Source organism: Myotis daubentonii, chromosome X (assembly GCF_963259705.1).
Source record: "Myotis daubentonii chromosome X, mMyoDau2.1, whole genome shotgun sequence".
Classification (NCBI taxonomy): Eukaryota; Metazoa; Chordata; class Mammalia; order Chiroptera; family Vespertilionidae; genus Myotis; species Myotis daubentonii.
Window position 1 is genome coordinate 58,927,127 of NC_081861.1, and position 70,325 is coordinate 58,997,451.

The window sequence follows — 70,325 nt, forward strand, 5'->3', positions numbered from 1 at the left end:
TCTTAGAGTTTGGTCAGCTAGGTGTTTGGAAGGAATTTCTCATAGTACTGCTAATTCTGAAATGGTAACTGTGCCCTCAATGTGAGAAGGCGTGAGAAGAGGAAGGCCATTTTAAAGTGCCAGCCCCCTTAGCATTCAGCTCTTCTCTATTCTCTGAATCAAATGATCTGCAGAGGTAACTTGTGTCATTTAAATGGCAGATGTCTCAGTTACCTAGTGTGATCAGCATGACAATTTTAAAAAATGTGTGATTATAAAAGGTGTTGGCGGAGTGATGGAATGTAAATAAGGACTCTGGTGCTCTTCATTCTCTTAAGTTCTTTAGGGAAGAACTCTTCTTTGTATGTTTTTCGTAGCTGTGCTCAGCATGTGTACCTATTTCCTATTTTTGTTTTCACTTAACATTATTTCATATTCTGTTTCCCACCCGCACAGTGCACATACTAGTAATTGTCATGTTTAAGGGTGGTGGGTGTGACATTCCTTTGTATGGCATAGCATGGTAGTTCTTAGGACTGGGCTTATTTTTTTTCTGAGCAGATATAAAAGGCCTGCTGTCTCTTAGCACCAGAGATCTATTTTGGTTTCTGGAAGTGGCAACTAGCAAGAGTGTGGGATTGTGTGGGATTCCTTGAGTCATCATCGCACAGCACAGTTTGAGTGCTTTGTTAACATGGTTCTGCCCAACACCCGATAGCAGAACCACCTGGGCTCCCTGGACCTGAACCAGGCACTTCATGTGCACGGGCATGGAAATACTACAGGCCCCCTGACTTTTGTGACTCCCCGCTGATACTATCTCTGTGCCAACGGCGGGAATTTCCCACTGCTTTCTTTCAAACAACTTCACCTGTCTTGCCCACAGAGATTGATGTGAAAGAAAGGGCTAAGGGAATGGGACATTGTGATTATAACTAAAGGAATAAGGCACAGGTCTTCCAGATCTGCCGCCTTCAGCTGTATCTGCCATCTTCTTGAAGATAGTCCACAGTGGGTGGTTCAGATCAGATGTCACCTTCCACTCTAGATGCTGATTGTCCAGCTGTTGGTCTGCTTTTACCGGGAGTGGTGGATCCAGGTGTTCAGTCCTGAAACTTTGAGAGCTTCCTCCGTCCTTTTACCCCCTTCTCGTTGGGCCCATTCTTCTTCTTGAGGGGTGTATTTTGGAGGGCAGGTAATTCAGGAACCAGCATGATCCGCGATGGTGCCGCATGATCCTTAGCACCTAGCCTTGTCACTGCCTCTGCACAGTGGTTCCCTTCTGATACCAAGTTTTTTCCTTTTTGGTGTCCTCTACAATGGATGACTGCTATTTCCTTGGGCTCCCAGACTGATTCTAGTAACTTCAAGATCTCATTCTGATTTTTGATTCCTTTGGCTCTGGCCGTCAGGAGCCCCCTTTCCTTCTATATGGCCCCATATGCAGGGTAGCAAAGGCATAGTGCGAGTCAGTGTACATGTTGGTGCGCTTATCTTTACTGAGATTTCAGGCTCTGACTAGGGCCCAAAGTTCTGCCCTCTGCACTGACCATCCTTCAAGTAGGGCCTGTGCCTCTATTGTCTCAAAGTTTGATACTATTGCATGCCCTGCTAATCTTTTTCCTTCATCTAGGAAGCTACTGCTGTCCGTGAACAATACTAAGCCGATTCCAGAGAGGCCTATCTGTTAGATATGGCTGGCTGGAGTAAACCTCCTCTAGGACTTCTAGACAATCATGCTCAGGGGTTCCCTGTGCAATGGGTAGGAAAGTGGCAGGATTAGTAGTTCTTACTGCCTCTAATCTCATTTGTGGATTTTCACATAGGAGCCCTTGGTATTGAGTCATCCGAGCATGAGTCAGTCAATGTTGCCCCTTAGGTTCCATTAGGGTGACAACAGTATGAGGCACTTTAACATTTAAATTCTGTCCCAGAGTGAGCTTGTCTGCCTCTTTGAGTAATAAGGCCGTGGCTGAAAGGGCTCTGAGCCATGGGGCCACCCAGAGGCAACTGGGTCAATCTGTTTGGAGAGGTAGGCTACTGGCCTCTGCCAGGGTCCCAACTCCTGAGGCAGAACTCTGACGGCTACCCCATTGTTCTCATGAATGAAAAGGTTAAAGTCCCGTGTCACATCTGGGAGCCCTAGAGCCGGCACCTCGGTGAGCTTTGCATTTATGGTCCCAGAGTCTCTCATAAAAGGCTGCTGGACTTTCATCAGGCCTCTGGAAAACCTCAGAAGTCTTGGCCATATTAGTGGCCTCTTGACCCCAGCCTGGAGACCCTGAAGGAAGGCCAGCTGGTAGCTCTCTAATCTGGCCCTCCCATCCTCCAAGTTCGGGTCCCATCTGGGTTCCACATCTAGGAGAGCCTCCCTGGCCCATCTGTCTGTCTGATATCCCTGGCGGGGCTTGGGTCTGGAACCATTTCCGAGCTTCTGTTATTATTCTCATGTACTCCTCAGTGTTAAAAAGCGTGAGAAGGAGTTGCTTGCAGTCGACTCAGGTGGGCTTATGGGTCTGAAAAATTGACTCCAGAAGGTCAACTATGGTGTGAGGTTTTTTGGAATAAGCAGGAGTGTGATGCTTCCAATTTAACAGATCAGTCATAGTGAAAGGCTGGTAGTAAAAGACCAATCCCTCCCGCTTATGGGGTCCCATTTTCTCCAATTATATGAGGACCCTGCATTTCTCAGCGAGGCATCTGTGGTTTGGGTCCCCAGTCTGCTGAATGCAAACGTCATCCCACTGGCTCTGAAGGAGGTGGTGTATCTAAGCTTCCCTGGCTAGGCAAAGGGGCACTGGGTACAGCTTAAGGCACATATGGAGGTGGTAGAACTGGCAGGGCTTCCTCAGGGGGTTCCTGCAGAATAGGAGGCTTATTCTCCTTCTGAGGGGCCTGCCCTTTTTTCTTATATACACAAAACTGGATCCAAAGTGGCTTAAGCTCTGCTATTTCTAGCCACTGGTCAATATAAGGGAACTGGTCGGGATGACCTGGCTCTCCTGTGATAGTTCTGTGAACATTCCTGATCGTGGGGACATCCAATGTGCCCTCTGGTGGCCATCCTACTCCAAAAGATGGCCAATCTATTTCACACATCCTTTTTAACTCCCAGGGGACTAGTTTTACCCTGTAGTCTCCAATAAACCCCCTTTTAAAAGTCCTTAACATACATTCTAAGAGAGTAAAGTTTGAGGAGGAACTATTACCCATGTTGCAGGGAGGGACCGGGGTGCCTTCTCTTTAAAAAAAAAAAAATACCTGAGTAAAAGAACTAATCAAAATAAGGCTTATTTTCTAACTTCATTTGTCCTTATGTGTGGAGAGCAAATGACACTAATCAGATTTCTGATATCAGTCTCCCTGAGTACATTGACATAAGCTATTTAACCTCTGTTTAGGGAGGCAAAATGCAAATCATTTACTCCCAAGTGTCCTTGCTTTAGAGAAGAGAGGATTTACAAGATGGCTCCAATGTACAAGAAGGCTCCAATGACCTTGATTTAGGGAAGAAAGGATTTCTGTTCAGTTTCTGGCTTACTGGCCTGTCATCCATTCAACTTTCTTTCAACATTTCTCTTTACCTTCCTCCATTACACCAAAGCCATACTTTCTTTCCAGATAGTTAGAATTCTTAGCCTTAATTTTTAGGTGACATGTAAATAATTATCATTCCTCAGATTAGCAATACATTCATATTTTTAAGAGGCACAAACAGAAATTTCACTAGCTAATCAATTTAAACAACAAAGAGACATATTTAAACAATAAAGACAGATAACATTCCTCACTAAAAACTTTGAATCACCATGGTTTAGAAGGGTTAAAAACAAAACAAAACAGAAATAAACATCAGTCAATAAACACTTTTATACCAGCGTGCACCACATTTACACCACAGAATACCCAGCATTCACAAAATCACTTTCAATTGTGCAGAGATACAGAACAAGTCCCTGAACAGAGGCAGTAGAAAACTGCCTAGAAATGCTTCTCTTCTTTTTCAAAGGCAGGCCAGACTCGGACCCTTATCCAGTCCGAGTTTTGACTTATCTCCCGGGAAGTTCCAGAGATGGTGAATACTGTCTAGAGAAGCTTTTCCTTCAGATGATCCGAGCTATCCTGAGGTAAATAATTACCTAGGTAGGGGCCAGCTACCTGTTCTGTCCCATAGGACAGGCCAGAATGCAGACCCATTTCCCCAGGGAAAAACAGTTTCAGACATCTGATTTTGACTTCCCTCCCAGGAAGTCCCAGAAAGGTGTTTCCTGCCTCTTTTGGGTCCACTGGAGCGCAGAGTCACCGCAGTCCCTCTGGGCCCCGTGAGTTCAGGAACCAGTGAATGTGCCGGTGGCATGCTTTCCTTGGGTCCCAGAACCTGAAGTGAGTGCCCCAAAGTCTGCTTTCGCCAGCAGTGGCCCAAGAACCAGCTCAACTGACGTTTCTCAGCCAATGCACCAAATGTTGTGGTAGAATGCACAGGAGAAGGATCAGCCAGCACTCTGAGGGAGGAAAGTTTAACCTTTATTTCGCAGATCTGCTAATCCAGAGGATTTTCGTAGCCAAAGCCTGAACTGAACTCATGGAGAGACTCTGACCTATATATCTCCTCCTGTGGCAGCCCCTGAGGTTCCCTGCAGCTCTGCCCAAGTCAGCTGGGGCGGGACCCTAGGGTTAGGCTCTGTGGCTCCGCCCAAGTCAGAGTGGGGAAGTAAGACTACACTTTTAACCAGATACTGAACTAGGTTGCAAGCCCCCGCATTTTCCTTTTCACCACAGTCACTGTTCTTTGTGCTCTTGGCTTCTGTGCTGGGACAGAGTGGGATGCCAGTAAGAGGAGAGGGTGTGCAGTTTGAGGCCACCACCCTCCTGACTATCTAGAGCAGCCATGGGCAAACTATGGCCCGCGGGCCGGATCCGGCCCCTTTGAAATGAATAAAACTAAAAAAAAAAAAAGACCGTACCCTTTTATGTAATGATGTTTACTTTGAATTTATATTAGTTCCCACAAACACTCCATCCATGCTTTTGTTCCGGCCCTCCGGTCCAGTTTAAGAACCCATTGTGGCCCTCCAGTCAAAAAGTTTGCCCACCCCTGATCTAGAGAAAGGAAAGGCCCCTTAAAGCTGTCCAGTCAGGGGCCCACATCCTGATGGGCTCCCTTCTTTGCCCTCTCTCAGGAATGAAGGCCTGAGCATGGGGCTAGATTTTGGAGTGTAGAGGTGACTGTGGGAACAAAGATCATGAATAGCTTAGGTCAGTGAATGGAGCAGCATTAGGCTGTGGGTGGGTGGCTTTGACCTGGATTACTTCTGCCCCTCCTCCAGAGGGTATGGGGTGGGGATCTCAGCTCTGCTGTCCCCCACTCCAGGATTAGCTTAGCTTCCCAGGCTGTCCTCAGAGGAGAGCACACTTCCTTCCTCCTAAACACCAAGTCTGGGACAACCTGGGGGAAGTGAGGTCACCCCCATTCCCTGTCCCTAGCAGACTGAGACTAAAGCATCACTTAATAAAGATCCCTGAAGCCCCCACCAAAAATGTTTATAGAGGTGAGTGATGACAAAACAGTGATTCCAGGCTTGACATCTACCCCACCCATGGTCAATGGCATTTTATAGTTAAGAATGCTAGTTTGGCCCAGCCTGCATGGCTCAATGGTTGAGGGTTGACCTGTGAGCCAGTGGTCATGAAACCACATGCTGGGGTTTCAGGTTTGATCCCAGTGGGGCAGTGGGGGGCATGCAGGAGGCAGCCAATCAGTGATTCCCTCTCATTACTGATGTTTCTATCTCTCTCTCCCGCTCCTTTTGTCTCTGAAATCAATAAAAAAATATTTTTTAAAAGAATACTAGTTGTGCAGCTGCCTCCACGTAGCTGCTGCACTCAAAAAGGAGACCAGAGTGACAGTTTTCCTTGACGGTCGCCATTCTGTTTGCTGTAACCAATCTGCAACATCTCAGGAAAAGACAATTAAAAAAAAAAAGAATACTAGTTGGTACAATTCTCTTGAGAAGAGTGGTGTTGTGTTTGTTGCATTTGCTTAAGTCTTGCCAGTAGCAACTGCCTTGAAAACAAGTGGTTATGATAGGCTTCTAGGAGGGAAGAGTGATATTCAAAACACAGCTGGTAGGCCCGAAATATTCATATCTACAGGGGATTTGTACTAGGTTAGCTACTACTGGTTTGCATGCTCCAACCCTAAATTATCACAATTCTTCCTAACCCCTTACTATGTACTAACTATATGACCCATGCCCTGAAGATCATAGTGGATACCAAGCCTGATAATAGAGTACCACAGGATTGGTAGAAACAACATGTGAATGTAGAGTGGTGACCAGAGTTGAAGAGTTGGAAACCATTCAGAGCGGAGAGACCCACCTACCTATGTATGCAGGCAGTCCTTGGGTTACGTTGGACTCAACGTATATCGTTTTGGGGTTAGGTCGCCAACTCCCATTTATTTATTAAAAAAAAAAAAGTTCTGTCATTTTGACACATGTACATATGTGCTTTATGTTTTCTATTATTTATTTACCACAAGTAAAGGTCAGGAATTGTTATCTTTCTTTTAAATTTTTTTTTAATGTTTCACTTTATTACTGCTGTGTATGTGCTCCATGTGAGTGATGTAGGTGCTTATGTAGGTGGGTTCCAACTTATGGCAAAAATCGCATTACATCGCGCCATAGGAACGGATCTCCGAAGTAACCTGAGGACCTCCTGTATTGACTTCTCTAGTCTCAAAGTCCAGGCCTGTCTTGTAAAACAAAATGGACAGGTACCCAAAGCCGCGTGTGGGTTGTTGAATGATGGGCCAGGTTCATGTGTTTGAAGTGACTCTGACAGGAGCTAGTCCCTAAAAGTCCTGAGGAAGGAGGCCAAGACCTTGACAATGAAAGGAGAGAAACTCCAAGGCAACCACTTACCTGAAAGAAAATATGCTCTCTGGGCTCAATAAACTATTGATAATCTTGGTCTCTCAGCTGCCATGCTGAAACAGATTTGTAAGAGCTCTTTGGCACATTTCGGATTCTCAAGGACAAGGATGAGAGGCAGTGGTTGGCAGTGATTATAGGTACCCTAGATTCTCTGTGCTCTTTGTATCTTAGAAACTAAGATAGCGGTTCCACAACCTGTGGGTCGCGACCCCTTTGGGGGTTGAACGACCCTTTCACAGGGGTCGCCTAAGACCATCGGAAAACACATATAATTGCATGTTGTTTTTGTGATTAATCATTATGCTTTAATTATGTTCAATTTGTAACAATGAAATTGGGGGTCACCACAATATGAGGAACTCTATTAAAGGGTCGCGGCATTAGGAAGGTTGAGAACCACTGATCTAAGACATCTCTCTTTGTGTTGTTCTTTGCAAAAAAGAGGATCCTTCCCCCAGAAAAGAGGTGTAGCTATCTAGTCTCCTCCTCCTAATCAAAATAATAGTAACTAATATGTAATGAGGTCCTCATTATGTTCCAAGCTCTATGCTAAGCATTTTGATATGTATTGTCCCCTTTGATCCTCACAACAAGCCTATGAGGTAGGTAAGGTACTCTTATTCCTGTCTTCACTTGGAGAAATTCCCAGATCAGCTAGCTTGATAAGGGGTTCTACAATACAGTAACAGCCTGCAGTAACAAAATTAAGATTCATTCAAAAATAAATAAGAGCATGTTGGCTGTATTTGGGGAATAGTCTTTAAGTAACTTCTTGTGATTAATGGATTCCATGTAGAAAAATTTGGTTGACACATACATTGTACAAAGGGAAGTGTCTTAATATACTGAAATTCAGTTTGGTCAGAGGTTGTTTCACACTAAATTCATCCTGCACACATTCAAAGATCGCACTCCTATCCCCCTTTTAGTTACACTTCCCCTTCCCTCTGGGTCTAAAAAGTATGCCTGCTTCATAAACACACATGCCATAAAGAAATGTGGATGGCCCAATCTTCTTGAAAACCTTAGTTTGTTGAGTTACAGTCTCTTGTCTCATAAAATTCTTCTTTAGTAGATATTTGTTGTGTCCCTGGGTGAGAATGATTGTCAGCATGGTCAGTGATACTATTGGGGAAATTGCAGGGATGTAGATAGGTAAAGAGTGGCCAGAGAAGACACAGGGAAGATGTAGATCATGTACTACATAATGATGTTTGGGTCAATAATAGATTGAATATATGACAGCAGATTATATGGAGTGTAAGAAAAAAGTTTGTTTGCAATGTTGAAAGGAAAGGCTGAACCCTACTAAGATGTTGGATTTCCTGGTAGTTCTGGGTGGTTTAAATAGATGAGAAGACTCAGCATGTTTTCTAACCACCATGTTCCTGCCCCAGGCTTAGGCCTGGAGTGGGCCAGGGGAGGAAGGGAGCCTGGGAGATCACCACTCCCCACCCGCCAACCCTCTGTTTCCCTCATTCCCTCTCTCTCTTTCACCTCTTCCTTTTATTATTTCTCCTCTCAAGCTTTACTTCTCTGCATCTCTTTTGATCTATGCTCTTCCTTTCTCTCCCCTTCTCTATTTTCCCTTTCTCCATTCCTTACTCGCTCCTCCTAATGTCTTTTCTCTCGCAGACAGTGCTTTCCTCCATAGCCTTCCCCTGGCCCCCACAATGTGTGTGTGCATGCATGTACACACACACACACTTTATCTTTTATAAAGTATTTTTACCGTACCTTTTCTATGTTTAACTATGTTTAGATACACAAATAGTTACCACTGTGTTACAATTGCTTAAAGTATTCAGTACAGTAACATGATATACAGATTTTTAACCTAGAAGCAATAGGCTACATCATAAGTACTGGTGGGTTATACCACCTAGGTTTGTGTAAGTACACCCGACTATGTTTGTACAATGACAAAATTGCCTAGCCATGTATTTCTCAAAATGTATCCCCCTCATTAAGTGATTCAGGACTATATTTGGATAGGGAGGATAGACCTGAATTTTAGGAGCAGCTGTCAGTGATCAGCTGTAAAGTCTTGGGCAAGTCAACCTCTCTGTACCCCAAGTTCCTCATCTGGTTAACAACTGGGTTGGACGAGAGCAGCGGTTCTCAACCTGTGGGTCGCGACCCCTTTGGGGGTCAAATGACCCTTTCACAGGGGTCGCCTAAGACCATCAGAAAACACATATATAATTACATATTGTTTACAGTAGCAAAATTACAGTTATGAAGTAGCAACAAAGATAATTTTATGGTTGGGGGTCACCACAACATGAGGAGCTGTATTAAAGGGTCGCAGCATTAGGAAGGTTGAGAACCACTGGACTAGAGGCGCTATAACATTCCTTTCAGCTCTATGACTAATAGGCTGAGTCCTGGTCAGAATCAGGTCAGATCCACAAGGTTCCTGGGGTGGTTCCCTTGGAGATGAGGCCATATTGCAATGCATAATAGGAAATGACACAGACTTAGTGTCCGACTCTCCAGGTTTTTTGCCAGAGACCAATTCCAGCATGTTCAGCAGGGCTGCATCTGGGAATGGCTTTAAGGCATTTCCCCAAACCTGAATAGGATACATTAAATTGATTGTGGCTGCCAGACAGCTAAAAGGCATCTTAATCTACATGTTATTGCCTCCTACTGGCTAAAACACCTGAACAGCTTAGGCTAATTCCCCCATTCTGACAATGGACTCTGTACCAAACCCTGACCCTTTGAAGTGTGTATATCTGCCTCCCCTCAGGACAGGTTGTGTTAATAAAAAGCATGGGGTCCTGTGGACGAGGAGAGAACCTAAGACCTTAGACTTAAGACCTTAACTTCTTAGCTCCTTTAGCTAAGCTCCTCTGACCCCCAATGCCTTTCAAAATTATATCTTGTCTCCGGACTCTTTATCAGTCCCTGGACTCGATTTACTCTATGCACAGCCTTCTCCAGATTCCTGAACACTTCTTGACGTTGGGACAAGAACCCCGGCAGTTTTCATCTCTCAGAAACAATTATGGGCTAGATGGTTTATACTGCCTGGTGAGACTGTATCAAGTAGGAGTTAAGGCAATGAATTACGGAGTTGGACCTTAGTTGGAAAACCAGCCCTGCTGCTTCCTAGTGGGTGCCTTGGGACAAATGATTTGACCTCTCTGAACATCAGTTTCTGGGTCTCTAAGATGATGAGAACAGAACTACCTCATAGGCTTGTGAAGATGAAAGGCATTAATGTAGTATGTAAAGTACTTAGCTCATCGCCAGGCAAAACGGAAGTGCCCAGTCAGCCGTGTATGACTACTACTCATTGCTATCAACGTAATTCTTCTGACATGGGCATGGCTAAGTTTAAGCATTTTTCATGAATACAGTTTTATCTTTCCGGATGGAGTTTGAGAAATGTATAAACAGATCTTTCTGGCCAAAGCATCTCTAGAGTCAGATCTGGGTTTAGTTCTTTGCTCTGCTTCTTACAGGCTCTGGGACCTTGGGCAATTATTTCACATCTCTGTCCTTATCTGTAAAATGCAGGCAGGTATAATGCCTACCCCCAAGGGTTGTGATGAATATGATAATGAATGTGGAGAACTCAGTGCTGTGCCTGACATTTATAAGCCACTCAGTAAGTGGTGGTGTGGACGAAAAAGGGCTGTTGTGCCCAGATTTCAAAGTTCCCAAGACCCCCAGGGAGCCAGTCAGTCCGATGCAAAAGCAAAGAGTCATTTATTTTCAAACCTAGGTTTGGCTCCCCTGCCACACTCACCGATGCAAGGGTAAGCTCCAGTGGCCAAGAGAGAGAGGCCTGATGGGACAGGGGGTTTTATAGGGGGGTGGAGTGAGGGCAGGAGAGGGGACTGTGGGCCCAGCCGATTGGCCAGGTGCGAGTCGGGTCATCTCTATGGCGTGCACGTCCCTTGATTGTCATTGGTTAGTTTAAAGAAATCCTGGGCGTGGCCAGCAGGGGCCTGGGCTTCCAGGAAGAAGGCACTCTCCTGAGCACATGGCGGCCGCCCCAAAAATGGAGGACCCAGGGCAAGATGGAGGGCGCAGTCCTAGCCCCCCCAGGGCGAGCTGAGCCTGGGCTCCAGGGGCCAGTCCGGTTGCTGGGGGTCCAGCAGATTGACCAGTTCCAGCCCAGACAGGAAGTCCACGTCCTCCGTCTCGTTCCCGGGGGCGCCAGCATTCGCCTCCTCCTCTATCTCCTCGGGCGAGGGCACGCCCCGCCCCGCCGCCGCTGCTGCCGCTGCCGTGTGGGTCTGGTCCGGGGGCGGTGGGCGGGTGGCAGCCTGCGCCTGGCTCCCGCCGTGGGCTGGGGAGTCAGTGCCCGAGGCCGCCAGCAGCGTGGTCAGGCCCCGAGACGACTCGCCCTTTCAGGGGCCACATGCTGAACTGACAAGCTCAGGAGAGGCCTGCATGGCAGTTTTGCAGACTCGGAGACCTAAAGTAACCACAAAGGATGGTCTGAAATTAAACCTTAACTAAAAGCAGTTGTGGTGGGCAGTTACGTCCTAAGCTGATATCTTCACTGATAAGGTCAACCTTTACCCTAACTGAGCCTATCTGTCTTTTTGCATCTATGATAACATGTTTTTGGGATGTCTGGGTAACTTGTGACTTCCCTTTTTATGGAGCCCCTGGGGCACAGCCAGGTGTGCTGGGCCCAAAACAGACACCACAGATTTCTTCTTAATTGTTCCTGCACCCACCTAAGTATGTGTCCATCATTTTACTTTTTATCCTATCACAGAGGTTTCCCCGCGCTTCGCTTAATACCACCTCCTTAAATCTGTCACCAATGAATTTCATGTATAAATACGGACGTAACCCTGCCATTCTCCGGAGCATTATCTCAATTCGTTGAGGTTCTGCTTCCCCGCATATGTCGACAGTTTGGCTCAAATAAACTCACAAAAATTCTTTACAGGTTTCAATGGTGTTTTTTTTACGTTAACAGTGGCTTTAATACTGACAGTGAAAATAATGAGTGTTGTGAGAATACTGATTACCTCCACTACCACTACTCTTGTTGGCATAGAGGGTTGAGTGTGTTCAAGTTTGTACAGTTTTGGCATACCTAACCAAAATGTTAGGAGAGGCGGCTGTCGCTGTTCCTGAAGGGACAGCAAAAGAGTTGTTGCCAGACTTCACTGACAGTGGCTGGGAGTTTAAAACTGAGTTGTTTTGGGAGGCATGATGAAAAATGATTCAGCAGACTATATTCTCAGCAGAAGAATTCTATTTATGTCTACCAGTCCCATTATATCTAAAAACTGTAGGAGGAAAATGTAATTCTAAACTGGCCCTGTACCTCTAAGACTCAATTTCAGTCGGTCAGCCAGGACACGCTGTTCATAGACTTCCTCGGCAGCACCTGGGTGCAAAGATGTCAGGTCTCTATTCTTTGTCAAGGTTGTTGTCATTCTCCAGTGGATGCCCGCTGTTCTTGAGCCTCTCCATGGGGGTAAGATTCATTTGATGGATAGATAGATGTACTGGTGAAAGGGAGAGTCGTCTCGGGGCCTGACCACGCTGCTGGCAGCCTCGGGCACCGACTCCCCAGCCCATGGCGGGAGCCAGGCGCAGGCTGCCACCCGCCCGCCGCCCCCGGACCAGACCCACGCGGCAGCAGCGGCGGCGGGGCGGGGCGCGTGCCCTCGCCCGAGGAGATGGAGGAGGAGGTGAACGCCAACGCCCCCGGGAACGAGACGGAGGACGTGGACTTCCTGCCTGGGCTGGAACTGGTCGATCTACTGGACCCCCAGCAACCGGACTGGCCCCTGGAGCCCGGGCACAGCTCGCCCTGGGGGGGGGGGGCTAGGACTGCGCCCTCCATCTTGCCCTGGGTCCTCCATTTTTGGGGCGGCCGCCATGTGCTCAGGAGAGTGCCTTCTTCCCGGAAGCCCAGGCCCCTGCTGGCCACACCCAGGGTTTCTTTAAACTAACCAATGACAATCAAGGGACGTGAGGGCCATAGAGATGACCCGACTCGCGCCTGGCCAATCGGCGGGGCCCACAGTCCCCTCTCCTGCCCTCACTCCACCCCCCTATAAAACCCCCTGTCCCATCATGCCTCTCTCTCTCGGCCACTGGAGCTTACCGTTGCATCGGTGAGTGTGGCAGGGGAGCCAAACCTAGGTTTGAAAATAAATGACTCTTTGCTTTTGCATCGGACTGACTGGCTCCCTGGAGGTCTTGGGAACTTTGAAATCTGGGCACAACACTGGAAGGATGGGATTTCTCAGGAATTCGATGTTAGAGTAGGTGGAGTTATATGGGACTGTAGAGGTATTAGTTAAATAGAAATAAAAAAACTGAAATCGTCCTAATGGTTCTGGAGAGGAGTGTATTTACTGCGGGAGGGGTATTGGCTTTTTCTTTTTGTGTCCCTCCGTTTTTCTCTTTAGTACTCTGTTAAAAGTCAAAGAGACAGAAAATAGCCAGTCACTGCAAGGAAAGCTAAGCTCCAGGTATCCTGCCTTCCCAGACCACTCCAGGTTAGGATGGTATTGGCCACTTTCTAAGGGAGTGTAGACTCCACCTCACCAGGCACCCACCCTCTGGCCTGGACTCAGACTTTCTCTCACTCTAGCTTTCTCCCTTATCCCCTTCCTTTAAGGAATACTAACCACAGGTTTCAAAGATGTCTTCATAAGCATCTTCCAGCATCATCTCCTCTACATACCAGGTAGGCATTCTCTTTTTTGGTCTGGGTTCTGAGGTTATAGAAAAGAAAAATGGATTTCAATTTTGTACAGAGATTTAGGGGTAATTTCAGATATCTAGAAAAACACTTCCTCTATTCTTCCACCAGATTCCTTCTACTCAGCTCTCATCTTCACCCCTCATGTCAGATCAGTGCCTCTCTCCTCTTCAGTGTCCCTGGACAAGTTCAGGCCCCTCCGTACAGATATAACAATCCAAGACTCTGGGGTAGCCTGAGGGCCAGATCCCTTGGAGAGCAGAGATGAGATTATAATATTGATACTTGACCATCACGGTGACTGAGGTCCCAGCAAACACTGAGAATGAGGGGCAATTAAGAACAATAGGCCTTCAAGTCCTCACAGCTATTTTTCTTTAATACCTTTATTATATTGGGAAAAATCATCTAGCTTGTTATAAAAAGAAAATTTCCAATAAAACAAAAAAACAAAGAAAGGCACCTAGGCCTTTTACTTCTCTCCTAGTATATCACACCTAGAGAAAACCACTGCTATTGTTTTAGTGATTTTTCTCCAGATATTCTATGCATGTGTAAACATCATGCTTCGCATGCTATCCTCTGACTTGCCTTTTTCTCTAACAAAACATCAGGTTGTGGAAAACTTTCCATGGCAGTAAATATGTCAACAACAGCCCTTTTAATGTCTGTATAGTATTCCATTGTGTAGATGTACCCTACTTTATTTAGTTGTTTTGCATTGTTAGACATTTAGCCTGTTTATAACGTTTAGCTATTGCACCTAATACTGCAATTGGACAATCTCAAGCATCCTTTTTTGGGGTACTTGTGTAATTATCTTTGGATATAGATCAATAAATGAGATGATTGGTTCACAGTGTTTCCACATTTTTAAAGTTATCAATATATATATTGAAAGAGTGAGAACAAAAGGGAGAAGACAACCAAAGTACTCTCCATAAAGATTGTGCCAATTTGTACCTCCACCACTGGAAATTGTAACTTTTAAGATAACCTATACCCATTCAGACAAAGATCTTGTGTTAGCCAGTGCTGAGCCATCATATTGGAGTACTAAGTGGTGGTACCCAAGGACTCTCCCTGTCCTTCATCCACTTCTCCTGACCACCAACCATAGTATGAGAAAAGAGTTTCAGACTCAAAATAGGAAGGTTTTATAAATTGTGAGAAGAAGGTCTCTATATAGAGTGTCCCCCCAAAATGTATACACACTTAACAGCTGATAGCTCAATTGATGTTTCTTTCTTTTCAGATTTAACCCATTGGAATTAATCATTATTCAAAGTGAATATACATTTTTTGGGACACCTGTATCTTTTCTTCTCTGACTAACCACTGATCTAGCATTACCTTCAAAAAAATCTTCGTCGTCATCATCACAGTCGTCGTAATCATCGCAATCATCGTAATCATCTTCATCATTGGTGTAAGTTTCTGGGAAGTGAAAGTCAGCTCTATAGTTGTAGTGAAGCTCAGTAGTGTTTTGAGCTCCATTTACCTTAGAACATTCACCTTCCTCCATGGGTTCATCTAAGGCAAATGTCACTGATACATTCTTTTTAGGTGTTAATCTTAAGCCTTCTTTCTGTACAGCAAGAAGATGAAGGGGGAAAAGTCAGTTGGTGGTGCCCAACAGTTTAGAGATTGGTCCCTGTGGCAATAACATTTAAAGAGTCATTTACCTTTAGGATTGACTTTAGAGGCCTAGTTTCCATGGAATGTTTTCCTCGGGGCTCTTCTTTTTCTTCCGTCATTTCTACGTTGGTAGGGAACCTGGGGAACATAGAAAGGACAAAGCAATAGTGAAAATAGACACACTTCAAGCTCCTTAATTAAATGCACCTGTTACCCCATTCCTGCATATGTATTTGAACAATGAAACGGACAATAGAGCAAGACATTTTAGCCTTTTATTCCTCAAAACCTTGATCACCTCCTGTTTTCTTATTTTTCTTTTTCATATTCCTCTTCTCCCCCATATTTCCTTATAAGTGGATCAGAGAACTGCAAGTAGAGAATGCGGGGTGGCTCCAGGACATTCATAGAGAAAATATTGCCTAGAAGTTCCTTAAGGGGCTTGTGTTCATTTTCTTCTCCACATGGCAAATTGGGGAATAAAAATCATGTTTTGCAACAATGAGGTACCATCTCACAACTGTCAGACTGGCTATCATCAACAAATCAACAAACGACAAATGCTGGAGAGGATGTGGAGAAAAAGGAACACTTGTGCACTGCTGGTGGGAATGCAGACTGGTCCAGCCACTATGGAAGACAGTATGGAGTTTCCTTAAAAAACTGAAAATGGAACTACCATTTGACCCTGTGCTCCCACTTCTAGGGATATATCCCAAGAAACCAGAAACACCAATCAGAAAGGATATATGCACCCCTATGTTCATAGCAGCACAATTCACCATAGCTAAGATCTGGAAACAGCCTAAGTGCCCATCAGTAGATGAATGGATTAGAAAACTGTGGTACATCTACACGATGGAATACTATGCTGCTCTAAAAATGAAGGAACTCTTACCATTTGCAACGTCATGGATGGAACTGGAGAGCATTATGCTAAGTGAAATAAGCCAGTCAATGAAGGAAAAATACCACATGATCTCACTCATTCATGGACAATAGAGACCATTATAAACTTTTGAACAATAATAGATACAGAGGCAGAGCTGCCTCAAACAGATTGTCAAACTGCAGCGGGAAGGCCGGGGAGGGTTGGGGGGCAGGAGGTAGGGGGGTAAGAGATCAACTAAAGGACTTGTATGCATGCATATAAGCATAACCAATGGACATAAGACACGGGGTGATAGGGGAGGCTAGGGGACTGTCTAGGGCGGGGGGATAAAATGGATACATATGTAATACCCTTTGTAATACTTTAAGCAATAAATAAAAAAAATACAAAAAAAATCATGTTTTGGAGAAGCTCTAATGTTGATAGTTTGGCTTTACCTTTCTGCAACTCATCCCACTAATGTGTTCACTCAAGTTGTGCCAGGGGGAGGGTATACCTAACAATGCTGGAAAGTTTATGGTCACTGACCTAGCCCCATTTAAGCCAACTGATCTTGAAAGACTTGCTGAGAACCGTACAGAATCCAAGCACCTCCCAGAACTCCCTGCTTATGTTGAATATTGATTCCTGCATCTGTTCTTTCTTAAAATTATATTTTATTATTGATTTTAGAGAGGAAGGGAGAGTGAGAGAGAGAGAGAAACATCAAAGATAAGAGAAAATCATTGATTGGCTGCCTTCTGCATGCCCCACACTGGAGATTGAGCCCTCAACCCGGGCATGTGCCCTGACCGGGAAATGAACTGTGACCTCCCGGTTCATGAGTGGACTCTCAACCACTGAGCCATGCCAGCTGGGTCTTATCAACCTAATAGAGGCAGCTCAGTACCTGGCTGATGCACATTCATCCTTGGTGCCTGTGGTGTCCTCCTTGGGGTTTGCGATACTTGAAGTGAGTGATTGTTGGTGAGAACACAGCTCTTCCTGTTTATTCTGAGTGGCAGTTACCAGCCAGCGCAGCCCTTCAAGTAGGCGCTCATGGTTACTTCTTTGGAGGTTTTGGATAGCTGAGCAGGGTTCCTGTGACCAAAAGAGAAGACTCCAGCTCAGGAACCTGAGGCCACTGGGGATCAAAGTCCCTCCCACTCTCAGCTAAGGAGCAGAGGTACATATAAGCTCTGCAGTGCCTAGAGAGGCTTTAAGACTTCCTAGGAGAACTCAGTATTCACAGCTGAGAATGTAAATAAAAGCTACAAAAGCTAAGGTCATTCAATGAAGGGGTTGTGCTGTAATGTCTTAGATATGTGACTTTGGGCAAGGAACTCAGAGTTTTTGAGCCTCATCCATAAAATGAGGATATTGAAGCTTCCAGCTTTACACAGCAATTTTGAAGTCTAATAAGAAAACATATGTGAGGGTAGTTAGGAGTGGGATATTGTCATCATCGAGTTAGAAATCACCACTATAGGCATCACCTGGCAGGAAGAGGCTTTGCCTGAGATCTAGCATATGGGGCTGATTATGGAGTGGTGCAAGGTATGCATCAGTTGGGCTTGAGAGGGCAAAAGAGGGGAGGGGTTGACACTTACCAGAAGGCAAATGAACTTGTTGTCATTCATTATCCCTTCCAGATATTTAATAATATCACCAGGTGAGAGGACATTCTTCTGGTCTTGTTTATTTGCCAATCTAGAGCAGGGCACAGGAGAGAGGGTAGGAAGAAGAGAGGAAGAGTAAAACATAAATAGAGGCAAAGGGCAAGAAAAGAAGGGAAATAGGGGGAGAACCTATTATGGTACAGTTGCTACATATTCAAGAACTAGCTTTAGAGACATGCACAACGAGATGAACCAGACATTTTTCTAGCCAATTCTCAATGACGGAAAGAATAACACATATAACTTGAATCCAAGATCATCCCCAGATCGAATTTCTCACTTCATCTCTACACTATGCCATAAAACTTTAATTAGAATTGCTAACTGGGATACGAACAGATTTGGAGTTTTTAAACAGCCTCTGCCAAACTCTGTTCATACTTGAGTTGGGGGTGCTAATGAGGAACAAAAAATGCAAAAAGGGAGTGGGGGTGATGATTGATTGGGCCATCCGAAGTATCACCCTGGAATCAGTGCTCGTTACATGACTCTTGGGCAGTCTGGGAAGGGAGGAGGACATTGGCATCAATTATACAAAATAGGGGTGGTTTCAGGGGTAGAGACTGAAGCAGAGAAAGAGAAAGAAATTCAGGAAGACAATCTTCAGGAAGAGTCAAGGGATGGAGGTAGGAAATCCCGATATTACTCTCCATTTCCCTTTGATGCTTGCTTTCAAAATTACATTTGCACAATTAGGTAACATTTTCACCCATGGCAGCGTGTGGTAGAAAGTAGCTCTTAAAAACAGACCCCAGAGGACTGGGTTACCCCCTCCACACACACACTGAGCTGAAGGGAAGAGGAGATCTAGCTGGATGTGACAAAGGGACCACCCAGCTCTTCCTTTGTCTACTTGTCATCTGAAGGCACAAAATGGGAAGGGAAAATTGAGCACAAAGGCAGAGGCTTACAGTAGGATGGGTTTTCCTGCCACTCTTGCATCAGACAGAAGATTTGATAAAGTGGTCTTCACTTCTTGCATGCATCCTAAGTCGCTGGAATCCAGGACAAAAACAATCCCGTGTGCTTGTGCATAGTAGTCGGGCCAGATTTCTCGTCCCTTCATATCTCCATTCAGGTCATAGATAGCAATTTCATATTCATCTAGCAGAACTGTAGTCAGTTTAGAGTTCATACAACGGTCTATCTTGCTAGGAAGTACTGTGCATAAGGGAAGAGAGGAGAAGCAACCACAAAGCAGAGGGATATAGTTAGATGAAAGAATTTGTTAAACAAATGTTGACTAGAGCCATAGCTGGTTTGGCTCAGTGGACAGAGCGTCGACCTGCGGACTGAAGGGTCCCAGGTTCGATTCCGGTCAAGGGCATGCGCCTTGGTTGCCGGCACGTCCCCAGTGGGGGGTGTGCAGGAGGCAGCTGATCGATGTTTCTAACTCTCTATCCCTCTCCCTTCCTCTCTGTAAAAAATCAAGAAAATATATGTTCAAAAAAATGTTGACTAGAGCCTGCCCTGAGGAATGCTACTGAGGCATCTTGCCATCCTGTTCACTCATGGATTCATTTTCCTAAACCAGCACTTTGCCCAGGCAACCCTCTCCTGGCTCAGCAATCTTCAGTGAGTGGCCACTGCTCCCAGGAGAGAATACAGACTCCTCTGCCTCCTAACCTGCCAGCGCTATCTCTACCCTGTCTTGTGTCCACGGTGTCCCTGGTACACACCCAGTCTTTTCTTCCCTCTGCTCCTTGGCTCACTCTCCCCCCACTACACAAGAATGTCATGCTCTTTTGTGCCCTGGGCCTTCACAAGATGCTATTTTCGCAGCTTAGAACATTTCTTACATTGCTCTTTCCTTGGTTAATACCTATTTTTAAACATCTATTTGGATCTTGTTTCCTCTAGAAATTTTTTCCTAACTCACACCCCCACCCCCAAATCTGGGTAAGGTGCCTTTCTTCTGGGCTTATCACTATAATAGTACATATGACAGTGTTATAAATTCAACGGTTTACTAATCTGGATTATACACTGCAATAGGACAGGGACCCTTTCAATTTTATTCACTGCTACATTCACAATGCCAAGGGCAGAGGTGCTCAATAAATATTTGTTGAGTGAATTTGATGAATGAATGAATAAATGAATGAGCAGGAGGCTCTTCTCTCCTACCCTTTTTTCAAGGCTCAGGAAGGCTTCTTTAGGGAAGCTTATCTGACCACCCCAACTCCACTTTCTCTCCCTCATTGAGCACATGGTCTGTTAAGCTGGTCATTCACCTCCCTCTGTGCATGCCATGGCTTCCCAACTAAAATAATGAGGGAGGGGCTTTGCATTAGTTTACACTCAGTAGGTGTTCAATACATGTTTATGGTGCCTGTTATTGTGGGTAAGTATGAAGTACTTTTCATATGTCTTCTAAGCAACCATGCCAAATTTAGATACATTTGCCCTGTCAAGGCCATGGCCAGATCATACAGTCCCACAGGGCAGTGGTTGGCAAACTGCGGCTCATGAGCCACATGTGGCTCTTTGGCCCCTTGGGTGTGGCTCTTCCACAAAATACCACGTGTGGGCGCGCACGTACAGTGCAATTGAAACTTCGTGGCCCATGAGCAGAGGTCGGTTTTCGGCCTGGGAGAGTCTATTTTGAAGGAGTGGCATTAGAAGAAGTGGGAGGTGTTGGTCCGGCGATGGGAGACATGGCGCAGGGGTGCCGGTGCCGAGGGATACGCAGCGCAAGGGAGGCGCGCGATTCATGCACGAGTTGAGTGAGCCAGTCAGTCAGCAGTCTCACTGTGCAGTGGTTAGTGCTAGTCGCGTCCGCAAATCGCGCGCGGGTGACAAAACTACCTACTCGAAGCATAAAGTTACCTGTATTTTTCCAACCAGCTGCAAATCCTGCAGGTATTTTTGTCATCAATTTAAGAATTGTAATTATTTTGTGTTGGTGGCTTTATTATTATTTTAGCAAAGGCCAGCTTAGGAGTACCCTAATTAAGTTAATAACAATGTACCTACCTATATAGTTTAAGTTTAAAAAATTTGGCTCTCAAAAGAAATTTCAATCGTTGTACTGTTGATATTTGGCTCTGTTGACTAATGAGTTTGCCGACCACTGCCATAGGGCATTCCATACCTATTCTGCCCCCATAGAAGTGCAGTTCAAAAGGACAATCTTTCTACAAATTCCAGTCTGTTGAACTGAAAGTTCTGACCTAGATTTCTGCCCACATAAGCAGCGAAATGATTTTATAGATTCTCTATACTCAGACTGGGGAGTTCTAAGACCAGAATCAGTAGCTTTCTATTTCTAATCTCAGATCTACTTGTGACATTTTCATTAGGATTGCCAGAATGAATCATTTAGCTGAGAAGTTAGTAAGATGCTTTCAGATCGTTGGTAATGTATGATTATATAGACATTTACATATATATATGCATATATTATCATTATTACATTTTAATGTGATCTTATAACTTCTGTTTTCATGTTAGTCAATGCTCTATTTAATTACAGCTTTCAGATAACATAAAATTTTCAGTCACAACTTTGATGTGATATTTGCTATGTCTCTCGCATTAGACTACTTAAAATAATAAGCGAATAAAGATAGTTTGAATTTGTTTCCAGCATGAAGGCAAGCTTTAAGTTATTTTTCCCTGTCTAATCAAAACATTTTCCTTAGTTATTTTTTCTTTTTACTTGAAACCTTACCAATTCCTTCAATAATGCAATCTATTTTGGCAACCCTAGAAGCTGTGAGAAGTTGTTGTTCCCTGACACTTTGCATTTCTCTTATCTCCTCTGTTAATTCATAAACTCCCTGAGGACAGGTAATGAGTCTAATTCATTTCTATATCCCATAAAACACAACAGTCCGGGTACTGTTGGTTTCTGAGTTACTTGGCGATGATAAAGTCCTACCCTCCACCAATTGAATCAGAATCTCTATGCTGGGACCCAAGTATTGGCATGTTTAACAAACTGCTATATTTAACAAAATCTGTAGGTGATACTTGTGCACTTTAAAGTTTGAGACCCACTACCCTAAAGAGCAAAGAAATCCATGCCTGTTGTGTCTCAGCATCATCTGGTGCTCCTTGTTAGATTTTGATTCCATGCCCCGCCCCCTAGTCCAAAGTGTCTGGGCCTACAGGTCCCACTAAGTAAGTGTAAAAGCATCCCACATTATTCTCATTTTTGGCTTTTAGTGCTCACTATGCTAAGGATCACCTATGGAGCTTTTAAAAACTATGACACTAGGTCTCCTCCTCTGAAGGTTTGATGCCATAGATCTGGGGTGGGGCTCAAGCATCATGTTCATTTTTAAAAGCTTCCCAGGTTATTGAAATGTATAGCCAGATTTGAGAGGCGCTGCACTAAATTCCCTCATTTAGGGCACCTACTTATGCTCATCCTTGGGTTTTTCACCCCGTGTGACCTTTCCAGACAAAACAGTTATAGTATATGCTGTCATTGAGAATAATGGCTTCAGATCACAGATAGTTTATAGCTTCAAAGTTACTACTTATAGTAACACAAGTTACTACTTATAGATTGGTATTTCCTTCCTAGGCTGTTATCTGCAATCATAAACATTTGCAGGAACAGGAGAGGTGAGCTATTGCATATTGTGTACAGAGCAGCCTAATAGATTGACTGTAGTAGTCCTGTATGGACTGAGACATTCCTTAGAATGTGACATCAGTGGAGCTTTGCTTCTTGGCCATTAGAAACTTCCCTGTGAATGAATTCACAACTCCAGGCTCTAGCCTCTAGAAGTCAGAATGGAAAGCAGATACTATTCTCAAAGACAAAATAGCATATGGCTAATTATGGAAGAGTGCTTCCCAAAGCTGGCTGCCCATCAAAAACACCTGGAGAGTTCTTAAAATATAGATTCCAGGGCCCCACTCAGGTAGATAATGGAGAGGATGAAATGCTAGGTAGTAGGACAGCATTATAGAAGGCATAGGTATGTGAAATAGATCAGTATGATGGCAGAGGAATGGCAAGTCATTTGTTTTGGCTCTATCAGGTCACATGCAGAGAGCATGAGAAATGAAGCTGGGAGAGAAGGCAGAAAGCAAATCATAGAGGACCCTGTGTGCCTCTAGGAACTTAAATTTTATTTTGAATACAATGGGGAGGTATTAAATGCTTTTGAGCAGAAGAAAGTGCCATGATCAGATTTTTGTATTAAGTCCTTCAGGCAACTGTGTTGACTGAATGCTGGGGAGACAACTAGAGATGGAAAGATCAGCCAGCAGCCTGTTGCTGTAGTTCAAGAAAATTGCTGCAGGTTTCCAGTACACCAGTGGCAGAGGAGTCAGGTTAGCCCTTTCCTGTACTTTGCTGAAGGCTTCTAAATGATATAAAATTCAGCCACCTCATCATACCCCTACTTTTATTTAATAAACATCAGTAGAGAGAATCTTATGCCAGCCTGTGTGCTGGGCTCTTTGACTAGCATTTAGTTGTGTCTTCACAACTAAAATAGTATCTCCCTTCAATTCTGTGTAACTGCTTCTTGAAATGTCAAGGTATTAAACTGGAGGTCTGGTATTAAACTTGCATATCTCTGAATTGACAACATTTCACAGGTTCCAACCCTCTATATTAACTGTCACAAAGTATTTAATGTTATTAAACTTCTTAAGACCAAATTCCACTTTAATTGAGCTCTGAAATGAGACACTTTTTCAAACATGCTATCCTTCATAATTGACTGCAGTGTTTTACATAGTTTAAATCCATTCATACTGACACTGTGTGAGGATGTTTAATTAGGATATCTTGAAAAGGGAGACGGTGACAGACATTACATAAACAAGCTGATAATACCCCAGGAAAGGATTGTGTATGTGTGTTGGAAAGTGCTTATCTTCAAAAGTGGCAACCTGAGGGCTGTGAAGTAAAGCTAGGAAGGAATAATTATTTCATTGGTCACTGGGGACCTTGAGAGACCTAAACCAATGTCTAATGCTCCTAGTTCCTTACGTCTGCGGAAGGCCTCCGTAAGCACAGTTTTGCCTGCATTCTCCAGACCGATGATGATGATGGTCACATTCCTATTAATGGAAAAGAAAAATGAGCCAAAGCCTTAAAAACAGTTAGTTCTTAAGCTAAACAAAAAAGTCTATTCTTCTTTGGTGTTTGGGGATCTTCTTACAGTAGTCCCAATATATGTATCATAAAAGGCACAGCCAAGGTGGTAGAAGATTATATAGGAATCCCTTCCCAAGGTCCCCAAGGATGTGTTTCTTCCCGAGTCACTTGCCTTGCAGAATTAGCCATTCTCTTCAAACCTTGTCCTCAATCTTGCATGCAGACAGACTAATCACTTCCCCTAACAATATATATCATGATTTGTCCCATGTGGGACTGTGGGTAGATACATTAGAGGAAATGGTGGACTAGGTCTAGGGAAATAATTACAATATTACCTTCGTGTTTCATCTGTATTTACTTGAGGCCCGCAGGATGTCATTATCTTGAACATGATTCATCTGAGTTCTGTAATATTAAGGGAAACAAGTAAATAAGAAATCAGCCCCGCCATTAACATTGAACTTGTCAGTTTATGACTACATAGGTGCTGATAAACAGAAAGCCTTGTACTGACACAAGTCCATTACTTCATTCTAGCCACCCTTATCTATAAATGTCATAGAGCGAGGGATGGGTAATCCTCAATTCTACTGGCATATTCCTGCAAAATGGGATGGTTTCTTGTTAAAGCAACCTACACAGGCACGATGGCATCAGGTGTGGCCTTCCCTTCAGCCGTAGATCATCCCTGTTGGGAATATCTTCATTCAACCTCAGGTGGGGTGAGATGAAGCTTCGGAGAAGAACCAGCTGAGATTTCTAGGACCTATTTATTGGGAAACCTGTTCTAAGTGACAACTATCTACTATTCTTGGTTCTCTTATTGCCTCTGCTTAAAAAATGTTGGTGAGCCATTGTCATAGATTTCATAAAATTCCTAGGCTGTAAGGGACCTTAGAGATCATCTAGTCTAATAGATTGCAAACATCAGTCCAGGTGCCCCACTCTCAAAGATTCCCAGGGAGTTGCATAATCTCTCCAGTAGTTTTCAAAGTGCAACAGTATTCGGAAGTGAATACCTAAGTAAAAAGGATAATTTAGACAATCACCTCAAGGTCCATCCATCTTGTAGCATATATTAGTATTTTGTTCCTTTTTATGGCTGAATAATATCCCGATGTATGGATATACCACTTTTTGTTTATTCATTAGTTTATGGACACTTGGATCTTGTCAATAATGCTGCTATAGACATTTTTGTACAACGTTGTGGACATATGTTTTCAGTTTTCGTGGGTACATATACTTAGAAGTGTCGTCACTGGGTCATATAACTCTACATTTAAACTTTTGAGCAAGTGCCAGACTGTTTTCCCAAGTGGCTGTAACATTTCACATCCCCACTAGCAGAGCAGGGAGGAAGCCAGCTGCCTGAGCATTGGCTCCACCTACTTGTGCATATTCATTTACACAGTGGCATTCTCTACCTGTACATTTAGGTGGCCATATCCACTGGGATTATAGATACCATTTGTCCCTGATACATAGTATGCCCTGTCCTAGGCACTTTCCACAGTCATATTCTCCACTTGAGAGGCTGATACAGTGCCCCAGTGTGCCTATATGGTAATGGCAAATTGAGATTAGAACTGTCAACATAAGAAACATGCAAATCTACAGGGAATTTTTGTGAGTTTATTTGAACCAAACCATTGACAATTGTCAGGAAACACAATCTCAAGGGATTGAGAAAATGCTCCAGAGAATGGCAGTTTTGCACCTTATTCACACACACACACACACACACACACACACACACACACACACACATCAAAAAAACAAACAAAACAAAACACAAAAAAACAAGTTATAGGGATTTAACAGTCGAGTAGAAGATTCCAAGAATCAAACCAATAATTTGTCATATGAGGAAGCAAAAAACACCCAATCAGAAGAGCAAAAAGAACCAAAAAATATGAAGATAGTGTAAGGAGCCTCTGGGACAACTTCAAACATACCAACATTCCAATTATGGGCGTGCCAGAGGGGACAAGAGAAAGCAAGATATTGAAAACCTATTTGAAGAAATAATGATAGAAAACTTCCCCTACCTGGTGAAAGAAATAGACTTACAAGTTCAGGAAGCACAGAGAGTCCCAAACAAGAAGAACCCAAAGAGGCCCACACCAAGACACATCATAATTAAAATGCCAAGGGTTAAAGACAAAGAAAGAATCTTAAAACAGCAAGAGAAAAGAAGTTAGTTACCTATAAGGGAGCACCCATATGACTGTCAGATTTCTCACCAGGAACTTTGCTGGCCAGAAGAGAGTGGCAAGAAATATTCAAAGTGATTAATAGTAAGGACCTACAACCAAGATTACTCTACCCAGCAAAGCTCTTATTAAGAATTGAGGGTCAGATAAAGAGCTTCACAGATAAGAAAAAGGTCAAGGAGTTCATCACCACCAAACCAGTATTACATGACTTGTTGAAGGGTATTATTGAAGAAGAAGAAGAAGAAGAAGAAGAAGAAGAAGAAGAAGAAGAAGAAAAGAAGGAGGAGGAGAGGAAGGAGAAACAAAAAATATGAATGATAAAATGGCAATAAATACATATCTATCCACAATTGAATCTAAAAAGTCAAAATAAATGAACAGGAAATCTAATGAACCAAATAAACTGGTGAATAAAACAGAATCAGAGGTTTGGAAGCATGGAACAGACTGACGAATCTCAGAGGGAAAGGGGGAGGGAGAATGGGAAGAGATTAACCAAAGATCTTACCTATGGACACAGACAGTAGGGTGGTGAAGGCCTGGGATGGGGCAGGAACAGGGTGGAGGAGGACAATAGGGGGGGGAAACCCGGACATTTGTAATACTCTCAAAAAAAGATTTAAAAAAACACCCTTAGCCTAAGGGAGGATTAATGGGATAACCAAGGAAGAAAATGATTAGACTAGGGATTATTGATCCTTTCATTTCCAGTGCCTCTCCTGGGTACTCTGGGATGAAATCAACTAAATTCAATCTACAGTTTTAGATTTCTTATCTGTAGAATGGAGATAATGATAATATTTTGCTTACCTTGAGGTGGTTACTTACTGATCAGATTACTGGTTTTTTATGGATGGAAGACATAAGATGTGTAGAGTAATAGGAAGATATATTGAGATTTCTAGCATTTGTGCCAGATTAACACAGCTCAGTTGCCCACTTATGAGAATATAGCAGTGACCTAACAATGGCTGTCAATGTTCTAACATATCTATGGCAACCACTGCCTGGTTCATAGCAAACAAACTCACATCTCCCTACCTTGTACGATGTACAGCTGATTACTAAATGAATTTTTAGTCATCATTTTTTTTTTTTAGTTTACAAAGTATTGACACAGAATTTACAATGTGCCAGCACTCATTTAGGCACTTTATACATATTAACACATTTAATTTGGTCATTATTACAAAATGACCAAAAAGTGGGGGCTATCATTCCTACTTTTACAAGATGAGGTTCACAGCAAACATTTTTTTTTAATGAGTAGAAAGAGTACAAAAGTAACAACAGTATAGTAGAATAAATTTTAAAAAGAGAGATAGTGTTATGCCCAGATTTCAAGATCCCCCAAGACAGACCACCAGGGAGCCGAGTCCGATGCAAAAGCAAAGGTCCTTTTATTCAAGCCCGGGCTTGGTCCCCCTCCGCCTCCATTACTGGATGCGAGAGAGAGCCCCGAGTCCCAAGGGAACAAAGAATTTATAGGGCTTGGGGTAGGGGGTGGGTGCACACTCTGACCACTGATTTGGCCGATTCTGGTTGGTTGAGTGAGGGCTGGGGGCTAGTGACGCAAGGGCAGGGTGCAGCTAGGGTCTGGTTACACAAAGACAGGGGGGTGGCTAGCATACTCTTGGCCTTGGGCTAGTTTCTCCCGCTTTTCCATTGGCTGAGATAAGGGCAGGCTGAGTAACTGATACATTCTGTGGCTTTTTCAGGGAGAGGAGTTAGAGACACAGCTATCAGTTCCGTTCTGTCCCTTCATTAGGATGAGGTTCAAGGTTACCTGGCTAGTAAGTGATAAATCAGAATTGAAACCCAGGTGGTCTGGCTTCAGAGTTCATATATATTAGGTTAAGGCTCTTACAGGCTATGTGAGTGAGAAGACCTTGGGTATCAGAGAAACTGCCCTGCTCTTGGCCTTTCCATCTCTTCTAGTCAAACTATACCGCACTTATTTTTTCCAGTGAACTTTTTAAAAAGTAAGTTGACATACAATATTATATTAGTTTCAGGTGTACAACATTGTGATTTGACATTTATATACTTTATGATGTGATCACCACAATAAGATTAGTAACCACCTATCCCTGTAAAAAGTTATTTAGTGAACTTTTAAAAAATAAACTTTATTTTAGTATGGTTTTAGATATATAGAAAAATTACAAAGACACTACAGAGAGTTCCCATATTCCCTGAAACCAGTTTTCCCTATTATTTTGTTGTTGTTAATCCTTACTCGATATTTTTCCATTAATTTTTAGAAAGAATGGAAGGGAGAGCTGGAGAGAGGGAAGGTGGGAGAGAGGGAGGGAGGAGAGAGAGAGAGGTGAGAGAGATTCAGTGATTGGTTGCCTACTGCATGTGCCCCGCCCAGGCATGATCCGAGAAGCTGGGGCCTTTGCTTGGCCCCCCAGGCATGATCCGAGAAACTGGGTTCTTTGCCCCGCCCCTAAGGGATGATGGGAGAAGCAGAGGCCTTTGCCGGGCCCCCCATCCAGTGATCAGAGAAGCGGGGGCCTTTGCCTGGCTCCACAACCAGTGATCAGAGAAGCCGGAGCCTTTGCCCAGCCCCCCAGTGTGATCAAAGAAGCAGGGGCCTTGGCCCAGTCCCCCAGGCATGATCAGAGAAGCTGGGGGCCTTGGCCGCACCCATCCAGTGATCTGAGAAGCAAGGCCTTTGTCGGGCCACTCAGGTGTAATCAAAGAACCGGGGGCTTTTAACCGGACCCCCAGCCAGTGAGCGCAGAAGCGGGGGCCTTTGCCCGGACACGCAGGCATGGTCTGAGAAACTGGCGGCTTTGTTCGGACCCCCAGGCATTATCAGAGAACCATGGACTTTGCCTTGGCCCCCAGCCAGTGATAAGAGAAGTAGGTGCCTTTGTCCAGCCCCCCATGTGTGATCAAAGAAACTGGGGCCTTTCCCCGGGCCCCCAGGTATGATAGGAGAAGCTGGGCTCTTTGCCCGGCCCCACAGGCGTGATCGGAAAAGCGGGGGTCTTGGCCCGGCCCCTCAGCCAGTGATCAGGGAAGCGGGGACCTTTGCCTGGCTCCACAACCAGTGATCAGAGAAGCCGGAGCCTTTGCCCAGCCCCCCAGTGTGATCAAAGAAGCAGGGGCCTTGGCCTGTCACCCAGGCGTGATCAGAGAAGCAGGGGCCTTGGCCTGGCCCCCAAACCAGTGCTCAGAGAAACGGGGGCCTTTGCCCCGCCCCCCAGGTGTGATCAAAGAAACTGGGGACTTTCACCAGCGCCCCAGGCATCATCAAAGAAGCCTGGGCCTTTGCCTGGCCCCCTAGCCAGTGATCAGAGAAATGGGGGCCTTTGTCTGGCCACCCAGGTGTGATCAAAGAAGCGCGGGCCTTTGCCTGGCCCCACAGCTGGATCGGAGAAGTGGGGGCCTTTGCCCGACCCCCCAGCCTGTGATCAGAGAAGCAGGGTCCTTTGGCCGGCCCCCTAGTCAAGATCGGAGAAGCGGGGGCTTGTGCCTGAACCCCCAGCCAGTGAGCGCAGAAGCGGGGCCTTTGCCAGGACCCGCAGGCATGATCTGAGAAGCTGGGGCCTTTGCTCACCCCGGAGGCATGATCAGAGAACCGGGGCCTTTACCTGGGCCCCCAGCCAGTGATCAGAGTAACGGGGGCCTTTATCCGTCCCCCCAGGTGTGATCAAAGAAGCAGGGGCCTTTGTTCCGCCCCCCAGGCATGATCCCAGAACCAGGGCCTTTGCCTTGGCCCACAGCCAGTAATAGGAGAAACCGGGACCTTTGTCTGGGCGCGGAGGCATGATCCGAGAAGCTGGGGCTTTTTCTTGGCCCCCCTGGTGTGATCAAGGAGAAGGGGCCTTTGCCCCGCCACTCAGCGATGATTGGAGAAGCGGGGCCTTTTCCCGGCCCCCCCCCCCCCCCCGCCACTAGTGATCAGAGAAGCAGGGCCCTTTTACCAGCCCCGCAACCAGTGATCAGAGAAACGGGGACCTTTGTCCCCCCCCCAGGTGTGATCAAAGAAGCGGGGCCTTTGCCTGGCCCCCCAGGCGTCATGGGAGAATAGGGGACATTGGCCCACCCCATCCAGTGATGGGTGAAGCTGGGGCCTTTTCCCTGCCTCTAAGGCATGATCAGAGAAGCGGGCCTTTGCCCCGCACCCCATACAGTGATCAGAGAAACAGGGGCTTTTGCCCAGATGCCCAGGCAAGATATGAGAAGCAGGGACTTTGGCCCCTCCCCTCAGGTGTGATGGGAGAAGCTGGGGCCTTGAATCGGCCCCCAAGCCAGTGATGAGAGAACTGGGGACTTTGCCTGCCCCTCAGGGATGATGGATAAGCAGAGGCCATTGCCTGGCCCCCCAGCCAGTGATAAGAGAAGGGGGGGGCCTTTGCCTGGCCCCACAGCCGGATCGGAGAAACGGGATTTTGCCCTGCTGCCCATGTATGATCAGAGAAGTGGGGGCCTTTACCCGGCCCCCCAGGAGTGCTCAGAGAAAAGGGGGCTTTGGCCTGTCCCCCCAGGCGTGATCAGAGAAGCGGGGGCCTTGGCCTGGCCCCCCAACCAGTGTTCAGAGAAACGGGGGCCTTTGTCCACCCGCCCAGGTATGATCAAAGAAGTGGGGGCCACAGGCATGATCAGAGAAGCGGGGCCTTTGCCTGCCCTACTCTCCAGTGATCAGAGAAGTGGGGGCCTTTGCCCGGCCCCCAGGAGTGCTCAGAGAAACGGGGGCCTTGGCCAGTCCCCCCAGCCAGTGATCAGAGAAGCGGGGTCCTTTTCCCGGCCCCTGAGTCAAGATTGGAGAAGCAGAGCCTTTTACCCGGACCCCCAGCCAGTGCACGGAGAAGCAGGGGCCTTTGCCGAGACCCGAAGGCATGATCTGAGAAACTGGGGCCTTTGCTCAGTCCCCCAGGCATATTTAGAGAACTGGGGCCTTGCCAGCCCTGCAGGGATGATGGAGAAGTGGGGGCCGTTGGCCGGCCCCTCACCCAGTGGCTTGCCAGGGCACCAAGCCGGTGAGCAGAGAAGCAGGGGCATTTGCCCAGACTCGCAGGCATGATCCAAGAAACTGGGGCCTTTGTTCGGACCCCAGGCATGATTGGAGAACCGGGGCCTTTGCCTTGGCCCCCAGCCAGTGATCGGAGAAACGGGGACCTTTATCGGGGCGCCAAGGCATGGTCTGAGAAGCTGGGGCCTTTTCTTGGCCCCCCAGATGTGATCAAAGAAGCGGGGGCCTTTGCCCCGCCACTCAGCGATAATCGGAGAAGCGGGGGCTTTTCCCGGACCCCCAGCCAGCAATCAGAGAAACAGGGAACTTTGTCTGGCCCCCAGGTGTGATCAAAGAAGCGGGGCCTTTGCCTGGCCCCCCAGGCGTGATGGGAGAAGTAGGGGCCTTGGCCCCACCCATACAGTGATCTGAGAAGCAGGGGCCTTTGCCCCACCCCTCGGTGTGATGGGAGAAGTGGGGGCCTTTTCCCGGCCCCCCAGGTGTGATCAAAGAACCTGGGGCCTTTGCCTGGACCATTAGCCAGTGATCAGAGCAACCGGGGCCTATGTCTGGCCTCCCAGGTGTGATCAAAGAAGCGGGGGCCTTTGCCCGACCCCACAGGCATGATCGGAGAAGCGGGGGCCTTTGCCTGGGCCCCCAGGCATGCTCGGAGAAACGGGGGCCTTGGCTTCTCTCTCCAAGCATGGTCGGAGATGCGGGGGCCTTTTCCCAGCCCCCCAGCCTGTGATCAGAGAAGCGGGGTCCTTTGGCCGGCCCCACAGTCAAGATCAGAGAAGCGGGGGCTTTTGCCCGGACCCCCAGCCAGTGAGCGCAGAAGCGGGGGCCTTTGCCCGGACCCGCAGGCATGATCCGAGAAGCTGGGGCCTTTGCTCGGCCCCCCAGGCATGATCGGAGAACCGGGGCCTTTACCTGGGCCCCAAGCCAGTGAACAGAGAAGCTGGGGTCTTTGGCCGGCCGCGAGGCTTGATCGGATAAGTGGGGGCCTTTGCCCGGCCCCCCAAGTGTGATGGGAGAAGCGGCGGTCTTGGCCAGGCCCCCCAAGTGTGATGGGAGAAGCAGGAACCTTTGCCCCGCCCCTCAGGAGTGATGGGAGAAACTGGGACCTTGGCCCCACCCATCCAGTGATCTGAGAAGCTGGGCCTTTGTCCGGCCACTCAGGTGTAATCAAAGAACCGGGGGCTTTTACCCAGACCCCAAGCCAGTGAGCACAGAAGCAGGGGCCTTTGCCCGGACCCGCAGGCATGATCTGAGAAACTGGGGCCTTTGTTCAGCCCCCCAAGAAAGATCAGAGAAGCGGGGGCCTTTACCTGGCCCCCCATCCAGTGATCAAAGAAGCAGGGGTCTTTGTCCGGGCCCCCAGGCGTGATGGGAGAAGAGGGGGCCTTGGCGCGGATCCCAGCCAGTGATCAGAGAAGCAGGGGCCTTTGCCGAGCCCCCCATCCAGTAACCAGAGAAGCGGGGGCATTTGCCCGGCCCCTCAGCCAGTGATCAGAGAAACGGGGGCCTTTGCCCGGCCACCCCGCATGATCTGAGAAGACGGGGCCTTTGCCCGGCCCCCAGGCATGATCGGAGAAGCGGGGGCCGTAGCCCGACCCCCCATCAAGTGATCAGAGAAACGGGGGCTTTCCCCCCCGCACTCCAGCCATGATAGGAGAAGTGGGGGCCTTTGCCCCGCCCCTGAGGCGTGATGGGAGAAGCGGGGGCCGTGGCAGGCACCCCATCCAGTGATCAGAGAAGCGGGGCCCTTTGCCCTGCCCCCAGCCAGTGATCAGAGAAACTGGGGCGTTTGTCCGGCCCACCAGTCAAGATTGGAGAAGCGGGCGCTTTTGCCCGAACCCCCAGCCAGTGAGCAGAGAAACGGGGTCCTTTGCCCGGCCCCCCAGTGAAGATCGAAGAAGCAGGGGCTTTTGCCCAGCCCCCAGCCAGTGATCAGAGAAACGGGTGCCTTTGCCCGGCCCCCCATCCTGTGATCAGGCAAACAGAGTCCTTTGCCCAGCCCCCCAGTCAAGATAAATGAAGCGGGGGCCTTTGCCCGGCCCCCCACGCATGATCGGAGAAGCTGGGTCCTTTGCCCGGCCCTCCAGCCAGTGATCAGAGAAGCCGGGGTCTTTTACTGGCCCCCCAGCCAGTTATCGGAGAAACGGGGGACTTTACCCGTTCCCCCAGTTGAGAAGCAGCGGCCTTTGCCCGGACCCCCATCCAGGGATCAGAGAAGCTGGGGCGTTTGCTCAGGACCCCATGTGTGATCGGAGAAGCGGAGGCCTTTACCCAGCCCCACAGCCAGCGATCCGAGAAGTGGGAGCCTTTGCCCAGATCCCCAGGCCTGATCCCAGAAGCTGGGGCATTTGCTCGGCCCCCAAGGCATTATCAGAGAACAGGGGCCTTTGCCCGCCCCTCAGGGGTGATGGAGATGCCGCGGCCGTTGCCTGGCCCCCCAGCCAGTGATAAGAGAAGGGGGGGCCTTTGACTGCACCCGCAGGCAGGATGCGAGACACATGGGCCTTTTTTCGTTCCCCCAGGTTGATCGGAGAACCATGGACTTTGCCTTGGCCCCAGCCAGTGAAAAGAGAAGTGGGGGCCTTTGTCCGGACCCCCAGGCGTGACTGTTGAAGCGGAGGCCTTTGCCAGGACCTCAGGCGTGATCGGTGAAGGGGGGGCCTTCCCTGGCCTCCCAGCCCGTGATCAGAGAAGCGGGGGATTGGACGGGCCCCCCAGTCAAGATCGGAGAAGCGGGGGGCCATTGCCCGGCCCTACAGCAAGTGACCAGAGAAATGGGGGCTTTGGCCGGCCCCCCAGGTTTGATCAAAGAAGTGGGGGACTTTTCCTGTCCCCCCAGGCATGATCAGAGAAGCGGGGGCCTTTGCCGGACCTGCAAGAATGATCTGAGAAACTGGGGCGTTTGCTCGGTCCCCCAGGCATATTCAGAGAACTGGGGCCTTTGCCTGCACCTCAGGGATGATGGAGAATTGTGGGCTTGGCCCGGCCCCCCATCCAGTGATCAGAGATGCGGGGGCCTTGGCCTGACCCCCAAGCCAGTGAGCGGAGAAGCAGTGGCCTTTGCCCACACCCGCAGGCATGATCCGAGATACTGGGGCCTTTCTTCGGCCCCCCAGGCATGATCAGAGAACCGGGGGCCTTTGCCCCACCCCTCAGCGTGATGGGAGATGCCGGGGCGTTTGCCCGGCCCCCCAGGTGTGATCAAAGAAGCTGGGGCCTTTGACCGGTGCCCGGGCATGATCAGAGAAGCTGGGGCCTTGACCCTACACCCCAGGCATGATCGCAGAAGTGGGGGCCATTGCCTGGCCCCCCAGCCAGTGATATGAGAAGGGGGGGCCTTTGCCCGGCCCCCCATATAGTGATCAGAGAAGCGGGGGCATTTGACTGGCTGCCCAGGCGTGATGGAAGAAGCAGGGGCCTTGGTCTGGGCCCCCAGCCAGTGAACAGAGAAGCGGGGGGCCTTTGCCCGGCCCCGCAGCCAGTTATCAGAGAAACACGGGCCTTTGTCCAGCCCCCCAGGTGTGATCAAAGAAGTGGGGTCTTTTCCCGTCCCCCCAGGCATGATCGGAGAATTGGGGGCCTTTGCCCGGCCCCCATAGGTGTGCTCAGGGAAACGGGGGCCTTGGCCTATTCCCCCAGGTGTGATCAGAGAAGCAGGGGCCTTGGCCCGGCCCCCATCCAGTGATCAGAGAAGTGGTGTCCTTTGGCTGTCCCCCCAGTCAAGATCGGAGAAGCGGGGGCCTTGGCCCAGCCCCCAGCAAGTGATCAGAAAAGTGGGGTCCTTTGGCCGTCCCCCCAGTCAAGATCGGAGAAGCGGGGTCTTTTGCCCAGACCCCCAGACAGTGAGCGCAGAAACGGGGACCTTTGCTCGGCCCCCCAGGCATGATCGGAGAACAGGGGCCTTTACCTGGGCCCCAAGCCAGTGAACAGAGAAGCGGGGGTCTTTGGCCGGCCCGCCAGGCGTGATCAGATAAGTGGGGGCCTTTGCCCGGACCCTCAAGTGTGATGGGAGAAGCGGGAACTTTGCCGCGCCCCTCAGGCGAGATGGGAGAAGCTGGGGCCTTGGCCCAGTCCCCCAGGCATGATCAGAGAAGCTGGGGGCCTTGGCCGCACCCATCCAGTGATCTGAGAAGCAAGGCCTTTGTCGGGCCACTCAGGTGTAATCAAAGAACCGGGGGCTTTTAACCGGACCCCCAGCCAGTGAGCGCAGAAGCGGGGGCCTTTGCCCGGACACGCAGGCATGGTCTGAGAAACTGGCGGCTTTGTTCGGACCCCCAGGCATTATCAGAGAACCATGGACTTTGCCTTGGCCCCCAGCCAGTGATAAGAGAAGTAGGTGCCTTTGTCCAGCCCCCCATGTGTGATCAAAGAAACTGGGGCCTTTCCCCGGGCCCCCAGGTATGATAGGAGAAGCTGGGCTCTTTGCCCGGCCCCACAGGCGTGATCGGAAAAGCGGGGTCCTTTACCCGGACCCCCAGTCAAGATCAGAGAAGCGGGAGCCATTGCCTGGATCCCCAGGCATGATCCAAGAAACTGGGGCATTTCCTTGGCCCCCAAAGCATGATCAGAGAACCGGGGCCTTTGACCGCCCCTCAGGGGTGATGGAGAAGCCGAAACTGTTGATTGGCCCCCCAGCCAGTGATAAGAGTAGGGGGGGGCCTTTGCCTGGCCCCACAGCCGGATCAGAGAAGCGGGGACTTTGCCCCGCTCCCCTGGTATGATCAGAGTACCAGGGCCTTTTCCTGGGTCCCCAGCCAGTTTTTGGAGAAACGGGGGCCTTTATCCGGCCCCCAGGTGTGATCAAAGAAGAGGGGGACTTTGCCTGGCCTCCCAGGCATGATCCAAGAAGCTGGGGCCTTTTCTCGGCCCCCCAGGTGTGATCAAAGAACGGAGGCCTTTGCCCCACCACTCAGTAATGATCGGAGAAGCGGGGTCTTTGCCCGGCCCACCAGCCAGTGATCAGAGAAGCGGGGGCCTTTGTCCGGATCCCCAGGCATGATCAGAGAACCGGGGCCTTTGCCGGCCCCTCAGGGATGATGGAGAAGCAGAGGCCGTTGCCTGGCCCGGCAACAAGTGATAAGAGAAGGGGGTTCCTTTGCCTGGCCCCACAGACGAATCGGAGAAGGGGGTACTTTGCCCCGCTCCCCAGGTATGATCATAGAAGCAGGGGCCTTAGCCCGGCCCCCCATCCAGTGATCAGAGAAGCGGGGGCATTTGCCCGGCCCACAGACGTGATGGGAGAAGCGGGGGCCTTGGCCTGGCTCCCAGCCAGTATTCAGAGAAGCAGGGAGCCTTTGCCCGGCCACAAAGCCAGTGATCAGAGAAACGGGGGTCTTTGCCCGGACCTCCAGCCAGAGATCAGAGAAACGGGAGCCTTTGCACGGATCCCAAGGCATGATCCCAGAACCTGGGGCATTTGCTCGGCCCCCAAGGCGTGATCAGAGAACCAGGGCCTTTGCCCGCCCCTCAGGGGTGATGGAGAAGCCATGGCCTTTGCCTGGCCCCCCAGCCAGTGATAAGAGAAGGGGGGGCCTTTGCATGCACCCGAAGGCACAATGCCAGAAACTTGGGCCTTTTTTCGTTCCCCCAGGCTTGATCGGAGAACCATGGACTTTGCCTTGGCCCCCAGCCAGTGATAAGAGAAGCGGGGGCCTTTGCCAGGACCTCAGGCGTGATGGGTGGAGGGGGGGCCTTCCGCGGCCCCCCAGCCCGTGATCAGAGAAGCGGGGGACTGGCCGGACCCCCAGAAATGATCTGAGAAGATGAGGCCTTTGCCGGGACCCGCGGGCATGATCCGAGCAACTGGGGCCTTTGCTCGGCACCTCAGGCATGATCGGAGAAGCGGGGCCCTTGGCCCGGCCCCCAAGCAAGTGATCAGAGAAGAGGGGGCCTTTTCCTGGATCCCCATCCAGTGATCAGAGAAACGGGGGCCTTTGTCCGGCCCCCCAGGTGTGATCAGAGAAGCGGGGGCCTTTGCCTGGCAACCTAGCCAGTGATCAGAGATGCGGGGGTCTTGGGCCAGCCCCCCAGGCATGATCGGGGAAGTGGAGACATTTGCCCAGACCCCTAGGTGTGCTCCGAGAAACAGGCGCCTTGGTCTGTCCGCAAAGGCGTGATCGGAGAAGCGGGGGCTTTGCCCGGACGCGCAGGCATGATCCGAGAAACTGGGGCCTTTTCCGGCCCCCCATCCAGTGATAGGAGAAGCGGGGGGCCTTTGCCCGGCCCTGCATCCAGTGATCAGAGAAACGAGGGACTTTGTCTGGCCCCCCAGCCAGTAATAAGAGAAGGGGGGGCCTTTGCCTGCACCCGCAGGCATGATGCGAGAAACTTGGGCCTTTTTTCGTTCCCCCAGGCTTGATCAGAGAACTATGGACTTTGCCTTGGCCCGCCAGCCAGTGATAAGAGAAGCGGGGGCCTTTGCCCGGCCCCCAGGCGTGATTGTTGAAACGGGGGTCTTTGCCAGGACCTCAGTCGTGATCGGTGAAGGGGAAGCCTTCCCCGGCCCCCCAGCCCGTGATCAGAGAAGCGGGGGACTGGCCTGGGCCCCCAGAAATGATCGGAGAAGATGGGGCCTTTGCCTGGACCTGCGGGCAGGATCCGAGCAACTGGGGCTTTTGCTCGGCACCCCAGGCATGATCGGAGAAGCGGGGGCCTTGGCCCGGCCCCCAAGCAAGTGATCTGAGAAGAGGGGGCCTTTGCCCGGCCTCGCAGCAAGTGATCAGAGAAACGGGGGCTGTTGTCTGGCCCCCCAGGTGTGATAAAAGAAGTGGGGGACTTTTCCCGTCCCCCCAAGCATGATCAGAGAAGCGGGGGCCTTTGCCGGACCTGCAAGCATGATCTGAGAAACTGGGGCGTTTGCTCGGTCCCCCAGGCATATTCAGAGAACTGGGGCCTTTGCCTGCAGCTCAGGGATGATGGAGAATTGTGGGCCGTGGCACGGCTCCCCATCCAGTGATCAGAGATGGGTGGGCCTTGGCCTGACCCCCAAGCCAGTGAGCAGAGAAGCAGGGGCATTTGCCTGGCTCCCAGGCGTGATCGGGGAAGGGGGGGCCTTGGTCCGGCCCCCAATCCAGTGATCAGAGAAGCGGGGGCATTTACCTGTCCCCCCAAGCATGATAGGAGAAGCGGGGGCCTTGGCCTGGCCCCCCATCCTATGAACGGAGAACCGGGGGGCCTTTTCCCGCCCCGCATCCAGTGATCAGAGAAACGGGGGCCTTTGTCCGGCCCCCCAGCCATGATCAAAGAAGCAGGGGCCTTGCCCCGGCACCCTAGCCAGTGATCGGAAAAAAGGGGGCCTTTGCCAGGCCCCCCAGGTGTTATCAAAGAAACTAAGGCCTTTGACCCGGGCCCCAGGGATGATCAGAGAAGCTGGGGCCTTTGCCCTGCCCCCGAGGCGTGATCGGAGAAGCGGGGGCATTTACCCGTCCCCCCTGGCGAGATAGGAGAAGCTGGGGCCTTGACCTGGCCCCCCATCCAATGATCAGAGAACCGGGGGGCTTTTCCGGCCCTGTATCCAGTGATCAGAGAAACGGGGGCTTTTGTCCGGCCCCCCAGTCGTGATGGGAGAAGCGGGGCCTTGGGCACAGCCATCCAGTGATCAGAGAAGCGGGGACTTTGCCCGGCCCCCCAGCCATGATCAAAGAAGCGGGGGCCTTTGCCCGGGCCCCAGGCATGATCAGAGAAGCTGGGGTTTTTGCCCTGCCCCTCAGGCATGATGGGAGAAGCGGGGGCCCGGCCGGGACCCCAAGCTAGTGATCTGAAAAACGGGGGACTTTGCCTGGCCCCCCAGGTGTGATCAAAGAAGCTGGGGCCTTTGACCTGCGCCCCAGGCATAATTGGAGAAGCTGGGGCTTTTGCCCTGCACCCCAGGCGTCATCGGAGAAGCGGGGGCCTTGGCCCGGCCCACCAGTCAAGATCGGAGAAGCAGGGGCCTTTTCCCCACTTCAAAGGCGTGATCAAAGAAGAGGGGGCCTTTGCTCGGCCCCCCATCCAGTGATCAGAGAAACGGGGGCTTAAAGTTGGCCCTCCAGGCATGATAGGAGAAGCAGGGACCATTGCCCAGCCCCTCAGGCATGATGGGCAAAGCAGGGGCCTTGGCCCGGACCCCAAGCCACTGATCAGAGAAGAGGGGGCCTTTTCCTTGTCCCACATCCAGTGATCTGAGAAATGGGGGCCTGTGCCCGGCCCTCCAGGTGTGATCAAAGAAGCTAAGGCCTTTGACCAGCGCCCCAGGCATGATCAGAGAAGCTGGGGCCTTTGCCCTGCATCCCAGGCGTGATCATAGAAGAGGGAGCATTTACCCGTCCCCCCAGGTGTGATAGGAGAAGCAGGGGCCTTGGCCTGGCCCCCCATCCAATGATCAGAGAACCGGGGGCTTGTCTGGCCCCACATCCAGTGATCACAGAAACGGGGGCCTTTGCCTGGCCCCCCAGGCATGATCAATGAAGTGGGGGCCTTTGCCCCGCCCCTCAGGCTTGATGGGAGAAGCAGGGGCCTAGCCAGTGATCAGAAAATCGGGGGCGTTTGTCCTGCCCCCGAGGTGTTATCAAAGAAGCACGGGCCTTTACCTGGCCCCCCAGTCATGATCGGAGAAGCGGGGGCTTTGGCCCCGCCCCTCAGGCATGATGGGAGAAGCCTGGCGGGCCAGGACCCCAAACTAGTGATCTGAGAAACGGGGGACTTTGCCTGGCCCCCCAGGTGTGATCAAAGAAGCTGGGGCCTTTGACCTGCGCCCCAGGCATAATTGGAGAAGCTGGGGCTTTTGCCCTGCACCCCAGGCGTCACCAGAGAAACGGGGGCCTTGGAGTGGCCCAACAGTCAAGATCGGAGAAGCAGGGGCCTTTTCCCCACTTCAAAGGCGTGATCAGAGAAACATGGACCTTTTCCTGGCCCCCCATCCAGTGATCGGAGAAGCGGGGTCTTTGCCCGGCCCCCCAGGCATGATCAAAATGTGGGGGCCTTGACCCGGCCCGTAGCCAGTGATCGGAAAATTGGGGGCCTTTGCCCATCCCCCCAGGTGTGATCAAAGAAGGTGAGGCCTTTTACCCGCGCCCCAGGCATGATCAGAGAAGCTAGGGCCTTTGCCCATGCCCCCCAGGCATGATCAGAGAATCGGGGGCATTTACCTGTCCCTCCAGGCGCGATAGGAGGAGCGGGGGCCTTGGCCTGGCCCCCCATCCAATGATCAGAGAAACGGGGGCCTTTGTCCGGCCCCCCAGGCGTGATGGCAGAAGCGGGTCTTGGCCCAACCCAACCAGTGATGGGAGAAGTGGGGCCTTTGCCCGGCCCCCCAGGCATGATCAAAGACGGGGGGGCCTTTGCCCTGCCCCTCAGGTGTGATGGGAGAAGCGGGTCTTGGCCCAACCCATCCAGTGATGGGAGAAGCGGGGGCCTTGCCCCGGCCCCTTAGCCACTGATCAGATAATCCGGGGCCTTTGCCCGCCCCCCCAAGTGTGATGAAAGAAGCTGAGGCCTTTGACCCGCTCCCCGGGCATGATCAGAGAAGCTGGGGCCTTTGCCCTGTCCCCCAGCTGTGATCAGAGAAGTGGGGGCCTTGGCATGGCCCCCCAGCCAGTGGTCAGGGAAGTGGCGTCCTTTGCCTGGCGCCCCAGTCAAGATATAAGAAGCAGGGCCTTTGCTTGGCCTCCCAGGCATGATCAAAGAAGCCAGGGCCTTTCCCAGGCCCCCTAGCCAGTGATCGGAAAATCAGGGGCCTTTGCCCGCCCCTCAGGGGTGATGGAGAAGCCGTGGTTGTTGCCTGGCCCCCCCAGCCAGTGATAAAAGAAGGGGGGGCCTTTACCTGGCCCCACAGCCAGATCGGAGAAGTGGGGACTTTGCCCTGCCCCCCAGGTATGATCGGAGAAGCGGGGCCATTTACCCGGCCCCCCTGGCATGATGGGAGAAGCTGGGGCCTTGGCCTGGCCCCCCATCCAATGATCAGAGAACTGGGGGGCCTTTTCCCACCCCGCATCCAGTGATCAGAGAAACGGGGGCCTTTGCTCAGGCACCCACAGGCATGATCGGAAAAGCAGGGGCCTTTGCCCGGACCCACAGGCAGGATCAGAAAAGCAGGGGACTTTACCCAGCCCTCCAGGCATGATCGGAGAACGTAGGCCTTTGCCTTGGCCCCCAGCCAGTGATCGGAGAAAAGGGGACCTTTGTCCGGGCGAGAAGGCATGATCAGAGGAGCTGGGGACTTTTCTCTGCCCCCCAGGTGTGATCAAAGAAGTGGGGGCCTTTGCCCCGCCACTCAGTGATGATCGGAGAAGCGGGGGCTTTGCCTGGCAACCCATCCAGTGATCAGAGAAACGGGGACCTTTGGCCGGCCCCCCAGGTGTGATCAAAGAAGCGGGGCCTTTGCCCGCCCCCGAGGCGTGATCGGAGAAGCCGGGTCCTTGGCCCCACCCATCCAGTGATCAGAGAAGCCAGGCCTTTATCCGGCCCCCCAGGCATGATCGGAGAAGCAGGGCTTTTGCCCCGCCCCTCAGGCGTGATGGGAGAAGCGGGAGACAGGCCCGACCCCCAAGCCAGTGATCAGAGGAGATGGGCCCTTTTCCTTGCCCCCCATCCAGTGATCAGAGAAACGGGGTCCTTTGTCCGGCCTCCCAGGTGTAATCAAAGAAACTGGGGCCTTTTCCTGGCCCCCCAGGCAAGATCGGAAAGGCGCGGCCCTTGCCCGGCCCCCAGGTGTGATCAGAGAAGTGGGGGTCTTGGCCCGGCCCCCCATCCAGTGATCAGGGAAGAGGGGTCCTTTATCCAGCCCCCCAGCTGTGATCAAAGAAGAGGGGGACTTTGCCTGTCCGCCCAGGCATGATCCGAGAAGCTGGGGCCTTTTCTCGGCACCCCAGGTGTGATCAAAGAAGCGGGGGGCCGTTGCCTGCCCACAAATCCACTGATCAGAGAAACGGGGGCCTTTGTCCGGCCCCCGAGGTGTTATCAAAGAAGCAAGGGCCTTTGCCCGGACCCCGCAGGCATGATCAGAGAAGCGAGGGCTTTTGCATGGCCCCCTAAACAGTGATCAGATAAGCGGGGGCCTTTGCCCCGCCACTCAGCCATGATCAGAGAAGCGGGGGCATTTGCCCGGCACCCCAGGCATGATCAGAGAATTGGGGGCCTAGGCCTGGCCCCCCAGGCGTCATTGGAGAAGCGGGGGCCTTGGCCCTGCGGCCCAGCCAGTGGTCAGGGAATTGGGGTCCTTTGCCCTGCGCCCCAGTCATGATTGGAGAAGCGGGGGCCTTTTCCCGGACCCCCAGCCGGTGAGCAGAGAAGCGGGAGCATTTGCCCAGATTCCCAGGCATGATCTGAGAAGCTGGGGCATTTGCTCGGCCCCCAAGGCATGATCAGAGAACCAGGGCCTTTGCCCGCCCCTCAGGGGTGATGGAGAAGCCGTGGCTGTTGCCGGGCCCCCCATCCAGTGATCAGAGAAGCGGGGGCCTTTGCCCAGACCCCCAGCAAGACATCAGAGAAAAGGGGGCCTTTTTGCGGCCCCACAGGTGTGATCAATGGATCCGAGGCCTTTGCCCAGACCCCCAGGTGTGATCAAAGAAGCGGGGACCTTGGCCCGGCCCCCCAGCCTGTGATCAGGGAAGCAGGGTCCTTTACCCGGCCCCCCAGTCAAGATCAGAGAAGCGGGAGCCTTTGCCGGGAACCCCAGGTATGATCCAAGAAGCTGGGGCATTTGCTCAGCCCCCAGGGCATGATCAGAGAACCGGGGCCTTTGCCCGCACCTCACGGGTGATGGAGAAGCCAAGGCCATTGCCTGGCCCCCAGCCAGTGATAAGAGTAGGGAGGGCCTTTGCCTGGCCCCACAGCTGGATCAGAGAAGCGGGGACTTTGCCCCGCTCCCCTGGTATGATCAGAGTACCAGGGCCTTTTAATGGGCCCCCAGCCAGTTTTCAGAGAAACGGAGGCCTTTATCCGGCCCCCCAGGTGTGATCAAAGAAGAGGGGGACTTTTCCCGGCTGCCCAGGCGTGATCAGAGAAGCTGGGGCCTTTTCTCGGCCCCCCAGGTTTGATCAAAGAACCAGGCCTTTGCCCCACCACTCAGTAATGATCGGAGAAGCGGGGTCTTTGCCTGGCCCGCCAGCCAGTGATTAGAGAAGCGGGGGCCTTTGTCCGGATCCCCAGGCATGATCAGGGAACCGGGGCCTTTGCCCGCCCCTCAGGGATGATGGAGAAGCAGAGGCCGTTGCCTGGCCCGCCAGCCAGTGATTAGAGAAGCGGGGGCCTTTGTCCGGCCCCCCAGGCGTGATTGTTGAAGCAGGGGCCTTTGCCAGGACCTCAGGCGTGATCGGTGAAGCAGGGGCCTTCCCCGGCCCCCCAGCCCGTGTTCAGAAAAGCAGGGGACTGGCCGGGCCCCCCAGACATGATCGGAGAAGTGGGGGCCTTTGCCCGGAACCACGGGCATGATCTGAGCAACTGGGGCCTTTGCTCGGCACCCCAGGCATGATCGGAGAACCGGGGGCCTTTGCCCGAACCCCAGGTGTGATCAGAGAAGCTGAGGGCCTTTGCCTGGCCCCGCAGCAAGTGATCAGAGAAACGGGGCTTTTGTCCGACCCCCAGGTGTGATCAAAGAAGTGGGGCCCTTTTCCCGTCCCCCCAGGCATGATCGGAGAAGCCGGGGGCCTTTGCTGGAACTGCAAGCATTATCCGAGAAACTGGGGCCTTTGCTTGGTCCCTCAGGCATATTCAGAGAACTGGGGCCTTTGCCTGCACCTCAGGGATCATGGAGAATTGTGGGCCGTGGCCCGGCCCCCGATCCAGTGATCAGAGATGCGGGGGCTTTGGCCAGACTCCCAAGCCAGCGAGCAGAGAATCGGGTGCCTTGGCCCAGACCCGCAGGCATGATCAGAGAAACTGGGGCCTTTGTTCGGCCCCCCAGGCATCATCAGAGAACCGGGGGGTCTTTGCCCGGCCCCACAGGCATCAACAGAGAAGCGGGGGCCTTCGCCAGGCCCACTATCCAGTGATCAGAGAAACGGGGGCCTTTGTCCGGCCCCCCAGGTGTGATCAGAGAAGCAGGGACCTTTGCCTGGCCACCTAGTCAGTGATCAGAGATGCGGGGGTCTTTGGTCGGCTCCCCAGGCAGGATCGGAGAAGTGGGGGCCTTTGCCCTGCCTGCCAGCCAGTGAACAGAGTATCGGGGGCCTTTGCCTGGTCCCTCAGCCAGTTATCAGAGAAATGGGGACATTTTTCCGGCCCCCCAGGAGTGATCAATGAAGCGGGGCCTTTGTCCGGCCCCCCAGGTGTGATCAGAGAAGCGGGGGCCATTGCCTGGCCACCTAGCTACTGATCAGAGAAACGGGGGCCTTTGTCTGGCCCCCCAGGAGTGATCAATGAAGTGGGGCTTTTGCCCGGCCCCCCAGGCATGATAGAAGAATCGAGGACCTTGGCACACCCCATCCAGTGATCAGAGAAACGGGGTCCTTTCCCCAGCCCCCCAGGCGTGATGGGAGAAGCAGGGGCATTTTCCCAGACCCCCAGCCAGTGAGCGCAGAAGCAGGGGCATTTGCCCGGACCTCCAGGCATGATCCGAAAAGCTGGGGCCTTGTCTCAACTCCCCAGGCATGATCGGTGAGCCAGGGCCTTTGCCCGCCCCTGAGGGTCATGGAGAAGCCGGGACAATTGAATGACCCCCCTTCCAGTGGTCAGAGAAATGGGGGCCTTTACCCGGCCCCCCCAGGCAAGATCAGAGAAGCGGGGGCCTTAGCCCGGCCCCAGTGTCAGTGATCAGAGAAGTCTGGGTCTTGGCCTGGCCCCCCAGCCAGTGATCCGAGAAATGCGGGACTTTACCCGGCCCTCCAGGCGAGTTCGGTGAAGCAGTGGCCATTGCCCGGACCCTGATCCAGTGATCAGCAAAGCTGGGGCCTTTCATCAGGACTCCATGTGTGATTGGAGAAGCGGGGATCTTTGCCCCGCCCCTCAGACATGATCAGGGAAGCGGGAGCCTTTCCCCGCCCCCCCCAGCCAGTGATCCGAGAAGCCAGGGCCTTGGCCTGGCCCCCCAGCCAGTGATTAGAGAAGCTGGGGCCTTTGCCTGGGCCCCCATTCAGTGATCAAAGAAGCAGGGTCCATTGGCTGTCCCCCCAGTCAAGATCAGAGAAGCGGGGGCTTTTGCCTGGACCCCCACCCAGTGAGCACAGAAGCGGGGGCCTTTGCAGGACCCGAAGGCATGATCAGAGAAGAGGGGGCCATTGCCCGGCCCCCAATCCAGTGATCAGAGAAACGAGGGCTTTTCCAAGCCCCCCAGGAATATTTGGAGAAGCGGGGCTTTTGCCCCACCCCTCAGGCGTGATGGGAGAAGCGGGGACTGTGGCCCGGTCCCCCAGCCCATTATCAGAGAAGCGGGGGCCTTTGCTCAAAACCCCAGGCATGATCAAAGAAGTGGGGACTTTGCCCGTCCCTCAGGGATGATGGAGAAGCAGAGGCCGTTGCCTGGCCCCCCAGCCAGTGATAAGAGAAGGGGGGGGGCCTTTGCCTGGCCCCACAGCCGGATCAGAGAAGGCGGGACTTTGCCCTGCCCCCCCAGGTATGATCCGAGAAGCAGGGGGCCTTTGAAAGGCCCCGCAGGCATGATCAGAGAAGCGGGGGCCTTTGCCTGGCCCACTAGACAGTGATCAGAGAAATGGGGGCCCTTGCCCAGCCCCCCAGGCGTGATCCGAGAAACGGGGGCCTCTTTTGGGCCCCCAGGCTGATCGGAGAAGCGGAGGCCTTTCCCGGGCCCCCCAGGGATGAACGTAGAAGTGGGGGCCACTGCCTGGCCCCCCAGGCATGCTCAGAGTAATGGGCGCCTTGGCCTGTCCCAGCAGGCGTGACTGGAGAAGCGGGGGCCTTGGCCTGGCCCCCAGCCAGTGATCAGAGAAGCGGGGTCCTTTGGCCGTCCCCCCAGTCAAGATCGGAGAAGGAGGGGCTTTTTCCCAGACCCCCAGCCAGTGAGCGGAGAATCGGGGGCCTTTGCCCGGACTCCCAGGCATGATCAGAGAACTGGGGACTTTGCCCGCCCCTCAGGGATAATGGAGAAGCAGAGGCCGTTGCCTGGCCCCCAGCCAGTGGTAAGAGAAGGGGGGGGGGCCTTTGCCAGGCCCACAACCAGATGAGAGAAGCGGGGACTTTGCCCTGCCCCCAAGGTATGATCGTAGAAGAATGGGCCTTTGTCCGGCCCCCCCCCCAGGAGTGATCAGAGAAGTGGGGGCCTTTGTCCGGCACCCCAGCCGTGATTTGAGAAACGGGGGCCTTTTTCTGGCCCCCCAGGCATGATCGCAGAAGCAGGGGCCTTGGCCCGGCCCCCAGCCAGTGATCAGAGAAGCGGGGTCCTTTGGCCGTCCCCCGAGTCAAGATCCGAGAAGCGGGGCCTTTTGCCCGGACCCCCACCAGTGAGCTGAGAAGCGAGGGCCTTTACCCGGATCCCCAGGCATGATCCGAGAAGCTGGGGCCTTTGCTCAGCCCCCGAGGCATGATCAGAAAAGTGGGGACTTTGCCGCCCCTCAGGGATGATGGAGAAGCAGAGGCCGTTGCCTGGCCCACAGCCGGATGAGAGAAGCGGGGACTTTGCCCTGCCCCCCAGGTATGATCATAGAAGAATGGGCCTTTGTCCGGCCCCCCCAGGAGTGATCAGAGAAGTGGGGGCCTTTGCCCGGACCCCCAGCCATGATTCGAGATACGGGGGCCTTTTTCTGGCCCCCCAGGCGTGATGGGAGAACCTGGGGCCTTTGCCCCGCCCCCCAGGTGTGATCAAAGAAGCTGGGGCCTTTGACCAGTTCACCAGGCATGATTGGAGAAGCTAGGGCCTTTGACTGGCGCCCCAGGCATGATCAGAGAAGCGGGGGCCATTGCCTGGCCCCCACCCTGTCATAAGAGAAGGGGGGGCATTTGCCCGGCCCCCCATCCAGTGATCAGAGAAGCAGGGGAATTTGCTCGGCCCTCCAGGCATGATGGGAGAAGCGGGGCCTTGGCCTGGCGCCCCAGCCAGTGATCCGAGAAGCTGGGGCCTTGGCCTGGCCCCCCAGCCAGTGATCCGAGAAGCATGGGCCTTTGCCTGGCCCACTAACCAGTGATCAGAGATGCGGGGGTCTTTGGCCAGCCCCCCAGGCGTGATTGGATAAGCTGGGGCCTTGGCCAGGCCCCCAGCGATTGATTAGAGAAACGGGGGCCTTTGTCTGGCCCCCCAGGTGTGATCAAAGAAACTGGGGCCTTTGCCCGGGACCCCAGGCATGATCTGAGAAGATGGGGCCTTTGCCCGGCCCCCCAGGCATGATCGGAGAAGCAGGAGCCTTTTCCCCGCCTCTATGGCATGATCAGAGAAGAGGGGGCCTTTGCCCAGCCCCCAATCCAGTGATCAGAGAAACGAGGGCTTTTCCCAGCCCCCCAGGCATATTAGGAGAAGCGGGGCTTTTGCCCCACCCCTCAGGCATGATGGGAGAAGCGGGGGCCGTAGCCCGGCCCCCCAGCCCATTATCAGAGAAGCTGAGGCATTTACCCGACCCCCAGGCGTGATAGGAGAAGCGGGGCCCTTGGCCTGGCCCCCATACAATGATCGGAGAACCTGGTGGCCGTTTCCCGCCCTGCATCCTGTGATCAGAGAAACGGGGGCCTTTGCCCGGCCTCCCAGGCATGATCAGAGAAGAGGGGCCTTTGCCCGCCCCTCAGGGATGTTGGAGAAGCAGAGGCAATTGCCTGTCACCCCAGCCAGTGATAAGAGAAGGGGGGTCCTTTACCTGGACCCGCAGGCATGATCAGAGAACCGGGGGCTTTTGCCCCACCCCTTGGCGTGATGGGAGATGCGTGTGCCTTTGCCCGGCCCCCCAGGTGTGATCAAAGAAGCTGGGGCCTCTGACCGGTGCCCCAGGCATGATCAGAGAAGCTGGGGCCTTGGCCCTGCACCCCAGGCATGATCACAGAAGTGGGGGCCATTGTCTGACCCCCAGCCAGTGATAAGAGAAGGGGGGGCCTTTGCCTGGCCCCATAGCTGGATCGGAGAAGCGCGGACTTTGCCCCACCCCCCAGGTATGACCAGAGAAGTGGGGGCCTTAGCCCGGCCCCCCATCCAGTGATCGGAGAAGCGGGTCGGCTTTGCCCGGCCCTGCAGCCAGTGATCCGAGATAGGGGGGCCTTTGTCTGGCCCCCCAGGCATGATGGGAGAAGCGGGGGCCTTGCCAGGCCCCCAGGTGTGATCGCAGAAGCGGGGCCCTTGGCCTGGCCCTCCAGCCAGTGATCATGGAAGCGGGGTCCTTTGGCCGTCCCCCCAGTCAAGATCGGAGAACCGGGGGCATTTGCCCGGACCCCCAGCCAGTGAGCTGAGAAGCGAGGGCCTTAACCCGGATCCCCAGGCATGATCCGAGAAGCTGGGGCCTTTGCTCAGCCCCCCAGGCATGATCAGAAAAGTGGGGACTTTGCCCCGCCGCCCAGGTATTATTGGAGAAGCAGGGTCCTCTGCCCCGGCCCCCATCCAGTGATCAAAGAAGCGGGGGCATTTTCCCGGCCCCCCAGGCGTGATGGGAGAAGCAGGGGTCTTGGCCTGGCCCCCCAGCCAGTTATCGGAGAAGCGGTGGGCCTTTTTCCAGCCCTCCAGTCAAGATCGGAGAACCGGGGGCATTTGCCTGGACCCGCAGCCAGTGAGCTGAGAAGCTGCGGCCTTTGCTCAGCCCCCCAGGCATGATCAGAGAACTGGGTACTTTGCCCGCCCCTCAGGGATCATGGAGAAGCAGAGGCCTTTGCCTGGCCTCCCAGCCAGTGATAAGAGAAGCAGGGGCATTTGCCCGGCCCACCCAGGTGTGATGGTAAAATCGGGGGCCTTGGCCTGGCCCCCCAGACAGTGATCGGAGAAGTGGGGGACTTTGCCCAGCCCCCCGGTGTGATCCGAGAAGCAGGGGCCTTGGCCCGGCCCCTGAGCCAGTGATTAGGGAAGCAGGGACCTTTGCCCGACCCCCCAGTCAAGATCAGAGAACCGGGGACATTTGCACGGACCCCCAGGCAGTGATAAGAGAAGGGGAGGGGGCCTTTGCCTGGCCCCACAGCCGGATCAGAGAAGCGGGGATTTTGCCTCGGCCCCAGGTATGGTCGTAGAAGAATGGGCCTTTGTCTGGCCCCCAGGCATGATGGGAGAAGCAGGGACCTTGACCTGGCCCCCTAGCCAGTGATCCGAGAAGGGGGGGCCTTTGCACAGCCCCGCAGGCATGATCAGAGAAGCAGGGGCCTTTGCCTGGCCCACTAGCCAGTGAACAGGGAAGCGGGGTCCTTTGGCCGTCCCCCCAGTCAATATCGGAGAAGCGGGGGCTTTGGCCCGGACCCCGAGCCAGTGAGCCGAGAATCGGGGCCTTTGCCTGGACCCGCAGGCATAATCTGAGAATCTGGGGCCTTTTCTCAACTCCCCAGGTGTGATCAAAGAAGCCGCGCTTTGCCCCACCACTAAGCTATGATCAGACAAGCTTGGGCTTTGCCCGGCCCCCCACCCAGTGATCAGAGAAATGGCGACCTTTGGCCCCCCAGGTGTGATCAAATAAGCGGGGCCTTTGCCTGGCCCCCAGGTGTGATCGGAGATTCGGGGGCCTTGGCCCGGCCCCACATCCAGTGATCAAGGAAGCGGGGTCCTTTGCCCGGGCCCCCAGTCAAGATCAGAGAACCGGGGGCATTTGCCCGGACCCCCAGCCAGTAAGCTGAGAAGGGGTGACCTTTGCCCGGATACCCAGGCATGATCCGCGAAGCTGGAGCTTTTGCTCGGCCCCCCAGGCATGATCAGAGAACTGGGGACTTTGCTGGCCCCTCAGGGATGATGGAGAAGCAGAGGCTGTTGCCTGGCCCCCAGCCAGTGATAAGAGAAGGGGGGGCCATTGCCTGGCCCCACAGCCGGAACTGAGAAGCGGGGACTTAGCCCCGCCCCCCTGGTTTGATCATAGAAAAATTGGCCTTTGTCCGGCCCCCCAGGCGTGATCCCCAATGGTTCATTGTTCAACAAGACATATGCTAACTCTGAGCCTTCCTATGAATGATCCTTCCTAGCACTGTGGAACCCCGTTATCCATCCAAAGTGTTTGTCATCAGTGCATCCTTTGGATTCATTTATGGCTATAGGGGGATGTGTGGACCAGACACTTCAGGGCACAGCCAATGCACCACAACAGGGACTACAAATCCTCTCATTGTTATTTTTATTGTGTTATTTTGTTGACTATTAACTATCCTGTACCCACCTATGTAAAAGATGTATCCTTTTTTTATCCAATCCCAAAAATTTCATTGCTTTCCTTTTTCTCATGTAACCCATTTAAGCCTTCTCTTTTTTTAAAAATATATTTTTATTGATTTCAGAGAGAAAGGGAGAGGGTCAGAGAGATAGAAGCATCAATGATGAGAGAGACTCATTGATTATCTGCTTCCTACATGCCCCTGACTGGGGATGAGCCTGCAACTTGGGCATGTGCCTTTGACAGGAATCAAACCCAGGACCTTTCAGTCCACAGGCCAATGCTTTATCCACTGAGTCAAACTGGCTAAGGCAAGCCTTCTCTTTTGATTGTAATGTATAAAATAAGGTGCAAAACGGCCATTCTCTGGAGCATTATCTCAATGCACTGAGATTTTGCTTCCCAGCAATTGTCCACAGTTTGGCTCAAATAAACTCACAAAAATTCTTTACAGGTTTGAATGTTTCTTACATTGACAGATTCCATCATTATATGTACTTGCACATCATATTTCTCATCACTTTTCCTCAAAGGAGAGTAAATGTGATGGCAATGCCAGTATCTAGCCAGAGCCAAACAATGGAGGAAACTATCAATACCCTTAAGTCCATTCTTAAGTGCTAAGGGTCTTCAGGGTACATAGAAGGGAGAGGTCTTTCCTGTGAGGACCTAAAAAGGAATTTAAGTATTTGAAGGTGTTGGACATTCACTGCTTTCATTTACTGATCACCTTTGCTTGTAACCAATTCAAGGAATGCTTGAGAAGAGAGGGTTGTATAGTACTTACCGGATCATTAGTCTCTCTCCTCCAGTTAGAGTATAAGGTTTGAGGGGATAAGGGCTGTATCCTGTTCACCCAGTCCTGTACCTAAAAAGTAGCAGGTACTCAGAGTGGCAATTTAGCATACTGGCCAAGAAGACCAGGTTTGGAATCAGGCTGACCTGGCCTTGAATCTTGGCTCCTTCACTTACATGCTGTGTGACCTTGGGCAAGTTACTTAACCTCTACAACCTTCTGTTTCCTGCCACTCTCCCTATGAAAGAAGGGTGGTAATAATAGTGCTTACCTCATGGGATTGTTGTGACACATTCAGGGAAACAATATATGTAAAGCACTTTGCAAATTTCCTGGTATGTAGTTGGCATACATTAAGCGAGAGTTATTTTTTTAATATATTTTTATTGATTTCAGAGATGAAGGGAGAGAGATAGAGAGAGAGATAGAAACATCAATGATGAGAGAGAATCATTGATTGGCTGCCTCCTGCACCCCCCACCCCCACTAGGGATCAAGCCTGCAACTTGGGAATGTTCCCTGACCTGGAATCGAACCATGACCTCCTGGTTCACAGATTATTCTTAAATAATCTGATTATTTTTAAAGGAATAAATGGATGCCATAGTCTGCTTTTCCTTCCCTCTCTTGAGATTATCAAGCAAAAGGAACCTAATCAAGTCAGTTTCTGTATGATTTGAATACTTAATTTCAGGCAAACAAAACCAAACACACATTGGAAAGAGTCCCTTCCCTGTTGGTGTGGGTGTTTCTCAGCATTTATGTTATAGTCAAATATTACAGCTTCCAGTAAAAAGATTAAATACAGTTTGAAGAAACAATGAAGCATAGAAAACAGATAAGGCCATCCCTCTCATTTTATCATCCTCATAATATTGGCTGCTAAAATAGCTCACTTGTCAAATCCAATCCCTTTGTACTACTGTGAGAATTGCTAATATAAGACATGTTTCCTTGAAATAACTGTGATGAGGTATCATGAATTAAGGGCTTTGGTATAGAAGTGATGGAGATCACTTCTCAGTAGCATAGCTGAGGATAATAAATTGACCAGAACATCTATTTCTTTACCCTTTCCATCTCCTAAAACGAAACTTGTTTCTAGGGATGGGTTTTTATAAAACTAAATATATTATAAATGCTGCATGGGATCTTGGATGAGGTCCTGGTCAGAAAAGGGACACTAATGGGAAAAACTAGTAAAACCTGAATAAAGTCTGTAATTTAGTAAATACTATTGTATTAATATAATTAATATTGATTGATCAACATATCAAAGTTGTGTGTGTTAGGGGAAGCTGGGTGATGGATATATGGGGACTCTGTGCTATATTTACAACTCTTCTGTAAATCTAAAATTCTTTACAAATCTAAAGTTAAAAAAAAACCCTAAACATACTGATTGAAAGCAAATTCTAGAGAAACCAGGTAGATGTCGAGACCAGAACTCTAGGGACAGAATAGCGCTCACCCACATACCTGTGAGGTTTATTTGCGTTCTCGGGAGAGACCCACTGACCCACAAGGTGGGGCCAGTGAATTTGGTGCCTCCAGAAAGGGAGGGGAATCTTTTTATTCAGGGGTTTGGTAAGGGCGGGGGGGCCTGAACTGAGGAAGTCTCCACCCCAGGGATCATCAGGGCATTCAACTGAGGAAGTCTCAGCTGCTGGGGGTGGGCGGGATCTTCAAGAAGTCCTTATCTGTGTGGGGGTATGTGGATTCAGGGAGAAGAAGCTGGTATCTGTGTCTGGCACATTGATCTGTGAGAAATTCCAGGGGAAGTCCATTGTCTCATCACATGTCTGCATGTATCCGAACATGGGCTCTCTCCGACCTAACAGATAGCAAATTAAATACGTAGCATTTTTCAAATCAATACTTTTACATTTAAGGATACATTTCAAATAAAATATAAGGCATTTTCAATTAATAGATTAACTTCTAGCTTCTAGACTTCATACTAGGCATACTCAGATCAACATTTTAGTATTATAAATTTCAGTAATTTTAGATGATTTGAACTTAAAAGTTTTAAGTTTCCAGCCAATAAGCCTGGCATAGCTCCTAAATTTCAGAATGGTCACAATTTTCCTGCAGGGGAAGTCAAGAAGCAAAACCATAGCTATTCACATATAAACTTGACTATCAGCTTTCTGGTGGTACTTGCCTCAGGGCGGGAAATTTCAAGAGATACTTTAAATCGCCTTGGGAAACCTGTCTGCATTTCTTTCTCAGGTTCATCTCCACCATTTTTAAGGCCAAAACAGTCTCGAGTTTTTATTCTGTACACAGCAAAAGGTCAAGTTCAGCTCAAAACTATGCGCACTCCTTTTTAAACTGGCCTTTTCCCTTTACATGTGCACAGAAATCCCGGATGCATTTATAAATTTGTAAAAGCTTTTCAATTACAAGAAGGACTTTAATTTTAGAATACCTGGGGAGGGGGCGTCCACACTGGATCGCCACGTGCTCCTTCTTCCCTTTCCCCACATCCTGCTCTTGGGGGAAGTTTCAGCAAATGACGCAGATGGCGTATTTTTCCCAAAGTCATGCTTAATAGAAGACATTTTAAATTTTTTCCTATTTCGCTTTCTAAAGTCATGGCTAGCACCCAAGGTTATCTTAGCCAAAGTTTGGTTGTCATAAGATGTTCTCCGGAAATTTTTAAACAAAACATTAAGTAATCTCCTTGCAGGAGAGCTTATAGCTCTGCCCTCTCCTGCCACCTTTGAATCTCTCCACACCAGAGGCGGATTCAACAGCGGGGTTTCATTTCTTATTACAGATTTTAGATTCCAAATACAAATTAAGATTTTAATTTGGACAAGAAACCACATTAAGATGACCATGGCACTCTTTTTTCAGCCTGATTTTAAGGAGTACCTTTTAATATTCCAATTTCTTTATAAGTTGGCCTTTTTGCACAGGTGATTCTATTAACGGCAAATTAAACATATCAGGATTACGACATGGAGGTGGAGGGAGCCATGAAGGCCATTCCTCCCATTTTTTTTTTTCTGCTCCTCTTAAGGAGCGGAGGGTGCAAAGGGAGGAGATTTATCCTCCTTGACCTCTCCTAAAGCCTCTAGGAAATGAAATGCCGTGTTCCACAAGGGGAAACAATTTTTGCAAGTTCTGATTAACTTTTTGGCAACTTTTAAGATCTAATGCACCTTTTTCAAGAAACCAAGGGTTATGTTCTATAATAACAGGCAAAAACTGTAAAAGATTACCTTCTAAAATTTTAATACTTTACACATGCAAATCAAAAGTCTATAATAAATTTTCTTACTTTTTTTTTTTTTAAATATACTTTATTGATTTTTTACAGAGAGGAAGGGAGAGAGAGAGTTAGAAACATCGATGAGAGAGAAACATCGATCAGCTGCCTCCTGCACATCTCCCACTGGGGATGTGCCCGCAACCAACGTACATGCCCTTGACCGGAATCGAACCTGGGACCTTTCAGTCCGCAGGCCGACGCTCTATCCACTGAGCCAAACCGGTTTCGGCAATTTTCTTACTTTTTTAAAAGCCAAATATACCTTTTAAAAGCCGAATCTACTTTTTTAAAGCCAAATCCTGCCCCGTTTGTTAGCCTGGTTAAGAAAACGTTCCCAGTGTACTTACAGACCCGGGCTTCTGTAGTTGATCCTGGGCATTGCGTGCGGTAGACTTCCCCTCACCTTTTTTCGGTGAGTTTTCCACGCCTTTTTGGTGAAAACTTCCTTTTCTCGCTCCAGCGAGACCTGCACTTCCAGATTACCCGTCGAGCGCCAGATGTCGAGTAAGACTCCTTCCACGTTCTGCGTGGACTAGGGTTTGGTATCTGAAAGAGGAGCCCCACAGCAAATGAGAGGAAAAGACACGAGATAGTTTTGCAATATTGGGGGACCAGGTGGCAAGTCCCGAATGACTTCCCCCTTGCTCAGGCCTCACCAAGCTTTTATTGATCTGGGATGCACCCATAGCATAGCCCTTAGGCAGGTGACCCCCTAGTAACAAGCAGACTAGCCCATCAGCAAGGATTTACATAATAATAAATGGGGGAGTAGTTTCAGCTACCACTGTCTGGACAAACAGAGGTGGCACCTAGCTCCGTCCTTTGCTAGGGCTTCAAAGGCACCCAGCCTTCGGGGGGGTTCTCTGTCTATGCTTATCAGATAGTGAAGGCAATAAACAGTTTCCCACACAATACATGTCTAAATTACTTTGTAATCTAAACATAAACACTTGCTTTCTTTTTATTGATTTCAGAGACGAAGGGAGAGGGAGAGAGAGCTAGAAACATCAATGTTGAGAGAGAATCATTGAGCAACTGCCTCCTGCACGCCCCACACTGGGGATCAAGTGTACAACCCGGGAATGTGCCCTGACCAGGAATTGAACTGTAACCTACACTCAACCACTGATCAATGCTGGATTGGCAGCACTTGTTTTCTTACCTTTAGGGAACCACCCCCTGCTAGCCTTAAATGAATCACATTCAGCACTCCTTTCAGGATTATCCTTCATGAGGTCAGAAGGCACCATCTTCACCTTTTCACATATCATTGCCGAATTCTTTTATTAAGTCTAATAGTTTATTGATGGAGTCTTTAGGGTTTTTTAAGGATAATATCATGTCATCTGCAAATAAGGACAGGTTTACTTCTTCTTTTCCAATTTGGATGCCTTTTCTTTCTTCTTCTTGTCTAATTGCAATGGCTAATACTTCCAGTACTATGTCGAACAGGAGTGGTGAGAGGGGGCATCCCTGTCTTGTTCCTATTCTTAGAGGAAATGGTATTAGTTTTTGTCCATTGAGTATGATGTTGGCTGTGGGCTTGTCATATATGGCTTTTATTATGTTGAGGTATGATCCTTCAATTCCCACCTTGCTGAGAGTTTTTATCAAAAATGGGTGTTGAATTTTGTCAAATGCTTTTTCTGCTTCAATTGATATGACCATGTGGTTTTCTTCTTTCAATTTGTTTATGTGATGTATCACGTTTATTGATTTGCGGGTATTGTACCATCCTTGCATCCCTGGGATAAATCCTACTTGGTCGTGGTGTATGATCTTTCTGATGTACTGCTGGATCCGCTTTGCTAAGGTTTTGTTGAGGATTTTGGCATCTATGTTCATGAGGGATATTGGCCTGTAATTCTCTTTCATTGTGTTGTCTTTACCTGGTTTTGGTATTAGGGTGATGCTGGCTTCATAGAATGAGCTTGGAAGTGTTCCTTCCTCTTGGATTTTTTGTAGTAGTCTGAGGAAGATAGGTTTTAGTTCTTCCTTGAATGTTTCGTAAAACTCCCCTGTGAAGCCGTCTGGTCCTGGGCTTTTGTTTGATGGAAGCCTTTTGGTGACTGCTTCAATTTCTTCCATAGATATTGGCCTGTTGAGATTTTTAGATTCTTCCTGATTGAGTTTTGGTATGTTGTATTTTTCTAGGAATTTGTCCATTTCCTCCAGGTTGTCTAATTTGTTGGAGTAGAGCTGTCCATAGTATTTTTTAACAATGATTTGTATTTCTCTGGGGTCTGTGGTTATTTCGCCTCTATCATTTCTGATTTTGTTGATTTGGGTCCTCTCTCTCTGCTTCTTGGTGAGTCTGGCTAGAGGTTTGTCAATCTTGTTTATCCTTTCAAGAACCAGCTCTTGGTTTCATTGATTTTCTGTATTGTTTTTTTGGTCTCTATGTCATTTATTTCTGCTCTAATCTTTATTATCTCCTTCCTACTGCTCACTCTGGGGTTTTCTTGTTGCTGTCTTTCTAATTCTTTGAATTGTAGAGTTATGATTTACTACCATTTTTTCTTGTTTTTTGAGATAGGCCTGTAGAGCTATAAACTTCCCTCTCAGGACTGCTTTCATTGTGTCCCATAGGTTTTGGATTGTTGTGTTTTCATTGTCATTAGTTTCCAGGATGTTTTGAATTTCGTCTTTGATTTCATTGCTAACCCAATCAATATTTAATAGCATGCTATTCAGCTTCCAGGTGTTTGAGTATTTTGGTTTGTTTTTATTGTAGTTTATTTCTAATATTATGCCATCATGGTCTGTGAAGACGCTTTTTATGATTTCAATCTTCTTGAATTTGGGGATACTTTGCTTGTGACCCAATATATGGTCTATTTTTGAATATGTCTTATGAGCACTTGAGTAGATATATATTCCATGGCTTTGGGGTGAAGTGTTCTGAAGATGTCTATTACGTCCATCTGATCTAGTGAGTCATTTAGGATTGCTGTTTCTTTGCTGATTGTTTGTCTAGAGGACTTACCCAGTGCTGTCAGTGGTGTATTAAAGTCCCCTACTATGATTGTATTGTTGTCGATCTCTACTTTGATATCTTCCAGGAGTGTTTTTCATGAATTTGGGTGCTCCTGCATTGGGTGCATATATGTTTACCAGGGTCATATCTTCTTGTTGTATTGATCCCTTTTGTATTACGAAGTGGCCTTCCTTATGTCTTGTTATGGCCTTCACTTTGAGGTCTATTTTGTCCGATATAAGTATTGCTACCCCAGCTTTCTTTTCCTTTCCATTTGCCTGAAAGATATTTTTCCATCCCTTCACTTTCAGTCTGTGAGAGTCCCTTCTAATGAGGTGGGTATCTTGCAGACAGCAGATGTATGGGTCATGTTCTTTTATCCATTCAGGCACTCGATGTCTTTTGGTTGGAGCATTTAGTCCGTTTACGTTTAAAGTTATTATTGAAAGGTACTTGTTTGTAGCCATTTCTTTTTTTGTGTGGCTGTTTTCTTTCTGAGCTTTTTATTTCTTCTTTTTACACCAGTCCCTTTAGCATTCCTTGCATTGCTGGCTTGGTGGTGATAAACTCCCTTAGCCTTTTTTTGTGTCTGTGAATCTTCTTATTTCCCCTTCAATTTTGAATGATAGCCTTGCTGGATAGAGTATTCTTGGATTCAGTCCTTTGCTTTGCATCACTTTGTAAATTTCTGTCCATTCTTTTCTGGCCTTTTGTGTTACTGTTGAGAAGTCATTTGATAATCTAATGGGAGATCCCTTGTATGTAACTTTCCGTCTCTCTCTTGCAGCCTGTAAGGTTCTCTCTTTGTCCTGAACATTTGCCATGGTAATTATGATGTGTCTGCGTGTGGGTCTTTTCGGGTTCACCTTGTTTGGGACTCTCTGGGCTTGTGTGACTTTTTTCTTCCCCACCTCAGGGATGTTTTCTGATATTATTTCTTCTAATAGGTTTTCTAATCCTTGTTCCTCTTTCTGTTGTTCTGGCACTCCTATTATTCGTATGTTGTTTCATTTCATGTTGTCCCAAAGCTCCCTTAGGCTCTCCTCCTCTCTTTTAATTTTTCTCTCCAATTGCAGTACAGTTTGGGTGTGTTTTGCTTCCTTGTTTTCTAATTCACTAATTTGGTCCTCCGCTTCTCCTAGTCTACTGTTGATACTTTCAATGGTGTTTTTTATTGCAGCTATATCACTCTTCATTTCTTCTTGGTTCTTACTTAAGTTGTTGATTTTTTCATCTGTTTCTTCTAGCTTCTTGCATATATTATTGATTTTTTCCTCCGTCCAGTTTATGAACTCTAGGACCCTTATTCTGAATTCTTTTTCGGTCATGTTGCATGCCTCTGTATCACTTAGCTGCTCTTCTGGTGAGTCCTCTTTATCTTTCCTTTGGTGGTTTCTTTGTCTACCCATGTTTGATCTCACTGACATATCTAGACGTTGAGTCGTTCAGTGGCTGCTCCCTTGGTGGCAGTGACTCCTTGGGCTGTGGTTGCTCTTCAGGCGGTTGTGGTAGCAGCTGCTTCTCAGTTGGCAGCAGCTCCTCTGGTGGGTGCTGTTCACAGCTGTGGTAGCTCTTCTGGCTGGTAGGGGGTTGTTTCACTACAGCTACTGTTCCTCAGACAGAGGGTGTGGTGCTCAGGAGGCTGCTGTTGTTTGGATCTGCTGTGTTGATTTAAAGGCACAAAATACAACACAACAAGGCCTACCTATGAATAAACTTAACTAAAGAGGTTAAAGACCTCTACTCAGAAAACTACAGGACGTTGAAAAAAGATATAGAGGAAGACATAAACAGATGGAAGAACATGCCGTGTGAATGGATTGGTAGAATCAACATCATCAAAATGTCCATACTACCCAAAGCAATCTATAAACTCAACACACTTCCCATTAAAATACCAATGGCGTACTTCACAGATCTAGAACAAACTCTCCAAAACTTCATCTGGAATAAAACAAGACCCCGAATAGCTGCAGCAATCCTCTAAAAGAACAACGTAGGTGGGATCTCAATACCAGATATCAAGATGTATTACAAAGCCACTGTTCTCAAAACTGCCTGGTACTGGAACAAGAATAGGCATATAGATCAATGGAATAGAATAGAGAGCCCAGAAATCATCCCTAACATATATGCTCAATTAATGTTTGACAAAGGAGGCAAGAACATACAATGGAGCCATGATAATCTCTTCAATTAATGGTGTTGGGAAAATTGGACAGATACATGCAAGAAAATGAAACTAGACCACCAATTACACCATACACAAAAATAAACAAAATGGATAAAGGACTTAAATGTATGACAGGAAACCATAAAAATTCTAGAAGAATCCAAAGGCAGCAAAATCTCAGACATATGCCGAAGCAATTTCTTCACTGATCAAGCTCCTAGGCCACTTGAAACTAAAGAGAAAATGAACAAATGGGACTACATCAAAATAAAAAGCTTCTGCACAGCAAAAGAAACCATCAACAAAACAACGAGAAAACCCACTGTGTGGGAAAACATATTTGCCAATGTCATATTTGATAAGGGCCTAATCTCCAAAATTTTTAGGGAACTCATACAACTTAACAAAAGGAAGATAAACAATCCAATCAAAAACTGGGCAAAGGACCTAAATAGACACCTTTCAAAAGAGGACATTCAGAAAGCCAAGAGACATATGAAAACATGCTCAAAGTCACTAATCATCTGAGAGATGTAAATCAAAATAACAGTGAGGTGCCATCTCACACCTGTCAGACTGGCTATCATCAACAAACGACAAGTGCTGGAGAGGATGTGGAGAAAAAGGAACACTTGTGCACTGCTGGTGGGAATGCAGACTGGTGCAGCCACTATGGAAGACAGTATGGAATTTCCTTAAAAAACTGAAAATGGAACTCCCATTTGACCCTGTGATCCCACTTCTAGGAATATATCCCAAGAAACCAGAAACACCAATCAGAAAGGATATATGCACCCCTATGTTCATATCAACACAATTTACCATAGCTAAGATCTGGAAACAGCCTAAGTGCCCATCAGTAGATGAATGGATTAGAAAACTGTGGTACATCTACACGATGGAATACTATGCTGCTGTAAAAAGGAAGGAACTCTTACCATTTGCAACAGCATGGATGGAACTGGACAGCATGATGCTAAGTGAAATAAGCCAGTCAATGAAGGAAAAATACCACATGATCTCACTCATTCATGGATAATAGAGACCATTATAAACTTTTGAACAATAATAGATACAGAGGCAGAGCTGCCTCAAACCGATTGTCAAACTGTAGCGGGAAGGCCGGGGAGGGTTGGGGGGCAGAAGGGAGGGGGGTAAGAGATCAACCAAATGGCTTGTATGCATGCATATAAGTGTAACCAATGGACATAAGACACTGGTGGATAGGGGAGGCTAGTGGACTGTCAAGGGTGGGGGGGGGAAAGGACACATATGTAATACCTTTTGTAATACTTTAAGATGTAATAATAATTAAAAAAGAAAACCGTGGTACATCTACACAATGGAATACTACACTGTGGTAAAAAAAAAAAAAAAAAAGAAGGAATTCTTGCCATTTCCAAAAGCATAGATGGAACTGGAGAGCATTATGCTAAGTGAAATAAGCCAGTCAGAGAAAGATGAATACCACATGATCTCAGTCGTTTATGGAATATAAGAAACAACATAAACTGATGAACAAACCAGATCCAGAGACAGAGAAGCATCGATCAGACCATCAAACCTCAGAGCGAAGGTAGGGAAAGGTGGGGGTAAGGGGGGAGAGATCAACCAAAAGACTTATATGCAAGCATATATGCCTAACCAATGGACACAGCAGGGGGGAAGCATGAGTGGGGGGGATAGGGGGTAATGTGCGGATAAGGACACATATGTAATAACGTAATCAAAAAAAAAAACCAGAAAGAAATGGCTGATTCTAAGACTATGGAATACAGATGAGCCTGAAGCCTCTCACAGTGCCAGCAAGAGAGGAAGTTCTCAAAAAAAATACACAACACTGGATATATGTCAAAGGGATACAGAAGTCCATTGAAAGAACTCCCAATACAAAAGCTGGAACAACTCGAGCAAGTAAATAAAGTAGTATTGGATTATAACTCAGTCTGTAAAATGAATACCTATTAACCCATACTGTATTAATAAATGATTTAATAAGCAAATGGATGAGACTAGATCAACTTCCCATAGAAGAATCCCAAATAATTTATGGAGATATTCCACCATCAAGGAGATAGAGCACAACTCCCCATTTTAAGTATAGGCTGCACATAGTAACTTTCTTCCAAAGTATACAGCATGAAAAGGAGAATAAAGTAAATCTACTGTGGAAAGGCCTGACAAATACCACCTCAGTCAGTTGATCAAGGTCAATATCATCAGCAATAAGTCATATTGATAGCATGTGCTCATGATATGAAGTGATGAGAAGGGCCTTTACCTCTGTGGTTTTCCTCCCCAAAACACATAAATCCAGTGTAATATTGAGAATAATACCAGACAAACACCAAGTGAGGACATTCTACAAAACACCTGACCAGTGCTCCTGTCTAAGTCATCAAAATCAAAGTCTGCACAACTGTCACAACCAAGAGTATGCTAAGGACACTTGACAAGTAAACATACTGTGGTATCCTAAATGGGATCTTTGGAAAGAAAAAGGACATTAAGTAAAAACTAATAAAATGTGAATAAAGCATGAACTTTAGTAAATAATCACCTATCAACATCAGTTCATTCATTGTAACGAATGTGCCATGCTAGTGTAAGGTATTAAGAATAGGGGGTGGGGCCTAGACACATACCCTGGTTGCAGGCTCAATCCCTGGCCCTGATAGGGGCACATGCAGTAGGCAACCAATCACTGAATCTCTCTCACATCTCTCTCTCTCTCTCTCTCTCTCTCTCTCTCTCTCTCTCTCTCCTCCCTCCCTCTTTCCCACCTTCCCTCTCTCCCGCTCTCCCTTCCATTCTTTCTAAAAATTAATGGAAAAATATCGAGTAAGGATTAACAACAACAAAATAATAGGGAAAACTGGGTTTAGGGAATATGGGAACTCTCTGTAGTGTCTTTGTAATTTTTCTATATATCTAAAACCATTCTAAAATAAAGTTTATTTTTTAAAAGTTCACTAAATAACTTTTTACAGGGATAGGTGGTTACTAGTCTTATTGTGGTGATCACATCATAAAGTATATAAATGTCAAATCACAATGTTGTACACCTGAAACTGATATAATATTGTATGTCAACTTACTTTTTAAAAAGTTCACTGAAAAAAGTAAGTGCGGTATAGTTTGGCTAGAAGAGATGGAAAGGCCAAGAGCAGGGCAGTTTCTCTGATACCCGAGGTCTTCTCACTCACATAGCCTGTAAGACCCTTAACCTAATATATATGACCTCTGAAGCCAGACCACCTGGGTTGCAATTCTGATTTATCACTTACTAGCCAGGTAACCTTGAACCTCATCCTATCTCTCTTTTTAAAATTTACTCTACTATACTGTTAATTGTTACTTTTGTACTCTTTCTACTCATTAAAAAAAATGTTGGGCTGCAGCGGCGGCGGTGGCGGAGAGTGGCGTCGGGGCGCCGAGCCCGAGCCGAGCGGAGCCGGATCCCGGGGGAGCCCGTTCTGCCGAATGTGATGAAAGTGTCTGTTCTCAGGGAAGGCACAGCCATGGCTTCCCCACCACCCCGGGAAATGGAGGAGGAGCTGGTATCTGCTGGCTCTGAGCCAGATGACCCTCGGGCCAAACCTCCTGTCAAGCCCAAACCCCCGGCCCTGCCTGCCAAGCCAGCCCTGCCTGCCAAGCCCAGCCTGCTGGTGTCTCTTGGGCCGCGGCCACCCCGGGGTCCTCTGGCTGAGCGGCCTTCTGCCCGGAAGATGATCGTGCTGGCAGGACCCCAGCCCTATGGTGGCAGCAGGCGTCCCCTTCCCTTTGCACCAAGACCGCCGGCCGAGACATCTACTGGAGGAGAAGCCACCCAAGAGGCTGGGAAAGAGGAGGCTGGGAAAGAAGAGATGCCTCCATTGACACCCCCGGCTCGATGTGCTGCCCCAGGGGGTGTGCGGAAGGCCCCCGCCCCCTTCTGTCCAGCCTCTGAGCGCTTTGCAGCCACCACAGTGGAAGAGATTCTGGCCAAGATGGAGCAGCCGCGGAAGGAGGTCCCCACCAGCTCTGACCGCCTCTGGGGCTCCCGCCTCACCTTTAACCACGATGGTAGCTCAAAATACGGCCCCAGGACCTATGGTGTGGCTACTGGTCCTGTGGATGAGGATGGTGGGACCCTCTCCAGGGAATGGTCCCAGGAGGGGTCTGCGAAGTCTCCTACAGAGTGCCCTGAAGAGCACAGCCAGACCCCCGAGGAGAGGAACCCTGCTTTGGACCGGGCCTTCAATGGGGACCTGGCTCAGCCGGCCAGCTCTGAGCCACCTACCGACGTTTCCAAGCCCTGGGTCCCCTCAAGTCCAGGCCCCACCTCAGAGAATGGAGGGTTCACCAGCCCAGGCTTCCCTGCTGAAGTCTCAGGCCCAGCCCCTGGGTCTCCCCAACTTCACTCCCCCCTCCAGCACTCTCCCTGCCACTCGCATCTTCCCGAGGCCCAGAGCCCCGCAGCTTCTGGGAGAGGGCCTTCTCCCTGCCTCCCTGAGACCCCAGCATCCCCAGTCGTGGTCCTGCCAGATGAGGGCGCCTGCCATGCCTCTAGCCCAGGGCTCCCTGCTTTGGGAGCCCCAGATGCCCCCAGACCCAGTGGCCCGCCCGTGGAAAAGGTCTCGGGGAGCCACAGCCCAGAGCAGCTTCCGGCCACCTCACCCCGGCCCCCGATGGAGGGGGGTGAGTTGCTTGATCCTGATCGGACGTTCCCATCTGGTGAGGAGGTGGCCAGGGGTGACGCAGAGCTCCGCCCCACAGGCCTGGGTCAGCGCCGATTTTCTGAAGGTCTGCTCCGGCTGCCCGACCAAGAACAGAAGCTGGGGGGCTCGCTGGCTGACCTGCTCCAAACCCAGGGGGGCCAGTCAGCCCTGGAGCGTCCCTTTGGGTGTGGGACAGAGTCCAACTGGAGCTTGTCACAGTCCTTTGCATGGACCTTCCCCACTCGGCCTTCGGGTCTAGGGGTGTGGCGGCTGGACTCCCCGCCTCCCTCCCCCATCACTGAAGCCAGTGAGGCCGCAGAGGCTGAGGCTGCAGCTGCAGAGGCTGCGGCTGCGGAGGCCGAGGCTGTGGCTGCGGAGGCTGGGGCCACTGCGGCTGGTGACTTGGCTGCATCCAGTGGGGAGGGAGCATTCCAGCAGGGCCGAGGGGTCTGGTCAGCTCCAGAGGGACCAGGAAGGCCTGGTTCTGGGGTGCAGACAGATGATTTGGGTATTTCCCCAAACCAAAAGGGTGATGGGGAGAGTCAGCCTCCATCCCCAGCTGATCCCCTCAAGCCTCTGCCAACAACAGGGGACCCACCTGAACCGGCCTTGCTACAGGCAGAGGAGAGGTGTGAGGAGCAGGAGCCCCTGGCCGGACAAGAGTCCCCACTCCCTCTGGCCACCAGGGAAGCCGCCCTGCCCGTACTGGAGCCGGTCATGGGGCAGCAGCAGTCAGCACCCCCTGACCAGCCCTGTGTCCTCTTTGCTGACACCCCTGGCCCTGGGAAGGCACGGCCTGCTGAGGAGGAGGCTGTGACCCTGGCCCGGGCTGTGACTACCCAACCCAGGACAGGGGCTCAGGACCCCTGTAGGGCGTCCCCCGAGCCTGCAGGTCCTGAAAGCAACTCCCGCTGGCTGGATGCCCTCCTGGCTTCACCACCCCCCAATGCTGGCAGTGCACGGCGGGGAGCTGGACCTGAGCTGAAGGGCTCACAGACCCCAAGTGCCTGCTCCGAGGGACTCCTCGGCTGGGCCCAGAAAGATCTGCAGAGTGAATTTGGGATTGCAGCAGATACACAGTCCAGCAGTTTTAGCCCTTCCAGCTGGTCCCAAGACACTTCTCAGGACTATGGCCTTAGGGATGCAAGCCCTAGAGGGGACCCAGGCCTTGGAGAGAGGAACTGGTCCAGCAAGAGTGGGCAAGAAGCAGGGGAAGGGAGCGCCAGAGAGTGGGCCAGCAGGTGTGGCATCGTTGGCCATGAGGAGGCGGAGGTCCATGAGGAGGTGGAGGTCGGCAGCCCGCAGGTGAGCGGGGGGCTCCCAGCCCAGGACCGGGTGATTGGAAAGCCAGCCCCGCTTGGCACTCAGCAGAGCCAGGAGCAGGCTGTTCAGGACTGGGAGTTCAGAAAGAGGGATTCCCAGGGCACTTTCTCCAGCCGGGATGTGGAACTCCAGGACCAGGAATTAGGCAAGAGGGATGTGCTGGGTTCTTACAGCAGTCAGGACGCCGGCCTTCAGGGCTGGGAGTTTGGGAAGAGAGACTCTTTGGGGGCTTATGCCAGCCAGGAAGTGGAGGAAGTGAGGAAGAAGGACCACCTGGGCAAGTACAGCAGCCAGGATGCCGACGAGCAGGACCAGGAGTTTGGGAAGAGAGATTCGTCGCTTGGCATCTTTGGCAGCCAGGGTGCTGAGCAGCCGGACCTGGATTTCGGGAAGAGTGCCTGGATGAGGGACTATAGCAGCCATGGCAGCGCCAGGGCCCTCAGCCCCCAGGACCGAGGCTTCGGGGTGAGCGCCGGGAGCACCCCGTTCAGTCCCGAGGAAGCCCTGCAGCAGGATGAGGAGTTTGAGAAGACTCTGAGTGGAGGAGATGGCCTGGGCAAGGCCAGCGGGGACCCAGGCCAGCCAGAGGAGAGAGAGTTGGGGGGCTTGTTCAGACCCGGCAGCCCCCAGAACCAGGATGGAGCACGGGGACCGAGAGCCCAGAGCAGCTGGCAGGACAGCGGTGCCAGCCAGGAGGTTGAAGGGCTGCACAGAAGACAGCAGGCAGGGGACCAGAGCCCAGGCGATGCCAACCCGGAAGACAGGGAAGTGGGGCAGCGAGGCTGGGCTGGAGACTTCAGCCTCGGTGTGGTCTCCCAGCCAGAGGCGGCCTTCAGCCCAGGGCAGCGAGACTGGAGTGGTGACTTCTGCATGGAGGCTACCAAGAGGAGCCATCATTTTGGGATCATTGGCCATGACCGAGTGAGTGGTGCTGGCCCGAGTCCTTCTGGCAAGATGGGAGGTGGCCACTTTGTCTCTCCTGAGAAGACCTCGACTGGGCCCGTGGACTGGACTGACCAGCTGGGCCTCAGGAACTTGGAAGTGTCCAGTTGTGTGGGTTCTGGCGTCTCGAGTGAGGCCAGGGAGGATGCCGTGGGACAGACCGGCTGGTCGGATAACCTGCGGTTGAGAGATGTGGACCTGGCTAGCCGTTTGGAGGCTGGGGGTTCTGAGGAGCCCAGGGAGATGGGAGTTGGGGAGAAGGACTGGACTTCTGATGTCGGGGTGAAGGGCAGAGATTTGGCTGGGGTGGGGGAGGCAGAAGGCCACAGCCAAGCCAGAGAGAGTGGCGTGGGGCAGACCAACTGGTCAGGTGTGGAGGCCGGAGACTTCCTTAAATCAAGGGAGCGTGGAGTGGGACAGGCAAGCTGGACACCAGACCTGGGGCTCAGGAACATGGCCGTGGGGCCAGATAGCAGCTCCAGGGAGCGTGGGGTGGGCCAGGTGGACTGGGGTGACAGTCTGGGCCTGAGGAATTTGGAGGTGCCCTGTGACCTAGAGACTGGCGGTTCTCAGGAGCCACGAGGATGCGGCGTGGGGCAGATGGACTGGACCCAGGACTTGGGGCTCCGGAATGTGGAGCTCTCTGGGACTCCGAGTGAAGCCAGGGAGCATGGGGTGGGAGAAGTTAGCCAGTGCCAAGAGCTCGGCCTCAGGGACATTGGCATCTTGTGCCCTGGCCAGGTGGCCAGATACCCAGACCCCATGGAGGCCAGGGAGCTGGGGGTTGGCGAGACGAGTGGACCAGAGACCCAGGGCGAAGATGACTCCTCGCTTTCCTTGGAGACCTGCCCTGAAGACCCCGGAATGGAGATGGGAGAAGCCCCCGGCTTCGGAGCCAGCCCCAGCAGCGGCTGCCTGGCCCGCTCTCCACCCTGCGCCTCCCAGGGCCTGCTGGAGGAGATGCTGGCCGTCAGCAGCTCCAAGGCAGCGGCCCGGAGGGACTCGGCAGCTTCTGCTTCGGGCCTGAGGACCCTGTTGGAAGAGGAAGAAATCACGGCAGGTGCTGATCGAGGGGAGCCCCTGGAGCCCCTCAGGGACCGTCTGCCCTCCTGGAGGCCCCAGCCTGATGGTGAAGCCAGCCGGACAGAAGAGGTGGACGGCACCTGGAGCCCTGCAGGGGCCGGGCTGGGCGAGCAGGGTCCGATGTACCCCCCTCGGCGACCCTCCCAAGGCCCTCCCCCCAGCTCCCCCAGTCAGGACTTCTCCTTCATCGAGGACACCGAGATCCTCGACAGTGCCGTGTATCGAAGCCGTGCCAGCCTGGGGCGCAAGCGTGGGCACCGGGCCCCGGCCATCCGGCCGGGTGGTACCCTGGGCCTGTCGGAGGCGGCAGACTCGGATGCACGCCTGTTCCAGGACTCTACGGAGCCGCAAGCTTCTCGGGGGCCGTCTTCAGATGAGGAGGTGGTGGAGGAGCCTCAGAACCGCAGGACACGGATGTCCCTGGGCACCAAGGGGCTGAAAGTCAACCTCTTTCCTGGCCTGAGCCCGTCAGCCCTGAAGGCCAAGCTGCGCCCCCGGAACCGCTCGGCTGAGGAGGGGGAGCTGGTGGACAGCAAGTCGAGCCAGAAGGAGTCCGCGTTCCAGCGCTCCAAGTCCTGCAAGGTCCCAGGGCTGGGGAAGCCCCTCGCCTTACCTCCGAAGCCAGAGAAGTCCTCAGGGTCAGAAAGATCATCGCCCAGTTGGCTACAAGCCCTGAAGCTGAAGAAGAAGAAGGTCTGAGAAGTCACTGAGGTCCTTCCCATCTGGCAGTCTCAAGCAATGCCCGTTCCTGTGGGGTCCCTGGCCAGGAGATGGCTGGAGCCCCTTCTCCCCCATGTCCCAGGCTGTAGCCTCTGTCCCCCTCTGCCTCTGTCTGAGGAGCGTCTGGGGAGGCACATTTATGCACTTTGTATCACCTTCCCAACTTCCCTCCACACCTTCCCTCCCGGCCTGGATTCCGTCATTAGTGGTCCAAGGTTCTGGTCCTCCCTCCGTGTACCCACCTCCCTCTCTGCTTCCTCCTCCAGCCTCCCTTGGGTTTTGTTTTGATACCAATTTATAACATTTTTTATAAAAGCCTTTGATTTTGTAATGGATGGAACCCAGCCCCACCCCAGGTCTCCCTCTGCCCTGCCAGGTGCCCCATAGAGACCAATAACATTTTGCCACTGAAACAATAAAGTTTTTTTGGAATTGGTAAAAATAAATAAATAAATAAATAAATAAATAAATAAATAAATAAATAAATAAAATGTTTGCTGTGAACCTCATCTTGTAAAAGTAGGAATGATAGCCCCCACTTTTTGGTCATTTTGTAATAATGACCAAATTAAATGTGTTAATATGTATAAAGTGCCTAAATGAGTGCTGGCACATTGTAAATTCTATGTCAATACTTTGTAAACTCAAAAAAAATATGATGACTAAAAATTCATTTAGTAATCAGCTGTACATCGTACAAGGTAGGGAGATGTGAGTTTGTTTGCTATGAACCAGGCAGTGGTTGCCATAGATATGTCAGAACATTGACAGCCATTGTTAGGTCACTGCTATATTCTCATAAGTGGGCAACTGTGCTGTGTAGATCTGGCACAAGGGCTAGAAATCTCAACAAATCTTCCTATTACTCTACACATCTTATGTCTTCCATCCATAAAAAACCAGTAATCTGATCAGTAAGTAACCACCTCAAGGTAAGCAAAATATTATCATTATCTCCATTCTACAGATAAGAAATCTAAAACTGTAGATTGAATTTAGGTGATTTCATCCCAGAGTATCCAGGAGAGGCACTGGAAATGAAAGGATCAATAATCCCTAGTCTAATCATTTTCTTCCTTGGTTATCGCATTAATCCTCCCTTAGGATAAGGGGTTTTTTTTTAATCTTTTTTTGAGAGTATTACAAATGTCCCGGTTTTTCCCCCCTATTGTCCTCCTCCACCCTGTTCCTGCCCCATCCCAGGCCTTCACCACCCTACTGTCTGTGTCCATAGGTAAGATCTTTGGTTAATCTCTTCCCATTCTCCCTCCCCCTTTCCCTCAGATTCGTCAGTCTGTTCCATGCTTCCAAACCTCTGATTCTGTTTTATTCACCAGTTTATTTGGTTCATTATTTGGTTCATTTATTTTGATTTTTTTGATTCAATTGTGGATAGATATGTATTTATTGCCATTTTATCATTCATATTTTTTGTTTCTTCTTCCTCTCCTCCTCCTCCTTCTCCGTCTTTCTTCTTCTTCTTCTTCTTCTTCTTCTTCTTCTTCTTCTTCTTCTTCTTCTTCTTCTTCTTCTTCTTCTTCTCCTCCTCCTCCACCTCCTCCTTCTTCTTCTTCTTCTTCTTCTTCTTCTTCTTCAATAATACCCTTCAACATGTCATGTAATACTGGTTTGGTGGTGATGAACTCCTTGACCTTTTTCTTATCTGTGAAGCTCTTTATCTGACCCTCAATTCTAAATGAGAGCTTTGCTGGGTAGAGTAATCTTGGTTGTAGGTCTTTACTATTAATCACTTTGAATATTTCTTGCCACTCTCTTCTGGCCAGCAAAGTTTCTGTTGAGAAATCTGACAGTCATATGGGTGCTCCCTTATAGGTAACTAACTTCTTTTCTCTTGCTGTTTTAAGATTCTTTCTTTGTCTTTAACCCTTGGCATTTTAATTATGATGTGTCTTGGTGTGGGCCTCTTTGGGTTCTTCTTGTTTGGGACTCTCTGTGCTTCCTGAACTTGTAAGTCTATTTCTTTCACCAGGTAGGGGAAGTTTTCTATCATTATTTCTTCACATAGGTTTTCAATATCTTGCTTTCTCTTGTCCCCTCTGGCACCCCCATAA

General features: G+C 50.3%; 2 protein-coding genes and 1 non-coding gene across 3 annotated transcripts; 2 read left to right on the top strand and 1 right to left on the bottom strand.

Annotated features, from left to right (window-relative positions):
* Positions 1 to 5,820: 5,820 nt before the first annotated feature.
* On the top strand, positions 5,821 to 5,951 carry LOC132225380 (small nucleolar RNA SNORA16B/SNORA16A family). The gene has a single exon (XR_009450894.1). It is a non-coding gene; the product is annotated as a small nucleolar RNA SNORA16B/SNORA16A family (small nucleolar RNA).
* Positions 5,952 to 13,317: 7,366 nt separating this feature from the next.
* LOC132224577 (ADP-ribosylation factor-like protein 13A) lies at positions 13,318 to 24,281 on the bottom strand. The gene is made up of 8 exons (XM_059679752.1): positions 24,211 to 24,281; positions 23,765 to 23,835; positions 18,717 to 18,966; positions 17,737 to 17,836; positions 17,037 to 17,227; positions 15,303 to 15,393; positions 14,971 to 15,205; positions 13,318 to 13,325 (listed from the first exon to the last, which is right to left on the bottom strand). Exons 1-8 carry the CDS (start codon positions 24,264 to 24,266, stop codon positions 13,318 to 13,320), a joined length of 1,002 nt encoding a protein of 333 aa, XP_059535735.1. The 5' UTR covers positions 24,267 to 24,281.
* A 38,603-nt stretch (positions 24,282 to 62,884) lies between these two features.
* LOC132224540 (182 kDa tankyrase-1-binding protein-like) lies at positions 62,885 to 68,685 on the top strand. Its single transcript, XM_059679738.1, has one exon. It carries the CDS (start codon positions 62,974 to 62,976, stop codon positions 68,230 to 68,232), a length of 5,259 nt encoding a protein of 1,752 aa, XP_059535721.1. The 5' UTR covers positions 62,885 to 62,973; the 3' UTR covers positions 68,233 to 68,685.
* Positions 68,686 to 70,325: the final 1,640 nt, after the last annotated feature.

Bases quoted from the DNA above. Each gene is read 5' to 3' on its own strand.
- LOC132224540 (XM_059679738.1), top strand. From the start codon at position 62,974: ATGAAAGTGTCTGTTCTCAGGGAAGGCACAGCCATGGCTTCCCCACCA.
- LOC132224577 (XM_059679752.1), bottom strand. From the start codon at position 24,266: ATGTTCAAGATAATGACATCCTGCGGGCCTCAAGTAAATACAGATGAA. The intron at 17,837-18,716 runs GTAAGCCTCTGC...GCCCTGCTCTAG, and splicing joins GCAGGAAAACCCATCCTACT to ATTGGCAAATAAACAAGACC. The intron at 15,394-17,036 runs GTACTGAGCTGC...TATGTTCCCCAG, and splicing joins GATGAATGTGCATCAGCCAG to GTTCCCTACCAACGTAGAAA.